The sequence below is a fragment of the Triticum urartu genome, chromosome 4A (genome assembly GCF_056163025.1).
Source record: "Triticum urartu cultivar PI428250 chromosome 4A, HENAU_Tu73, whole genome shotgun sequence".
In the NCBI taxonomy this organism is placed as follows: domain Eukaryota; kingdom Viridiplantae; phylum Streptophyta; class Magnoliopsida; order Poales; family Poaceae; genus Triticum; species Triticum urartu.
In genome coordinates this window covers 298,578,050-298,650,138 of record NC_141876.1, presented here as the reverse complement: position 1 = coordinate 298,650,138, position 72,089 = coordinate 298,578,050, and the positions used below count along the sequence as shown (strand labels likewise).

Below are 72,089 nucleotides of genomic sequence, written 5' to 3'. Positions count from 1 at the left end.
AGTTGATATCTATAGGTAGCGGACGTCCGGAAAAAACGGTCGTCCGGTCACCGGACGTCCGGTCGGGTCAGGAATCCACTGATTCTGCTCGGGTTAGGGGGTTCCGGTCGTCCGGTAAGGTCGGACGTCCGGTGGTTCCTGCGGCTCCGGACGTCCAGTAAGGTGACGGTCGTCCGGTGTATCGGGGTCAACTCTAGATCCAAGATTCGGGACGCGATTTTGGGTGGAATTTGGGGAGTTTGGGGTCAAAATTGATGAGATTTCGTGGATGAAAGATGGGGAAACTTCGGAAAATGCTAGATCCACTCGAAACCAAGCAAATCCATGGATCAAAATCAACAAAACATCATCAAACCAACAAATCACAAAAAAAAATGGTGCTATTTTCGGTGGGGATTTTCGAATTTAGGACGAAATCAAGCAAAAGAAGGCTAGAAAACGGTGGGGGAGGCTCCGAAATCGTGATCAACGTGGCTCATGATACCAAGATGATGTAGGGTAGAACCCTAGTGGCCCGATCTTTCACGAAAGGAGCGGATCCCGCGAAGAACGCGAAGAACACGAGGAGGAAAATGAGGGGAAAATCACGAGGGGAACACAAGAGAACACTCAAACCAACAAGAATGATCACACATGCGCTAGATCCTCGAATACAAAAGAGAAGATACACTATCCACCGACAACTAAGGACGATACAAGGGTAGCCGGTCTTCTCCATGAGGAGGTCTTGAATCCACGGGGGGATCTTCCCTTAGAAAGGGGGCTTGAATCTAAAGGGATCTTCTCCGAAGAGGCCGCAGTCTCTCGCACGAAGGAGATCTGATATGGATGAGTGTAGCTCTATCTCTCAAATGAGCTAAACCAACGCTAACCCTAACTAGGAGGAGGTGAAGGAGTATATATAGTCTAGGTCCACTAAGGGGTAAGTGGGAGAGGGATACATGGGCCTCGGGCGCGATCTCTGTACGCAGACAGGTACCGGACGTCCGCTGGGGACCGGTCGTCCGGTGGCTCGTGGGCTTCCGGACGTCCGGTAGTCGCCGGACTTCCGCTCACTTTGGCTCGGTTGAGGTGGCACCGGACGTCCGGTAGCTGGCGGTCGTCCGGTCGCCGGTCGTCCGGTGTCGTCGGTCTTCCGCTGAATGGGCTCGGATGTAGATGTCCTGGTCGTCCGGTGGGGGCCGGACGTCCGCTCGCTGGGAGGGCCCGGTCGTCCGGTGTCGTACGGACGTCCGCTCGCTGGAGCTTCTTCGGCAGCTCTTCTTCTTGCGTCTTCGTTTCCACGCTTCCCTCGCGGACGGTGTAGTTGTACACTTGCGCTCGCACTCCTCCTCATCGTCCGTAGCGTTCCGACAATACCTATGCATGCACATGAGTGGAGTGTCAAGTAATATACCATCCTCGAAGGGATCAAGTGAGCACGTGTAAAGGAGATGATTCACCTTTGTGGATGTGAAGTAGATGTCGCACGTGTCACTTGCCAAACGGACTCTTGACATGGTGATGTCCATAGGATGCTCCGCATCACCTGTTCAGTCATCATTTGCTGAAATTTATCGTGCAACTCCTTATTCATCATGTTCTCCTAGTCAGTCCCATCGACTTGTGATCCTGCCATGGTTAGCAGAAATAGAAACACACAAGAATATGATCCTACAGACTACTAGAAAATAGTGGTGGTGGGTGTCACAAATCCATCAACCGGATCTCAAATTCTTACCAGTTCTTACCCAGCAGCAGGTGGTGACCGGCAATCGTTGTAGTCAAAACTCTCAAAGATTGGACAGAGCGATTGCCAGGTGGTGTCAAACGCATGATGTAGATGTATGTGGAGCTGGGAAGGCATATGATATGGTAGCAAAAATGTCAGCAATAATCAATTAAGTGATACAAAGTTGAATAAACGCTCAACAATGGTACTGTGCTAGTCCTAGGCTAGATCGTTCTAGAGACGTGAGCCTAGAACACTAACAAAATCACGGCGCTGCACATAAACAAGGGAAAAGCACACTCTAGAATTATTTTTTCGCTGTCTTTTTTGCGCTCTTTTTTTACGCTCCTTTTTGTTTTTTGTGAAAAGTCACTATAATGGCGAGTGTCTCAAAACTCTTCCCAGGTCAAAATGACAAGATGGGCACAAAATTTTTTTGACAATTTTTTTCGGAAATCAGGGCAGCGACGACGAAAAAGTGCGATAAAAAAACACTATGATGGCGAGTGTCTCAAAAGACTCAGAAAATCCTAAAAATAGGATAGGGAAAAAATATTTTCGGTCGCCGAAATTTTGGCCTAAAAACTGCCCGGGGGTCTCCAGACTCGTTTTTCTCGAAACCTACTCAGGCAACGAAACACGAATCGGAAATTAGATGGATCTTGAAAACAAACCTAGTATGAAAAGAACTCGGATTGTTGGTGGATATATGATGGTAAGATATGGCAGTGGTGGTGGTATATGGATACAGATTGCGGTGGTATATGGATACAGATTGGTGATGGTATATGGAGACGGATCACTGGCGGATAAGCGGTGTTGGTAGATGGCAGGGGCGATGATGATGGTGCGGCGGTGGCATGACAACTTATGACTAGAACTCGAAACTCTACAAGACTAGACTCTAAGACTAGCGACTAGACATGACGATGCAACCACAAATTCAACAAAGCAAAATACTGATAAGACTATGCAAAGGCTCAGACTGGTTCGGATACGATGAACTAACCCTAATTTTTTGGCTTTTTCGTGGACTGTAGGTATGAAGAACATACTCGATCTAAACTACGAAAAACTGTAAAATCTCACCGAGCAACCTGGAAATTCGATACCACTTGATAGAGGCAAAGGTGTCCCATCTTTCCATGAGATGGTGGTTATCGTTTTGGAGGAAGTTGACTTTGACGATCTGACTACGAGCGTGCGAGGACGTCGCACCTTAGCAATCTCTAAACCAACTCCGACAGGTTATTGACTACGCCAGAGCATGATCAACCTGACCACGAAGGTCTGTTTCCTGCAGGCAAACGAAGAACAAGCAAGAAACTAAGATTGGAATCTGGATATTGCGACTATAAGAGGAAAGCTTTATTGATCAAGGTGGTGTTCTGTGACGCCTTTGTCTGGTCGTTGAACACAAACGAAGTACGTGAAGTTGCAGCTATGGCGAATTCTAATCTAAACAAAACCCAAAGTCCAAACGATGCCCTAAGGGCTGTATATATGGAGGAGAGAGGGGGAAGTTCATGGCCCTTGGAGGAGGGGTCCGAAACCAACCCTAACTCTTGTTTCCCCACACATACGGACTCTAAAAACAGCCTATAATCAAGTATTTCGAAATTACATGTGCCTGGCCCAAAAATAAGGTGACTCAGCACCTAGAATAGCCTCTGGATGAAATTGAAGAAGTGGAATCTTGTATATTTCGTCCAAGGCTTCATATACTCATTATGGTGGCTTCAAAGTCCTGTAATCATCACTTGTAACTCCGTTCTTGTTCCCCTTGCGCATGCCATCATCGCCATGCTTGAACTTTCTCCAAGGTTCATCTGTCTTGTCCAAGCTAGGCCCTTAATTTGTAAGCAAAACAAACGTATCAAATTTAGGTAGCATCATATTCTCATGAACATTAGAATCGTTACCAAGAAACGAAAGTACCTGGTAATTCAATTGGCGTGCGCGAGCTCTAGTAATTGGTCCAGTATGTATAGCAGCAGGGGCTTTGGGTGTAACAACGGTATTGATGTCCTCATCACAGATCAATGTCGTGGAGCCAGCGCAAGAGGCCTAGAAGCTGCTCAAATGGTCCAGCACGCCAATCATCTTTGATGAGGAGGATCATCCTGGCCGCACCAGTGCAGTAGGATGCTTGCCATTGTTGGTCTCCCCGACAATTCGCAGCCTCAAGGTCACTAAGATGTTAGTGGATGGCGTGGCTGGGCTGAATCTGATTTCCCCAGCAGTCATCAACAAGCTTTAGATATGAGAAGAAGAGCTAGAGGTTACCGGCACGTTTCAAGGAGTTAAACCTGGCAGGAGCCATCCCAAAGGGAAGATTACGTTGCTGGTGATGTTTGGGTGAGAACTGAACTACCGGACAGAGAAAGTTGTGTTTGATGTGGTTGATCTCCCCCTACCGTATAATGGGATTCTTGGACGTCCGGCCCTGGCCAAGTTTATGGTAGCATCCCACTATGCTTATAACACACTGAAGATGCCTGGGCCACTGGGAGTCATCACTATCCCATTAGATGAGAAGGATGCAATTATCTGTGTGGACAAGATGTACCGGGATGCATTCGCAGTAGAGGCTATGGCAGCAACAGCTCCTGCCAAGCATAGCAAAGGAAAGAAAAGGGATTGTTGGACCTCCGTCCATGAGTCTGGGAAGCATGCCCACTCCGAGTACATGGCACCCATTGACGACGTGCGGGAGTGTTCCAATAGCAAGAGATCCAAGGTTGTTGCACCCCAAGTGAAGAAGGTCCCGGCAGGGCTGGCTAGCGTTGACGGTACTTTCACCATCAACGCTACCCTTGATGACAGATAGGAAAGCGCGCTCGTTGCCTTCCTGTGGGCAAATATCGATATGTTTGCCTGGCAACCATCTGATATCCCCGGTTTTCCCAGGGAGGTAATCGAGCACCACCTTGTTGTCTGCCCACACGCCCAGCCTGTCAAGCAGAAAATCCGGAAGTAGGCCTTGGAAAGGAAGCAGTTCATTGCCGTGGAGATCAAGAAACTGGAGGCAGCTGGTTTGGTCAGAGGATTACTGCATCCTACATGGTTAGCAAACCCAGTGGTAGTCCGGAAGGCAAATGGTAAATGGAGGCTTTGCATTGATTTCATAGATCTCAACAATTCTTGCCCGAAGGACCCATTTCCCTTGCCACGCATCGACCAGATTGTGGATTCCACTTCAGGGTGTGATTTTCTCTCCTTTCTAGATGTGTATTCCGGATATCACCAGATATTTATGTCCTAAGAAGAAGAAGAGAAGACATCGTTCATCACTCCATGTGGTACGTACTGCTTTGTCCGCATGCCACTCGGACTAAAGAGTGCCGGATCCGCTTTTGCAAGTGCATGTTAGATTGGTTTTGGGCCACATTTACACAGAAACATAGAAGCCTATATGGATGATATCATGGTCAAAACCAATGATAAGACCACTCTTATCCAGGATTTGGAGGAAACATTTGCTAATCTGCGCAAGATCAATTTGAAGCTTAATACAGAGAAGTGTCTGTTTGGTGTCCCCTTTGGTAAGATGCTTGGTTTCTTCGTGTCCCATCAGGGGATCGAAGATAACCTCGACAAGAAAAAAGCTATCGAGCAGATTCAAGCACCAAGGGCAGTTAAGGATGTAAGGCGCTTGACGGGATGTGTTGCCGCGCTAAGCAGATTCATTTCCAAGTCTGCCGAGCGTGCCTTGCCGTTCTTTAAACTCTAAAGAAGGCAGGGCCTATGAAGTGGACCCCGGAAGCAGATGCATCTCTGAAGGAGTTGAAGGCCTACCTATCGTCTGTGCCTACCTTCGTTGTACCTAAACCCCAAGAGCCATTGTTGCTATACTTGGCGGCAACCAACCAAGTGGTTAGTGCGGCCTTGGTAGCACAACGAGAAGTGGATGAGGAAGAAATTGGATAGATAATGACAGAGTCAGAAAACGATCAAGACAGTAGTGAGCATGGCAATGAGAGCAACCCCAAGGACGCGACAAGGAAGAAAGTGGTGTAGCGCCCAGTGTACTTCTTAACTCCTTGTTACAAGGGGCTAGATCGAGGTACTCTGGCATGCAAAAGTTGATCTTTGGTCTCGTTAAGGCCTCGAGGAAACTGCATCACTACTTCCAAGCCCATGAGATCGTGGTTGTCACTCGTTTTCCGTTGCAAAGGATACTTCGAAACCCTGAGGCTACCAGCAGAATAGTGGAGTGGGCTTTGGAGTTATACAACTTTGGTTTGAAGTTTGAGAGCACGTCAACTATTCAGAGCAGGGCACCGGCAGAGTTTATTGCTGAATGGACGCCAACCCCTGATGAAGAAGTGACGAAGACAGCTATCCCCGGCAAGGAATCGCCCCAAGAATGGATTGTGTATTTTGATGGTGCTTTTTCCCTACAAGGTGCAGGGGCTGCTGTGCTTCTTGTTACCCCCTCCGGGGAGCACTTGAAGTACGTCGTCCAAATGCACTTTACCCGAGAAGAAGCCACCAACAATACAGCTGAGTATGAAGGGCTCCTTGCCAAGCTCAGAATTGCAGCGGAATTGGGAATCAAGAAGCTGATCATACGAGGAGATTCGCAGCTTGTGGTGAGACAACTCAACAAGGATTTTGATGGAAGTATACGTCAAGGAAGTGAGGAGATTGGAGGAGCACTTTGATGGGTTGCAAACAGAGCACGTACCCTGTGCGGAAAACAACATAGCTGATCACCTATCAAAGTGTGCTGCACAGAAGCTTCTTGTGGAACCAGGAACTTTTGTTCTTGGTATCTCTCAGCCCTTCGTATCACTAGCCACAATGGCCTGGAAAAGGAGAAAGTTGGACTACAGTAAGCCTCCCCCGGTCGAGCCATCCGCTCCCGGCAGGGACCCTGCCGGAAACAACTCCTCACAGCCTGCCAGACCACCCCCTCTAGCCGGGCCTATGGACCCCGTGAACGAGGTTGGTGCTCCCGCAGTAGAGGACGTGCCGCTAGTCCTCGTTGCCGAGCCCCAGGCTCCAACTTGGGCAAGGCACATCGTCCAAACCAGAGAACTTCCCGGCGACCAAGATGAAGCTAAGAAAGTATCCTAGAGGGCCAGTATGTATCAGTTTGTCGATGAGACTATACAGAAGGAGGTCCAACGGCGTGAAATTGAAGTGTGTCTGTCGGGAAGATGGAAAGGAAATGCTGGCTGAGATTCATAGAGGAATCTGCGGCTCACACATTGGATCAAGGGCATTAGTTGGGAAAGCATTCCGGCAAGGATTCTATTGTCCCACTACCCTCCAAGATGCGGTCGAGCTCGTCACGACATGTGAAGCCTGCCAGTTCCATTCCAAGAGAACACACCTGCCTGCCCAAGCCCTTCAGACAATCCCTTTATCATGGACATTTTCGGTCTGGGGGCTCGATATCCTCGGCCCCTTCCCCCGAGCAATCGGGGGCTTTGAATTCTTGTTCGTCGCCATCGACAAGTTTACAAAGTGGCGGGAAGTGACTGTCGTGAGGAAGGTGACTTCTCAGTCAGCTATCAAGTTCTTGAAAGAATTGGTGTCTCGTTTTGGAGTTCTGGCAAGGATAATCACCGACAAAGGCACCCAATTCACGAGCCACGCCTTCATGGAATATGTTCGTACGCTCAGATGCAAGATCTCATTCGCCTCTGTGGCATACCCTCAGAGCAATGGACAAGCTGAGAGGGCGAACACTGAAGTGCTACGTGGACTCAAGACAAGAACTTTCGATACGCTGTAGAAGCACGACAGGCGGTGGATCGAGGAGCTGCTGGTAGTCCTCTGGTCCCTCAGAACGACACCTAACCGAGCTACCGGGCAGACTCCCTTCTCCCTGGTCTACAGGGCATAAGCAGTTACCCCCACGGAACTCATTTACTGGTCCCCTCAAGTGCTTGCCTACGATGAAGTGGCGTAAGATCAGCACCGGCATGACAACGCTGTGCTACTCAAGGAGAACTGTCTCCGGGCTGCTATGCATGCTCCATGCTACCAGCAAGCCCTGTGTCTCTATCACAGCGGCAGGGTTCATTCCTGGTGTTTTGAGGAAGGTGACCTTGTCCTTAGGCGCGTTCAGTACGCTAAGGGTACAAACAAGCTATCATGGAAGTGGGAAGGCCCTTACCGGGTGGTATGAGTCACCAGACCCGGCGCAGTCCATCTGGAGACTGGAGATGGCACTCAGTTGTAAAACTCATGGAATATCGAACATCTCCACAAGTACTACCTATAAGGCGCGAGGCTTCCGGGCACTGCCTGACAGCCACCCTTTTGTATAGGCCTTGCCTCAGCTGCATGTAACCCCTTGACGAAGCCGGGGCGATGACCCCATGCAAGAGAAAATAAAGAAGCGCTGTAAGGGGGCCCCAACTAAGATTGCATGCATGCATGAGCACACCAAGATCACTGCATAAGCATTTCATGAGTATTTGCATATGCATATAGATAGGATTGCATCATGCATTCATTCTCATCTACATGAAGTTGCAGGTTCCTGCCGTGAACTTGGCTTCGACAAGAGACGAGAAGATTGCACGGCAAAGTGATCCCCGGCAAGACAAACAGATAAGTTTTACCTCTTGTCCATTAGTGTTCTGTAAAGCTATAACTTTGCATGGGAAAACCTCACCTCTCTTTTGGATCTTAGGTGTTCCCATCCATGACTCAAACGCTGCTTTGGTCAGGATGGTTGCAGTGGCCTTTAGTAAAAAGGAGTTGGCGGGGTGTTGGCCCCTCTGTCTGTTCCCCAGCAGACGTAGCTCTCCGGCAGACAAAGAGGGTGCCGACAGGATATCCTGCCTGGGAAAACTCGTTTATTTTCATTAAAGAGGCGCTCCACCTCTGCATTGACATACACATGCACGGGTTCCCAGCAAGGTTCATCTTTTTCATTCATATGCTAATACAAGTACAAGCATTACAGAACACAAAGATGGACTGGAGAGATTACATTATTTGAATTAAAATTTGGTGATTGCTGGCTAGTTTAATGTTGAAAAAAGATAAGTGCCCCGTGATCGTCTCTTTTCATTTTCCCTCCTTCAGGCACTGCGGCGGAAGGAGGAAAAGACAAGAGAAGGAGCACCCAAGTAGGAGCCCACCCCGGTCTCGTTAGGGCCCGTCGGGCACGGCCTGACAACACTGAGAGTGGCGAGGCTGTGAAGGGGGAGTGCGGGTGACGGGGAGGCACCTTCTGGTCACCACCTCCAGAGCCAGCAAGAAGCCCCAGCTGGAGCGCCGGTGGAGTCATCCACTAGAGCTTAGCCGGAAGACTGCTGGAGGCAAGGAGAAGGCGCCAAGAGAACATCCCTCCCCGGCTATCACCCGAAGAGGCTGGTGATGACTGTGCCTGGGAGGGAGGGGAGGAGCGGAAAGACGATGCGGCAGGTCCATGGTCGGAGGCGATGGCATCCACGCCATCGTACTATGAACTGACTCCCTATCACCTGCCTTCTCCGTCTTCCCTCGCTTCCTCCTCACGACTGCTACTTCCGAGAAGCGCCAAGACTCCAGCCGGAGAGGCCAGGGGGCTTGAGGCGCGCCGCTCCCTACCTTGGCGGGCAGGAAGGCGCGCCTCTCGTCGATGTCCGCCCCAAGACATTTGGGAGGGGTGAGGGAGTCCTGGATTAGGGGGTGTCCGGACAGCCAGATTATAACCTTTGTCCGGACTGTTGGACTAGGAAGATACAAGATTGAAGACTTCGTCCTGTGTCCGGATGGGACTTTCCTTGGCGTGGAAGTCAAGCTTGGCAATATGGATATGTAGATCTCCTCCCATTGTAACCGACTCTGTGTAACCCTATCCCCCTCCGGTGTCTATATAAACCGGAGGGTTTAGTCCGTAGGACAACAACAATCATACCATAGGCTAGCTTCTAGGGTTTAGCCTCTCTGATCTCGTGGTAGATCTACTCTTGTACTACCCATATCATCAATATTAATCAAGCAGGAGTAGGGTTTTACCTCCATCGAGAGGGCCCGAACCTGGGTAAAAAACATCGTGTCCCTTGTCTCCTGTTACCATCCGCCTAGACGCACAGTTCGGGACCCCCTACCCAAGATCCGCCGGTTTTGACACCGACATTGGTGCTCTCATTGGGAGTTCCTCTGTGTCGTCATCATCAAGCTTGATGCCTCCTTCGATCATCGTTAGTGATGCAGTCCAGGGTGAGACTTTTCTCCCCGGACAAATTTTTGTATTCGGCGGCTTTGCACTGTGGGCCAATTCGCTTGGGCATTTGGAGCAGATTGAAAGCTACGCCCCTAGCCAACGGGTCAGGTTTCGAATCTTAAACTACACGGCCGATATCCGCGGAGACTTGATCTTGGACAGATTCGAGCCCCTGCCGAGTGCGCCGCACTGTCACGATGGGCATGATTTAGCTCTGCCGCCGAATAGTGTCCTAGAGGCCGCACCCGCATCCGCTCCGACCTTTAATTCGGAGCCAGCTGCGCCAACCGAGGGCGGGTGGTTAGACCCCGCCACGGAGGCAGCAGCCTCAACGGAGATCAAACCGAACACCAACCTTATCCTTCGCGAGGCCCGTGACTCCACATTGCCAGACTCTCCTCTAAACTCTAAACCATCCGCGCCCCTGCCAATCGAATCCGATTGGGTGCCGATCATACTGCCGCGGATATCTTTCAGCACTCGCCCTTCGGTGACATACTGAATTCACTAAGGTCTCTCTCTTTGTCAGGAGAGTCCTGGCCGGATTATGACCGGCAGGATTGGGATGCGGACGACGAAGAAATTCGATGCCCACCCACCACCCACTTCATAGCCACTGTCGATGACTTGACAGACATGCTCGACTTCGACTCCGAAGACATCGACGGTATGGACGACGATGCAGGAGCCTATAGGGCACTGGAAAGCCACCTCATCATATGATATATATATATATAGTGGACACACCCAAAGAGGGCAATGGCGACGGAACAGCGGGGGATCACCCCCCAAGAAGCAACCTAAGCACCGGCGTAAGCGGCACCGCTCTAAGTCCGGCCAAAGCAAAAACGGTTATACCGGCACAGGAGATAATAACACCCCGGACAGTGCCGAAGACAACTCCCTCCAGCAAGATTCAGCGCAGGAGGATGGAGAAGCCAGCCCCCCTGAGAGAGCGGCAGATAGAGAGGTAGAGGATGGTAATTACATGCCTCCCTCCGAAGACGAGGCAAGCCTCAACGACGACGAATTTGTCGTGCCTGAGGATCCCGTCGAGCAAGAGCGCTTCCAGCGCAGGCTCATGGCTACGGCAAGTAGCCTTAAGAAAAAGCAGCAGCAACTTAGAGCTGATCAAGACTTGCTAGCCGATAGATGGACTGAAGTCCTTGCGGCCGAGGAATACGAACTCGAACGCCCCTCCAAGAGCTACCCAAAACATAGGTTGCTACCCCGATTAGAGCAGGAAGCATCTAAACCCACATCCCCAGCGGCTGATCGGCCACCTTGTGGCCGCGACAGAGAGGCCTCTTAGCCCATAGTTCAAGCCGCACCCCGGCGTCACTCAAAAAACACCAAGGCATGGGGAAATGAGTTAGACCTGCAAGATATATTGGAGGACAAAGCAAGGGAAACAAGATTGATCTACGAATCGCGTGGGCGCCCCACGACACGAGACGATAACCGTCACGCCGGATACAGTAAAAGTAAATCCGGCCGGGCCGAACACAATAGACAAAACTCATTCGAGTTGCGTCGTGATATAGCCCAGTACAGAGGCGCCGCACACCCGCTATGCTTCACAGGTGAAGTAATGGATCATCAAATCCCAGAGGGTTTCAAACCCGTCAATATTGAATCATACGATGGCACGACAGATCCTGCGGTATGGATTGAGGACTATCTCCTTCATATCCACATGGCCCGTGGCGACGATCTACACGCCATCAAATACCTCCCACTCAAGCTTAAAGGACCACCTCGACACTGGCTCAACAGGTTGCCAGCAAAATCCATTGGGTGTTGGGAAGACCTGGACACCGCATTCCTTGACAACTTCTAGGCACCTATGTGCGACCACCAGACGCCGATGACGTGAGCCACATAATTCAGCAGCCAGAGGAATCGGCCAGACAATTCTAGACACGGTTCCTAATCAAGAAAAATCAAATCGTCGACTGTCCGGATGCAGAGGCCCTAGCGGCTTTCAAGCATAACATCCGCGACGAGTGGCTTGCCTAGCACCTTGGACAGGAAAAGCCGAAATCCATGGCAGCCCTCACGACACTCATGACCCGCTTTTGTGCGGGAGAAGACAGCTGGCTGGGTCGCAGCAATAACATGTCAAAGTGCCCTGGTAATTCGGATACCAAGGACAGCAATGGCAGGTCACGTCGTAACAAGCACAAGCGCCGCAATAACAGCGACAATACGGAGGACACGGCAGTTGATGCCGGATCCAGAGGCTCTAAGCCTGGTCAGCGGAAAAAGCCATTCAAAAGAAGCACTCCGGGCCCGTCCAGTTTGGACCGTATACTCGATCGCTCGTGTCAGATACATGGCACCCCTGACAAGCCAGCCAACCACACCAACAGGGATTGTTGGGTGTTCAAGCAGGCCGGCAAATTAAATGCCGAAAACAAAGACAAGGGGCTACAGAGCAACAACGAGGAGGAGCCTCGGCCGCCGAACAACAGAGGACAGAAGGGTTTCCCCCCACAAGTGCGGACGGTGAACATGATATACGCAACCCACATCACCAAGAGGGAGCGGAAGCGTGCGTTAAAGGACGTATATGCGTTGGAGCCAGTCGCCCCAAAGTTCAACCCATGGTCCTCCTGCCCGATCACTTTCGATTGCAGGGACCACCCCACTAGTATCCGCCATGGCGGATTTGCCGCATTGGTTCTAGACCCAATCATTGACGGATTTCACCTCACTCGAATCCTTATGGACGGCGGTAGCAGCCTCAACATGCTTTATCAGGACAAAGTGTGCAAAATGGGCATAGATCCCTCAAGGATTAAACCCACAAAAACAACCTTTAAGGCCATCATACCAGGTGTAGAGGCCCATTGCACAGGCTCAGTCACACTTGAAGTGGTCTTCGGATCCCCGGATAATTTCTGGAGCGAGGAGTTAATCTTCGATATAGTCCCGTTCCACAGTGGCTACCATGCACTGCTCGGGCGAACCGCGTTTGCAAAGTTCAATGCGGTGCCGCACTACGCATACCTCAAGTTCAAGATGCCAGGACCTCGGGGAGTCATTACAGTCAATGGAAATACCGAGTGCTCTCTCTGAACGGAGGAGCACACGGCGGCCCTCGCAGCGGAAGTCCAAAGCAGCCTCTCAAGGCAATTCTCCAGTCCAGCGATAAAACGTCCGGACACCTTCAAACGCGCCCGGAGTAACCTACAACAAGACCGCCTGGCACGTTCCGAGTGAGCGTTGCAATACGGCCCCAACCCCAGCCCTCGCGAAATGGCGAAATCCGTGCTACGCATACATAATTACGCTCTATAAATACAATGGGCATAGGGGGAGGGGCACGACCACGGCACGCCCTAAAAACGCGGCTCAACAGCACTAGGGGCTGCCAATTTTACCATTTTTTCTTACTTTCAGGACTTTACTCTCCGGAAGACCTGTACGGCAGTACAATTGCCGCACACACGATACAACAACCATGGAGGCAAAAAGCTACGTCACACTGTGGAAATCCCAGGTGGTCTCTATAACGAGAAAAATACCTGTCTTAAATACTATCCCACAGCTCGCCCCTAGAGGGGACATGTCAAATAGTCCCACCTCTTGCTTATCACACTATTTGTATCGTTCTGCTTTAATGCACCTTTTTCAAATAAACAATGCTTAGCTTCAGTCTATTATTGCATTCTCCATTCATTCCTTTTTATGTATATATGTTCAGTCATGACATTTAGCACCCGTACACTTTGGTACGGCTAATACGCCAGGGGCTCAAGCACCCCATAACATGGCGTGAGAAGTCCAAACACTTTCACAAGTGCGGCACTCCGAACTTATAGCATTATATGCATCAGCTCTGAATCATGTCTTTGGTCAATAGTTGGGTTTGCCCGGCTCCCATGTTTTGGTACCTTACGTTCCGCTATATCGGCTAAGGTAGCACTAGGAGATCTACTGCGATTTGTGCCTGGTTCAGCTGGGCTAAGCACCTCAGTAGAGAAAGCTAAAACTGACTGTCATGATAGGGCGAGAGCTGGTCGCTGTTCGAGAGGTTTCGAGTCCCTAAAGACTTATGCCGCTTAGGGCGAGGAGTCGGCTTTGTCCGGCCTAGGCGTGTATAGCGCCCTGAACTCGGTCTTCTGAACACTAGGGGCTTCGCCAAAATTTAAAATTATAGAATTCTCTGGCTAAGTGAGAGTGATAACGCATTGTAGTCTGATTGCCTTGTTCTTTGTGCTGGGCACCTCCCTCGAAGGACCCAAGAATGGGAAAATGAGTGCTCAGGTTTATCCCGAACACCCCAACACTCGTGGCACGGGGGCAGAAGCCGACGACTCGCCATCTCTCAGATTTAATAAACAGCCGCATAGAAGGTAATATTTTAAATTCAAACAAGCATCGAATAGCGCATATGAAAAAGTTTTCAGCGTACAGGATCACAAATGCGAGTTCACTCAAAAATTACATCCTTGGAACATTCATCCGCCACAAGGCGGGCACCCTTTAGGACGCCCTCATAGTACATCTCGGGGTTGCGATGCTCATTGCCCTGCGGTGGCCCGTCCTTCACCAGGTTCTCAGCATCCATCTTGCCCTAGTGTACTTTAACACGGGCAAGCGCCCTGCGGGCACCCTCGATGCAGACGGAGCGCTTGATGACTTCAAGCCACGGACAGGCATCCGCCAGCCGCCTCACCAGCCCAAAGTAGCTCCCAGGCATGGCCTCCCCAGGCCACAGCCGGAGTATAAGACCCTTCATGGCTTGTTCGGCCACCTTATGGAGCTCGACCAACTGCTTCAGCTGGTCGCTCAAGGGCACCGGGTGTCCGGCCTTCTCCGTCGAGTTCCCTTCCTTGGCCCGGTAGTAGGTGGCGGCATCTGACACGCTGCGGGGCAAATCTGCGAATGCTCCTGGAGAGCTCCGGACTCGGGTAAGTAACAAGTAATTCACTTTCACGTGCTTGCTTTGCATAATGAATGCCTTACCCACCGCTATCTTCTTCATCGCCTCAATTTCCTGGAGGGCTTTTTGGGCTTCGGCTTTGGCAGACTTGGCGCCTTCAAGGGCCGCCGCGAGCTCAGACTCTCGCGTCTTTGAGTCAAGCTCCAAACTCTTGTGTTTTTTTACGAGAGCCTGGAGCTCTTGCTGCACCTCCTCCACCCGCGCTTCCTGTTTCCCTCGCTCGGTGCGCTCCGTGGCCGCTTTTTTTCGACCTCAGACAGCGGTTGCTTCAGGGCCGCCACCTCGTTCGTGGCCCCTGCCATAGCCACAACGATCCTATCATTTTTTGCAACTACATCTTTTTTACATACTCATATAGACAAGGCCTTACTTACCTTGGCTCTCCTCGAGCTGCTTCGTGGCAAGGCCAAGCTCTTGCTCGGACCGCTCGAGGTTTTGCTTCAGTGCATCAACCTCCGCAGTCAGTGCGGCAGAGGCCAGCAGCGAAGCCTGCATACGCATATCGACATAATTATGTTAGACTCCTGCGAATATTATTAGCTCCTCTATTCGGCTTTTCTTTCTGAACACCAAACAGAGCATCAGGGGCTACTGTCTATGTGGTAATATTTCCATATTTTTTTACATACATTAAAGCCTGTTAGAAGGCTGGCACAGGCTTCAGTAAGCCCTCTTTTGGCAGACTAAACTTTCTGGATCACCGCACTCATAATAGTGCGGTGCTCCTCATCGATGGAGGCGCCATTAATCACCTCCAGCAAGTTATCCGGTGCCTCTGGTTGGACGGAGGTCACCGGCGCGGTAGGCTTGCCCTTGTTAGTGGGGGGCCGCCTGCCGGAGTTGGAGCCCTTGGGAGCCTTGCTCCCTTTTCGCCTGCAGTCCGAAAGGTCGCCTTGCGGCGCCTCCAGGACCACCTCCCCTTGGCTTGGAACCTTTTGGGACAACACCTCGGCGTTGTCCGTAGGGTGAGGGGTGGAAGTGGTCGGAAGTGAAAAGCTATTCACATCCGACGAATCCAAGGAACCACTCGATGATATGTCGACTTGGGCTTGGGGCGGACTGCATGATTATATTCGGTGTTAGGAGAAGCTGTGCAATAAAGGAACGCTAGGAGTCACTCTGGTGTCCGAATACTTACGACTTCGCCAGGGGCTTGGCCCTGGGCGGCCACTCCTCTTCGCTGTCGGTGGCGTTGGTGGAGTAGTCCGGAGGAAGAGTCCTTCCCTTCTTGGACCCTCCGGCCTCCCCAGTTGGGGCGGCCTTCCTTTTCTTTTCTCCCCCTGCTAGAGGAGAAGAAGCCTCTTTTTCCTCCTCCTCATCTTCGTGGGAGGAGTGCGCCTCGGAGTCATCGGACGATGAGTCCGACACCACCGGGCGCCGGGAACTCTTTCGGGTTCCCGTGGCCTTCTTCTTGGCCTTCTTCTCCGGCACCACGTAAGGTGCCGGAACCAGCAGCTCCGCCAAGCGGGCGTCTGCTGGGCCTTCGGGCAAAGGAGCCGGACAGTCGATCTGTCCGGCCGTCTCCTGCCAATCCTGTCAAAGGTACGGGAGCTTAGATCCCACATAGAGTCAAACTATGAAAAACGAGTATCCTGTAAGAGGTAAAACAGCTTACCGCGCTGGCTTGGCGCTTCGCGCAGAATCCACGATCCTCGGTAGTGGGAGGGGGAACCTCGGCGCCCTTGAATAGCACCTTCCAGGCATCCTCGTGTGTTGTGTCAAGAGCCTGTTCAGAGTTTGGTGCTGGGCCGGGTCGAACTCCCACAAGTTGAAAGCCTGTTGTTGACACGGCAGGATCCGGCGGATGAGCATGACCTGGACTACGTTGACGAGTTTGAGCTTCTTGCTCACCATGTTTTGGATACATGTTTGGAGTCCGATCAGCTCTCCCGAACTACACCAGGACAGGACCTTCTCTTGCCAGGAGGTGAGCCGCGTGGGGATGCCAGATCAGAACTCGGGGGCCGCTGCCCATTCAGGGTCACGCGGCTCGGTTGTGTAGAACCACCCCGATTGGCACCCCTTTATGGTCTCCATGAAGGAGCCCTCGAGCCATGTGATGTTGGGCATCTTGCCCACCATGGCGCCTCCGCACTCCGCCTGGCGGCCGCTCACTACCTTCGGCTTGACATTGAAGGTCTTCAGCCATAAGCTGAAGTGGGGCTTGATGCGGAGGAAGGCCTCACACACGACGATAAACGCCGAGATGTTGAGGATTAAGTTCGGGGCCAGATCGTGGAAATCAGGACGTAGTAAAACATGAGCCCCCGGACGAATGGGTGGAGAGGGAATCCCAGTCTGCAGAGGAAATGGGTAAGGAACACTACACTCTCGTGGGGCCTGGGGGTGGGGATGAGCTGCCCCTCATCTGGGAGCCGGTGCGCGATGTCGTCGGGTAGGTATCCAGCTCTCCTCAGCTTCTTGATGTGTCCCTCCATGCCGGAGGAGACCATCCACCTGCCTCCCGCTCCGGACATGGTTGGAGAAGGTTGAGGTGGGAAATGGGGACTTGGGCACTGGAGCTCGAGTGTGCGAAAATGGATGACAAAGCAGGAAGAAGGCGTGGATGAAAAGGTGAATCCTTGTCCCTTTATATGGGCGGACGAAACTATGCGTCCCCACTAGCCTGGTAAAACTCGCTTATCCCCCAAGCACCGTAATCAATGGCACGGTTGGGTTACCCACGCCCATATTGATGAGAATCCCGTGATAAGGGGACACAATCTCTGCTTCGACAAGATGTGCCAAGAAACCGCCTTGCAAAACGCGGTGAGGTGGGACAGTAAAAAATGATTCGAATGAAGGCTTGGCGGTGGTGTGATGTCACGCTACAGAATACGTCAGCAAATTAGATTTGTGAAAATGTTACTCTCTCTCTCTCTAAGATGGTATGTGGAACTTGTTTTGCAGAGTCGGACATGATCCTCCTGTTCAAAATCTTCTATGAAGTATTCGGAGGAGGAACCCGCCTTGCAATGCCAAAGACAATCTGCGCGCCGGACTCGTCGTCATTGAAGCCTGGTTCAGGGGCTACTGAGGGAGTCCTGGATTAGGGGGTGTCCGGACAGCCGGATTATAACCTTTGTCCGGACTGTTGGACTATGAAGATACAAGATTGAAGACTTCGTCCTATGTTCGGATGGGACTTTCCTTGGCGTGGAAGGCAAGCTTGTCAATACGGATATGTAGATCTCCTCCCATTGTAACCGACTCTTTTTAACCCTAGCCCCCTCTGGTGTCTATATAAACTAGAGGGTTTAGTCCGTAGGACAACAACAATCATACCATAGGCTAGCTTCTAGGGTTTAGCCTCTCTGATCTCGTGGTAGATCTACTCTTGTACTACCCATATCATCAATATTAATCAAGCAGGAGTAGGGTTTTACCTCCATCGAGAGGGCCCGAACCTGGGTAAAAACATCGTGTCCCTTGTCTCCTGTTACCATCCGCCCAGATGCACAGTTCGGGACCCCCTACCCGAGATCCGCCGGTATTGACACCGACAAGGGGCAATACTGGGATTACCAACAATCTCCAGCCTCGCCTCCCGGGCGAGCCTCGAAGAGACCGAGAAATTTTCCACGCCAAGGACTAGGCTCACTCCCCGAGCATCATTACCAACATGGGGAAATAATAATCCCAAGAGGGAGCCCGGGTGCTGGCCCCAGGCTTCTCTTCGGCATCGCCGGCGGAAGCAGAGAACAAGGGAAGAATAGGTGGAATGCGAATATGGATGACTCTGCTCTCCTCCGCCCCTCCCTTTTATAGGCCAGGCGGGGAAGGGCAGCCGCTCCATCAACGGGTGACCAGCGCCCTCCTCCACTAATGGAGGCAAGGGTCCCGATCTTTGGATGAGATGATAACTATCGATTTGGTCGAGCCGACTTTTACGATCCGACTACAAACATGCAATGACTTTGCGCCTTAGCAATAGCTAAACCATTCTCCTGAGGTTACTGAAGATGCTGGAAGCACTATCAGCCTGACCACGAAGGTCTATTCCTGCACGCAGTCGAAGAACAAGGAAGAATATAATGAAAGCAATCTGAGTATTGCAAATATGGATGAATTATTGATAAAGGTGGGGATCCGGAAGCGGTCTTGGTCTGGTTGTTGGACACAAACAAAGTAAACGAAGTTGCAATGGCTAACTTTTAACTAAACAAATCCCAAGGAAAAAGCCACTAGATGGATCTACTTATATAGGAGCAAGGGGTGGCCGCCAAGGATATGGGAGGACGTCCCAAGGCATCCTAAAACTAACCCTAGGTTGTACAAGGCTCATGGGCCTAAGTGGAGGTGATGCAACACCTTTGGGCTTGTAGTTTGACTCGGATTCTGCTGCAACGTCAGATTGTTTCGTCAATAACTCAATGCTCCGGACAAATTTTGTAACACCCTCGATGCGGCTATATCTCCCACGTGTTGGAGCACGACTTAGAGGCATAACCGCATTGAAGGCAATGTCGCAAGAGGGGTAATCTTTACACATCCCATGTACTGAATAAGAAAGAGGTACAGAGTTGGCTTATAATCACCACTTCACACAATACCTAAGAATAGCATTACATCAACCAAATACAAGCAAGGTCCAACTATGGAACCAAAATAAAAGAAGACTACCCCTAATGCTACAGATCCTCGATCGCCCCAACTAGGCTCCACTACTGATCGAAAGGAAACGAAACAACACAACGAACACGATCTTCATCGAGCTCCTCCTTGAGCTCGGTTGCGTCACCTGCACGGTATCATCGGCACCTGCAAGCTGATTTTGGAAGTAATATGTGAGTCACGGGGACTCAGCAATCTCACACCCTCGCGATCAAGACTATTTAAGCTTATGGATAGGTAAAAGGTATGAGGTGGAGCTGCAGCAAGCACTAGCATATATGGTGGCTAACTTACGCAAATGAGAGTGAGGAGAGAAGGCAAAGCATGGTTGTGAACTAGAAGTGATCAAGAAGTGATCCTGAAACTACTTATGATCAAGCATAACTCCAACACCGTGTTCACTTCCCGGACCCCGCCGAGAAGATACCATCATGGCTACACACGCGGTTGATGCATTTTAATTAAGTTAAGTTTCAGGTTTTCCACAACCGGACATTAACAAATTCCCATCTGCCCATAACCACGGGCACGGCTTTCGAAAGTTCAAATCCCTACAGGGGTGTCCCAACTTAGCCCATCACAAGCTCTGACAGTCAATGAAGGATATTCCTTCTCCCAGGAAGACCCGATCAGGCTCGACATCCCGGTTACAAGACATTTCGACAATGGTAAAACAAGACCAGCAAGACCACCTGCTGTGCCGACAAATCACGATAGGAGCTGCACATATCTCGTTCTCAGGGCACACCGGATAAGCTAAGCGTACAGGAGCCGATGTAACCCAAGTTGCCAAGGAATGGCCCTGCACGGTGTTGTAGTTTGGACCAACACTCAGGGGAGCACTGGCCCGGGGGTTTAAATAAAGATGACCCTTGGGTTGGCCGACCCAAGGGAAAAAAGGCTAGGTGGCAAATGGTAAACCCAAGGTTGGGCCTTGCTGGAGGAGTTTTATTCAAGGCGAACTGTCAAGGGGTTCCCATTATAACCCAACCGTGTAAGGAACGCAAAATCAAGGAACATAACACCGGTATGACAGAAACTAGGGCGGCAAGAGTGGAACAAAACACCAGGCATAAGGCCAAGCCTTCCACCCTTTACCAAGTATATAGATTCATTAAGTAAATAAGATATATTGTGATATCCCAACAAAAATCCATGTTCCAACATGGAAGAAACTCCATCTTCACATGCAACTAGCAACGCTATAAGAGGGGCTGAGCAAAGCGGTAACATAGCCAAACAACGGTTTGCTCGGACAAGGTGGGTTAGAGGCTCATGGAAATATGGGAGGCAAGGTAAAGCATGTGGTAGGTATCGCAGCATAGGCATAGCAAAAGAGCGAGCATCTAGCAAGCAAAGATAGAAGTGATTTCGAGGGTATGGTCATCTTGCCTACAAAGTTCTCCGAGTTGACGTTAGCTTGATCCTCATAAGCGTACTCAACGAGCTCCTCGATCACGTACTCATCTCCCGGCTCTACCCAACAAAGAACACAAGCAAAGGGGAATACAATCAACCACGTGCAATGCACAAGCAACATGATGCAAAACATGGCATGATATGCAGGATGTGATATGCGATGCATATGCATGTTTCAGAAAGGAAAGATTGAACCTGGCCTCAACATGGAAATCCAAGAGTGCCGCTGGAAAGATGAGTTGATTTCGGTCGAAATCGATATAAAGATCGCCGGAATCGGATGCACGGTTTGGAAAAGGCAAGCAAAACAAATATGTCACCGATCTGCGATTAACAGCACGAGACCATCTAAATGCATCAAGAACAACAAGCTACTGCACTCTAACATAGCAACAAAGCACATGGCAGGGAGCCACTCAAGATGCTTGACAAAAGATGAACACTGAACTACGGCTAATGCACTCAATAGCAGGCTCAAACAAGAATAGCAAAAGTGCAAAAGATATCAGGTTACAGACTTAGAGAAAATAACAACATGGCAGGATTTAACATCAGGAAGCAATGTTTAGAGCAAGATAACAACATGCTACAGGAACATATCATGGCAAGGCAAGGCATGGCATGAAGATACTCAAAGCATACAACAAAAGTCCCTTACTGACCATAAGCCAAAAGGGATCAGAAAATACAATGGCAACCATGTGAACATAGCAATTATCGTTAACAGATTCAGAATTAGTAGAAAACTGGAACATGGCAAAACAGATATTATGTAGGCATGTTTACGAGCTCGAAGCGCTCACCACAAGGCATTGCATGACAAACTAAGCATACACCCAGCAATTAGACATGGCATAGAAGCTAAACATGGCAAGAACAACCTCATAGCATGCATGGATCAACTACAACAACCTCGGCAAAAATGCTTAACACATAAACATTCTGCGAGGAACATTTTATAGCAAAAGTAGAGCTTGATTGAGTCAAGCTAGGGTGCTCCATAATTGCAAACAAAGACACGGATGGATAGAGCACAACAATATCTACAGAACATCCTTACTGATGATGCTCAAAAGAGGCATGGATCACTCTATAGCAACATCAATACATGGCATAAAAATATATTCAGGAAAATGACTTAGAAGATTTCTAAGTCCCTAAAATCAGCAACATTACGAGAGCTACTTTGCAAGCTTGTGCTAGTCACCACAAAGATCACAAAAATACATGGCATACACCCCTGTAAAGATGGCATGGAATACTTCAAAACTCATGTAGGGCTCAAGTTCATAGGAGGCACACATTAATCATGGAAAAAATGACAAATGTCCCATTACTGATAAGAATCTAGAACTAACACAGACTAGCACTCTTGCGACAGAATTTAGGGCATCAAGATGAACTCAAATGAACATGGTGCAATGGGATGAAATGAAGTACTCGTTGAGACGAACAATTTGATATGCTACACGCACGAATCGGAGCAATGGTGATGAAGTTATGATGCGATGAAGTCTGCTCAAAATTACTGGGACTTGGCAGATTTTCGAGGGGGGTGGAAAGTCAACCTCTCCTTCGGATCTAGATCGGGGCGGCACAGAGAGCGAAGTTCGCCGGATCCTCGCCGGAGTTGCAGTTCGTCGGCGACGGGGAGGGAGAGGACGGCGAGGGACGAGGGGGCCAAAGGAGGCTGGTGCGGTGGGTGAGAGGCGGCGACGGCGGACGAGCGCGCGGTGGCCGGGGCGGCGCGGTCACCGGCGGGAGGCGGCGAGGGAGCTCGTCGGCGGGCGGCGGCGCGGCGAGGCCGGAGTAGCTGCCTCCGCAGCGGAGCGGCGAGGTGAGGGCCGGGCGGCGCGCCGCGGCGAAGGGCGCTCGGGCGGCGGGGTTCGGGCCCGGGCAGGCTGGATCTAGGCGCCGCGGGCCCGCGCGGTGGAGGGAGGTGCGGTGGCGACGTGGCCGGCGGTGGTTGGGTGATGGTGGCGGTGCTGCTGATGTGGCACGCTCTCATTGGTCGGGCGACGTGGCCGGGCGGGGTGGACACATCCGGCGCGACGCGGACGCGTCCGGACGCGCGGAGGAGGAGGAGGTTAGGGTTTGCACCGCGAATTTCGGAAGGGATCACATGTATATAGGTAGAGGGAGCTAGGAGAGTCCAAATGAGGTGCGGTTTTCGGCCACGCGATCGTGATCGAACGACCGAGATGATGGAGGGGGTTTAGGTGGGTTTTGGGCCACTTTGAAGGGGTGTTCGGCTGCACACAAAAAGAGGCCTTTGCGGCTACCCGGTTAACCGTTGGAGTATCAAACGAAGTCCAAATGGCACGAAACTTGACAGGCGGTATGCCGGTAGTAAACCAAGGCTGCTTGGCAAGTCTCAGTCCAATCCGAGAACGCTTAACACCCGCACACGAAAAGAGGCAAAAGGGAACACCGGATGACATAGGAGCGCCGGATTGCAAAACGGACAACGGGGAAAATGCTCGGATGCATGAGACGAACATGTATGCAAATGCGATGCACATGATGACATGATATGAAATGCATGACACGCAAGCAAATGACAAGGCAACAACAGCGAATAACTGGAAGACACCTGGCACATCGGTTTCGGGGCGTTACAACACTCCACCACTACGAGAGGATCTCGTCCCGAGATCTAGAATGGCACCGGAGGGAAAAGCGAAAGAGAAAGAGAAGAGGTAAAACTAAGTTGCTTCTTTGACAAACGAGTGAAACCAAAGAACCTTGAAAAGTTGAACAAATTGAAAGAAAGAATACAACGGAGATGAATGAAGTTGAAAACACTCTGTTAGAAAAGAGAAAACAAGGAAGAACAAATTCGTATAGCACTCCGGTTGAAAAGAGATGCAAGACTTGATAAGATGAAGGAACTTGAGTAGATAACACAACACTCCAGTTAAATGGATAAGCATGAAAAGAACACGATCCTGACAAAACAAGAAGATGGGTTGAATTGAGCAACATCACAATGCCTCCGAATCAAGGAATAAAAGGTAGATCATCGGAACAAAAGAACAGAGAAGAAAATGGCAACTTCTGCCCCAAAAGAGCTTGAAAAAGCATCCTTGCAAGAACGGTATAACGAAATTGTTGGAAAACCAGCAACGAAGCGAATAAACTTGTAGTGGGCTTATGAACAACTTCTTAAAGTTATGAGGTGAAATTCTGCCACTAACGGAAAACAAGATTGGATTGATAAGAACAAGGAGACGAGAAACTATTTCACCAGGAGGATAAAAGAAGAACTTGGGTCATTTATAAGCACCATAATAGCAACAATCCTTAAGGAAAGCTTTAGGTGAAATATAACCCAAGACAATTCCAACGAAGAGGTTGATGGATTTAAAATACCTCATTCTTAACAACGTGTGAATCATGAAACATGAACTCAAATTATCAAGAATGACATAATACCACCTCCAATGATACGGAAGAAAAAATTGCACTCCGGAATGCAAGATGAAGAATGCTTGAGCTCCATTGAAAAGAATCTCGATGAACACTTCGAGAAGGAATTAAATCCTTGATGAACCATCATGTAGACCCTTCATGAAGAACTCCGGTAACAAAAGGATGATCACACGAAAGGAAAGAGAAGTTGAAATAACAAAGTGAATCCATGCAAAGATTCGATGGGTCTTCGCGACAAGATAAAGTGGCAAAAACTTGGAACTCCGGAAAATAAAATGAACAAAAGAAATCAAGAATTTGATGAGCCTCCGGAATAAGGAATTAATCGCTTGGATGAACAAGAATAAAAATTATGTTATGTGTATCCTTCACCAATTAAATTGATGACAAGCAACGGATTTAGCATACTACTGGCGCTCTTTCCTCCATATACATGCTTGTTACTCAACTTGAATTGGATGTCATTGGCTTTGAGCACATGAAAGACCTGTATGCGCATGATCCTACCTTTGCTATACCTTATGCCAAGTTTTTGACGAATACCTCTTGGGATCGCTATTATATCAAAGATGGTTATCTTATGAGAGATAACAAACTATGCATCCTCGAGTCTGCCCTTCGTTTGTTGCTTTTGCAGGAATCTCATGGAGAAGGACTAATGGGACATTTTGTACGCGACAAGAAATTTGCTACGCTCTCCAAGAACTAATTTGGCCCAAGATGTTCCGTGGCGTCAATCGCTTCACCAACCGATGCTCGACATGTTGCAAATCTTAGTCTAAATCTCAATCCCATGGTCTTTATATGACCCTTCCAATACCGTATCAACCATGGGAAGATATTAGCATGGACTTTGTGCTTGGTTTTCCTAGAACTAGAAATGGAAAGGATTACATGTTTGTTGTTGTGGATAGATTCTCTAAGATGGCACATTTCATTCCTTGCAATAAGATCGACAATGCTTCACATGTTGCCAATCTCTTTTGTAGGGAAATCTTACGACTACATGGAGTACCGAAGACGATAGTCTCAGACCGTGACATCAAGTTCCTAAGCTACTTTTGGAAAACCTTATGCACCAAGCTCGGAATCAAGCTACTCTTCTCCACGGCTTACCATCATCAAACCGATGGCCAAACGGAGGTGACCAACCGCACACTCTCCGCTCTACTTCGCGTGCTAATCAAGAAGAACATCAAGGAGTGGGAGGAGTGTCTACCTATCGCCGAGTTCGCCTACAACCGCACAAAACACTCAAATAATGACAAGTCCCCTTTTGAGGTCATCTACGGATTCAACCCATTGTCCCCATGGGACATTCTCCCTCTACCACTACAAGAGCGCATCAATATGGACGCAAGTGCACATGTGAAACAACTCAAGAAGGTGCATGAAGATACAAGGCACACCATCGAGCGTGAAGTACAACGACTTGCGACCAAGCTCAACATCAACAAGCACCCCATGGTATTCAACATTGGTGATCTTGTGTGACTACACCTTCGCAAGGACCACTTCCCCACCGAACGCAAGTCCAAACTCCTACCACGAGTGGATGCACCCTTCAAGGTGCTTGCGCGCTACAACAACAATGCTTACAAGATGGACCTCCCGCGTGACAAGTACAACGGGAGCGACGTCTTCAACGTCAAGGATCTCTCGCCCTACCATGGTGATGAAGAATTCGATCCAAGGTCGGATCTTTCCCAAGGGAGGGGAGATGATGCGGACCATCCCAAGGTCATCCCCATGGACCTACCTACGTCTCCCACGACACCACTTGGACCAATGACAAGAGCACGAGCAAAGGCTATCAAAGATAAGGTGAACTCGCTCCTCTCCAAACTACCACTTTCTATGCATGAGACATAGCTACTACCTCAAGCGGAAACCCTATGTGTGATCAGGTACTTGGAGGAAAGCCACTGATCGGCTACACCCAACGGACAAGACGACGAGGACACCCAACTCAATGGACAAGAAGAACGACTACTCGAACCTCCTAGTCACCGAAGGACCGGCGACCCTCGCACGTCCAACGAACTGCAGGCACCGGACGATTGGCCCCCTCCGGACGACCAGCGCTACCACACCCGAGCCAAAGCGCCGGACTTCTGAAGACTACCGGACGACCGACGCCCCGGACATCTGACCCCGAGCGGACGTCCGACCAATGCCCATCTGAGCCGAATCTACGGACGCCCGACAAGCACCGGACGTCCAGACCCTCGCGAACCTCTGGACGACCGGTAACCACCGGACGTCCGACGGCTGTGTGCTGATTTCGTGTTGGGCCGAATCCCATGTACCCCTTCGACCTCTAAGAATATATATAGACCTCCTCCTCCTCTTTTCTAGGGGCAACATTGTGATAGCTCATATTAGATATAGAGCCTCGCTCATCCACATCGGATCTACTCCTTGAGAGAGACCGCGGCCCCTCTACGAAGAAGATCCCCTTGGATTCAACCCCCTTTTGGGTGGCCCCATCAAGACCTCCTTTGGATAAGAACTGGTTACCGTGTATCGTCCCTTGCTGATCGTGGATCATGTCAACTCTTTTGTGTTCGAAAATCTAGCATATGTGTGATCATTCTTGTTGGTTTTAGTGTTTCTTTCGTGTTCCCCCTCGTGTTTCCCCTCGTGTTCATCGTGTTGATCGTAGGATCTGCTCCTTTCGTGAAAGATCGGTCGTATAGGGTCCTACCCTACATCATCTTGATATCTAGAGCCATGTTGATCATGATTTTGGAGCCTCCATGTTGTGTTTTCTAGCCTTGTTTTGTTGATTTTGTCCCTATTTCGAAAATTCCCCACAAAAATAGCCCCAATTTTTTTTGTGATTTGTTGGTGTGATGAAATTTTATTGGATTTGATCCATGGAGTTGCTTTGCCTTGAGTGGATCTAGCTTCCCCCCATCATCCCCACCTTCTTCATCCAAAAAATCACTCGGATTTGATGGATTTTGACCTCTCCACCTTGAACCCTAGCCGTCCATCCCGTGCCCAAAATTCGCCTAGGCACCGGACGTATGAACGCCTCCGGATGCCCGTAAAACCCTAACGAAACTGAATCCCCCCCCCCGAAATTTTCATCCACTGCCCCACTTCCGCATACGCATCCCCATACCACCACTTTCCGCAACCACCATTTCTTACTCGTTTCGCACTCCGATACGTTCTTGCCACTTTGTGCTTTGAGAATTTGAGTTGTGGTTCTGTGTCCTATTGTGTTTCGGCTATTTAGGTATGGTTCGACATCAACATCACCGCCGCTCATCTTTGCCACGGACTCGTCATCAACAACGACCTTCTCGGTAACATCATCTTGGTTTCGTGACACCCTCAACCGTAAGCAAGGACGGTAACTTCAATGACATCTTTGTCCACTCCTTGCCATTACATTGATAACCACCATAGACTTACTTTTGCGTACCTTACCCATCGAGACTAGCCTTTTGAGTATTGTCGGCAACGTGACTTGTGCACATTAGTGTTCATACTTCCCATAGCATACATACATATCATTGGTGCATATCTTGGTATCATCTCTTTTGTCACAAAGTTGTCATCGCATACACAATTGCTATCTTGGTTCGTGAAGCATTGCATGAGAAAAGAGCTCAAACACAAAGAGCCAAACATGCTTTTAAGCAAAAGGGAAAGATAAGCAAAGAGATTTTAATCAAGAACCATAGCATGATACAACATTACGATTGTCATACTAGATCATCTTGGATCATATCATCGGAATACCATACATAGAGCATACTTGGGATAGAAACCATTGCATTTTTGCTTAGTAGGTTGTGCACAAGTCTTTGTATCTGCCTGTTGTGCAAGCGTGCTAGCGTGTATCTAGTGTTGTGCAATAAGAGCATTTTCGTGGATTCCACATTTTGGCTCGTCCTTGGTTGCACGACCCCATTTATCTCTTTGCGTGTGTGTTTCCATGTACCAGATTTTGCTATTGGTCTACTTGTTGCATTGCAAACATGCGAAACTTTTCCAACATTATTGAAGCTCACTAAAAATTGCATCAAATTTTGTGCCACCATCCTAACCGAGCTCCACCATAAGCTTTTACTTGTGTAGGTGTGAGAAACCGACAATAATTGGTACCAATTGTGCTATTTCCTTGTTCCACATTGAGTGATCATTGATCCATCTTCAACATCGATCAAGGTACATTTGGTATAAGTTCTTCTCCTTCTCCCACTCACATATTTTCTTTGGAATGATGGATAGGCCAAGTACTTCTACCAACCCACTCTACATCGAGCAAGACGACGACATGAACTCCTACGTCACAAAGAGCCACCTCTTTGGTACACAACATGCTTTGCATCAAAAGCGACAAGCAATGAGTGAAGACATCAACAACCTCGCCACCGACTTGCGACTCTTCGAGCAACGCACAAGAGACTATTTCAACCACAAGCTCGATGGCCACAAGTAAGAGAATGATGCGAGAATGGATGAGATTCGTGATTTGTTGCTCAACCACTCTTCTTCCACTACGTCCTCATCAAGACGAAGCCGCTCGAGTCGACACTCCGACTACACCATCTCCGGCTCAAGTACACCGACATCCAATACTCTTCTATGTGCCGCACGCCAAAATCGTCAAGAAAACCGCAACACTCTACATGACAACAACTCTCAAGAACAACGGCATCGTCAAAACCAAGCTACCTTTGCGCAAGCACAAGAATGGCAATGCCAATGCCAACACAAAGAGGAAGAGCAAGTGCGCCTACACCAAGATGCACAAGATGCCAAAGCACAACGTCAAGAACAACAATTGTGAGAAGCTCAAGCACTTGAGGCGCAACAAGCCCTCTGAGAATCAAATTGAGTCGTAGCCAACCGAGGCCGACAAGCTCGTGAGCATCAAGAAGCACTACGTGATGAAGTAAACGAACGAATATATCAAGCTCGCGTGCATCGTCAAGCTCGACAAGTTCCTCCACAAGCTCACCAAGAATATCAAGTTCAACAAGAGCAACAGCAAGTTGTGAGAGACGATCCTCCTCGTCAAGGATGTCATCATCCCCGACCCGATCACACTGAAGAGCAACGCTATGGCAAGTTAAAGTTCACCATGCCCAAGTTCAATGGAAGCAATGATCCCGAAGAGTACCTTTCATGGGCATTGAAGGTCGACAAAATCTTCCGTTTGCACAACTATGAAGAAGAGAAGAAGATCATGATGGCATCCCTTGAGTTCCAATATTATGTCCTCATTTGGTGGGAACAAGTCATGGAGCGTCGAGAGGCAAAAGGTGAACCACCCATCACTACTTGGGCGCAAATGAAGGATGTCATGAGAGCACGCTTCGTGCCAACCTACTACAACCATGACCTCTTCAAGAAACTCCAACTACTCAAGCAAGGAACCAAGAGCGTTGAAGAATACTATAAGGAAATGGAGATTGCAATGAAACGAGCCAATGTCATGGAAGATGATGAGGAAACTATGGCACGTTTCTTGAATGGACTCAATCATCGCATCAAGAAGATCACCGACTTCCAACCATACTCGAACCTCATCGAGCTAGTGCATCAAGCTACCAAGGCGGAACGTCAAGTGCAAGATAACTTCAAGTATGCCAAGTTCTCATCCAAGTCCTATGGTTTATCCAACACCCAAGCTTCAACGACTCCAATACCTTCTACATCAACCAAGCCTTCTACAAGCAACAACGACACGTCAAGTTACAAGAAAGCTTCGACAACTTCAAGTCATCCTCCTACAACAAGAAACTTCAAGCCAAGAGCTTCATCATCATCTACCCCAACCGATGAGACCGTCAAGACAAGTTCCTTCAAATGCTTCACATGCGGAGGCCGAGGCCACAAGTCCTTTGAGTGTGCCAACAAGCGAACCGTGATCCTCAATGACGATGGTACATACGACTCCATGAGTGAAGAAGAAACGGGAGAACTTGAGCAAGTTGCCATGCACCGGCAAGCGAACGATGAAGAGGAACAAATCTTTTGTGACGAAGATTCAAGTCCCGCTCTCATTGTCTCCAAGGTGTTGACTCTTAATCATCAACAAGAAGAAGACCAAAGATACCATATCTTTCATACCAAGGCCGGCATCAATGGAAGGTCCGTCAAGGTCATCATCGATGGAGGGAATTGTCATAACTTAGCAAGTGAAGAACTTTGCTCCAAGCTCCAATTGCCCAAGATGAAGAACCCACATCCTTACAAAGTTCAATGGCTAAGCGACTTCGACACTATTCAAGTTGAACATAGAGTGCAAGTCTCCTACAAAATCGGAGCTTACAAAGACACTTTGGAGTGTGATGTCATTACAATGACCATTTGCCACCTTCTTCTTGGTCGAACATGGCAATTTGATAGAGGTGTCATCCACAATGGCCGAACGAACCACTACATCTTCAAGATGAAAGGAAAGGAGTATGTACTTCGTCCTATGTCTCCAAGCCAAGTGATCACCGACAAGCAAGCCACCCATCGTGGGGAGAATAGTGAGAGAGCGAACCACAAAAAAGAGAGTGAGCGCCACAAGCCAAAATCGAGTGCCTCCACGATCAGCGAAAGGAACAACTTAGTTCTATTTGCCACCAAAAGTGAGATAAAAGAAGTGCGTGAGAACCCATCAAGTGTCCTACATTACGTCCTTTTGTGCAAGGATGAGGCACCAAAAGCTAACACCTCTCACGATCTACCTCTAGTGTTGTCTTCTCTTTTGCAGGAATTCCAAGATGTTTTCCTCGAAGAGCTACTTCCAGGTCTACCTCCTCTACGAGGCATCGAGCACCGCATCGACCTCATCCCCAGAGCACCACTTCTGAACAAAGCTCCCTACCGCGTCAACCCCGAAGAAACCAAAGAAATACAAAGGAAATTAAAACATCTCATAGACCATGGACATGTGTGTGGAAGTTTGAGTCCTTGTGCCGTTCCGGTCATTCTTGTGCCAAAAAGAGATGGTAGCTTTCGCATGTGTTCTGATTGTAGACCCATCAATGCTATCACCGTTCGATATAGGTACCACATTCCATGCCTTGATGATATGCTTGATGAACTTAGTGGTGCCACTATTTTTTCCAAAATTGACCTTAAAAGTGGTTACCATCAAATCCGCATACAAGAGGGGGATGAATGGAAGACCGCTTTCAAAACAAAGTTTGGTTTGTATGAGTGGTTAGTCATGCCTATGGGTTTATCGGAAGCACTGGGTACTTTCATGCGTCTTATGCATTATGTGTTTCGCCCTTACATTGGTGAGTTTGTTGTGGTCTACTTTGACGATATCCTTGTTTTTAGCAAATCTCTCAATGATCATGTCACCCAAGTTTGAACCGTTTTGCAAACTCTTTGAGAAGAGCATCTCTATGCTAACATGGAAAAATGCCTTTTTGGCGTTGATAAGCTAGTTTTCTTGGGTTTTGTTATGTCCTCTAAGGGTGTTCATGTTGATGGCTCTAAGATCAATGCTATTAAAACTTGGCCACAACCAACCAACTTGCAGCAAGTGCGTAGCTTCCTTGGTTTAGCTGGTTTCTACCGTAGATTTTTGAAATATTTTAGCACTATTGCTTCACCTTTGCATGCTTTGAGCAAGAAGAATGCGCCTTTTGTTTGGGGACCATCCCAAGATACTGCATTCAATGAGCTTAAGAATTTGCTTACCCATGCTCCCGTGCTTGCATTACCCAACTTTGACAAACCCTTTGAGATTCATTGCGATGCTAGTGGTAATGGCATAGAAGGTGTGTTAACGCAAGAGAAGCGCCCCATAGCTTACTTTAGTGAGAAACTTTCCAGACCGCAACTCAATTACCCCATCTATGACAAAGAGCTATATGCGTTAGTGCGAGTTTTGCATGAATGGGAACATTATCTTCGCCCTCATGAATTTTTCATTCATACCGACCATGAAACGCTTAAATACCTTAAGGGTCAAACTAAGTTGAACAAGTGTCATGCTAAGTGGAGTGAATTCATTGAGTCATTTCCTTATATCATCAGTTACATTAAAGGTAAGGAAAATGTTGTGGCGGGCGCTCTTTCCTGCATATGCATGCTTGTTACTCAACTTGAATTGGATGTCATTGGCTTTGAGCACATAAAAGACCTATATGCGCATGATCCTACCTTTGTTATACCTTATGCCAAGTTTTTGACGAATACCTCTTGGGATCGCTATTATATCAAAGATGGTTATCTTATGAGAGATAACAAACTATGCATCCTTGAGTCTTCCCTTCGTTTGTTGCTTTTGCAGGAATCTCATGGAGAAGGACTAATGGGACATTTTGTACGTGACAAGACATTTGCTACGCTCTCCAAGAACTATTTTTGGCCCAAGATGTTCCGTGACGTCAATCGCTTCACCAACCGATGCTCGACATGTTGCAAATCTTAGTCTAAATCTCAATCCCATGGTCTCTATATGCCCCTTCCAATACCGTATCAACCATGGGAAGATATTATCATGGACTTTGTGCTTGGTTTTCCTAGAACTAGAAATGGAAAGGATTACATGTTTGTTCTTGTGGATAGATTCTCTAAGATGGCACATTTCATTCCTTGTAATAAGATAGACGATGCTTCACATGTTGCCAATCTCTTTTGTAGGGAAATCTTACGACTACATGGAGTACCGAAGACGATAGTCTCAGACTGTGACGTCAAGTTCCTAAGCTACTTTTGGAAAACCTTATGCACCAAGCTCGGAATCAAGCTACTCTTCTCCACGGCTTACCATCCTCAAACCGACGGCCAAACGGAGGTGAACAACCGCACACTCTCCGCTCTACTTCGTGTGCTAATCAAGAATAACATCAAGGAGTGGGAGGAGTGTCTACCTATCGCCGAGTTCGCCTACAACCGCGCAAGACACTCAACTACCGACAAGTCCCCTTTTGAGGTCATCTACGGATTCAACCCATTGTCCCCATTGGACATTCTCCCTCTACCACTACAAGAGCGCATCAATATGGACGCAAGTGCACGTGTGAAACAACTCAAGAAGGTGCATGAATATACAAGGCACACCATCGAGCGCGAAGTACAACGACTTGTGACCAAGCTCAACATCAACAAGCACCCCATGGTATTCAACATTGGTGATCTTGTGTGACTACACCTTCGCAAGGACCACTTCCCCACCGAACGCAAGTCCAAACTCCTACCGCGAGTGGATGGACCCTTCAAGGTGCTTGTGCACTACAACAACAATGCTTACAAGATCGAGCTCCCACGCGACAAGTACAACGGGAGCGACATCTTCAACATCAAGGATCTCTCGCCCTACCATGGTGATGAAGAATTTGATCCGAGGTCAGATCTTTCCCAAGGGAGGGGAGATGATGCGGAGCATCCCAAGGTCATCCCCATGGACCTACCTACGTCTCCCACGACACCACTTGGACCAATGACAAGAGCACGAGCAAAGGCTATCGAAGATTCTCGCTCCTCTCCGAACTACCACTTTCTATGCATGAGACATAGCTACTACCACAAGCGGAAACCCTATGTGTGATCAGGTACTTGGAGGAAAGCCACTAATCAGCTACACCCAACGGACAAGACGACGAGGACACCCAACTCAATGGACAAGAAGAACGACTACTTGAACCTCCTAGTCACCGGAGTACCGGCGACCCTCGCACGTCCGACGAACTCCAGGCACCGGACGACCGGCCCCCTCCGGACGACCAACACTACCACACCCGAGCCAAAGCGCCGGACTTCCAAAGACTACCGGACGACCAACGCCCCGGACATCCAACCCCGACCTGACGTTCGACCAAAGCCCATCCGAGCCGAATCTACGGACGCCCGACAAGCACCGGACGTCCGGACCCTCACGAGCCTCCAGACGACCGGTAACCACCAGACATCCGACGCTTGTGTGCTGATTTCTTGTTGGGCCGAAGCCCGTGTACCCCTTCGACCTCTAAGACTATATATAGACCTCCTCCTCTTTTCTAGGGTGAGCATTGTGATAGCTCACATTAGAGATAGAGCCTCGCTCATGCACATCGGATCTACTCCTTGAGAGAGACCGCGGCCCCTCTATGGAGAAGACCCCCTTGGATTCAAGAACCCCTTTTGTGTGGCCCCATCAAGACCTCCTTTGGAGAAGAACCGGTTACCGTGTATCATCCCTTGTTGATCATGGATCGTGTGAACTCTTTTGTGTTCGAGAATCTAGCATACGTGTGATCATTCTTGTTGGTTTTAGTGTTTCCCTCGTGTTCCCCCTCGTGTTTCCCCTCGTGTTCATCGTGTTCATCGTGGGATCCGCTCCTTTCATGAAAGATCGGTCGTATAGGATCCTACCCTACATCAGTTTGCCATAGATCTTATCCTAGGAATCGCCCCAATTTCTAGGAGACCTTACAAAATGGCACCATTAGAACTAGTTGAGCTTAAGAAAAAACTTGATGAGTCCTTTCAAAAGGGTTTCATTCATACTAGTTCTTCTCCTTGGGCTTGCCCCATCCTCTTTGTCAAGAAGAAGGATGGTACAGATTGGATGGTTGTAGATTATCGTCCCGTTAATTTGGTCACTATAAAGAATAAGTATCTGCTCCCCCGGATCAACAACCTGTATGACCAGCTCGTTGGATACTCAGTCTTTTCTAAAATGGATTTGGGGTTAGGCTACCACCAAATCAATATCAGAAACTAGGACATTCCTAAGACGACTTTTGTCACTCGTTATGGCCAGTACGTGTACACCGTTATGTCCTTTGGTCTAACCAATGCTCCAGCCACATTCTCCCGCTTGATGAACTCGATCTTCATGGAGTACTTAGATAAGTTCATCGTGGTTTACCTCGATGATATTCTTATTTACTCGAAGAACGAGGAAGAGCATGCTGAACATCTCAAAATTGTGTTGGAGAAACTCAGAGAGCACCGCCTCTATGCCAAGTTCTCCAAGTGTGAATTTTGGTTGCTAGAAGTGACCTGTCTAGGCCACATAATCTCTGGTAAGGGCATTGATGTCAATCCCAAGAGAGTTCAGGCCGTTCTTGATTGGACTCCACCTGAAACGGTTAAACAAGTTAGGAGTTTCCTTGGTCTAGCCAGTTATTGTCGTCGCTTTTTTGAAAACTTCTCCAAAGTGGCCAAAAACCTCACGGAACTTCTCAAGAAAGATAAAAGTTTGAGTGGTCCCACAGTGTGAGCACAGTTTCCCGGAACTGAAAAGACGCCTGACTTCTTCTCCCATACTTGTGCCACCGGATTTCACTAAGGACTTTGTTATCTATTGCGATGCCTCACGATAGGGACTAGGTTGCATTCTTATGCAGGATCACCATGTGATTGCCTATGCATCTCGATAGTTGCATCCACATGAGGAGAATTATCCTACACATGATCGAGAGCTTGCAGCCGTAGTCTATGCACTTAATACATGGCGACATTACCTTCTTGGTAAACGTTGCGAGATCTGCACCGATCACCAGAGTCTCTAGTATATATTCACCCAACCAGATTTGAACCTTAGGCAAACAAGTTGTGATGTAGGGTGGAACCCTAGATGGCCGATCTTTCACAAAAGGAGCGGATCCCGTGATGAACACGAAGAACACGAGGGGAAACACGAGAGAATCACTCCAACCAACAAGAACGATCACACATATGCTAGATCCTCAAACACATAAGAGATACATGATCCACGGTCAACTAAGGACGATACAAGTAGCATGATCTTCTCCGTGAGGAGATCTTGAGGTTCTTCCCGTGATGGGGTCTTGAATTCACTTGGGGCATCTTCTCCGAGAAGGTGCGATCTCCGAGCAGAAGGTAACCAAGTGGATGAGCAAAGCTCTCACACAAATATGAGCTAATCCTTTGCTAACCCTAGAAACGTGGTGGAGTAGTCGTTTATATAGGAAAAGGGGGCGAAGGGGTACATGGGCTTCGGCCCAACACGCACACGCAGGTGGTGGTCCGGATCATCCGGACGGGCAGCCAGATGATCCGGGCTTTAGGGACTCGGATGATCCGGGAGGGGGTCCAGACGAGGTGAATAGGCGGGCTGCATCGTCAGCGACCCAGATGTCCGGAGTGTGGTCTGGACGTCCGGCTGGGGTCCGGATGATCCGGGGCATGTCCGGATGATCCGACTTCGGGGTGCTGAATTGGGCGCTCTTGGGTCTCCACTTATCCGGATCGTCTGAGCTGGGGTCTGGGTCGTCCTAGCTGTGTCCGCATTGTCCGGGACCTCGTCCGGATCGTCCGGCCAGCCTGTGACTTGGCTGATTTCTTCTTCGTCTTCACGCATGTCTTCCGCTTCTGATCCTTCTTGCTCCTTAGCTTCTCCATGGCTAACTCCTTGGTACCTGAGTATGCATAATGTGTCTGTTTGAAGTAGTAGCCATGTCTCATGTGCATCGAAGTGGAATTGTGAGAGGAGAGATGCCACCTCGGTTTCGAGAGCTCTTGCACGTGCTCGTGTCATGGGTCTTCTAGGCACTTGGTGAGACGATGATAGGTCCATGGGGATGACCTTGGGATGCTCCGCATCATCTCCCCTCCCTTGGGAACGATCCGACCTCAGATCGAATTCTTTCATCACCATGGTATGGACATAGATCATTGAAATTGAAGATGTCGCACACGGAGTACTTGTCGTAGAGGATGTCGATCTTGTAGGAGTTGTTGTTGTTGTAGCGTGCAAGCGCCTTGAATGGTCCATCGGCTCGTGGTAGAAGCTTGGACTTGCACTCGTTGGGGAAACGGTCCTTGCGAAGGTGTAGCCACACAAGAACTTCTGACATTGAATATCATGGGTTGCTTGTTGACGTTCAGCTTGGTCGTGAGGCGTTGTACTTGGTGCTCGATAGTGTTCCGTGTATCTTCATGCATCGTCTTGAGATGTTTCACCCATTCACTCGCATCCACATTGATGCGCTCTTGTAGTGGTAGCGGAAGAATGTCCAATGGGGACAACGGGTTGAATCCGTAGACGACCTCGAAGAGGGACTTGCCGGTAGTCGAGTGTCTTGCTCGGTTGTAGGCGTACTCAGCGATAGGTAGACACTCCTCCCACTCCTTGATGTTCTTCTTGATGAGCACGCGAAGTAGGGCGGAGAGTGTGCGGTTTGTGACCTTCGTTTGGCCGTCGGTTTGAGGATGGTAATCCGTGGAGAAAAGTAGCTTGATTCCGAGCTTGGCGCATTGGGTCTTCCAAAAGTAACATAAGAACCTGACGTCGCGGTCCAAGACAATCGTCTCTGGCACTCCATGTAGTCGTAATATTTCCCTACAAAAGAGATTGGCAACATGTGAAGCACCATCTATCTTGTTTCAAGGAATGAAATGAGCCATTTTGGAGAATCGATCCACAACAACAAACACGGAATCCTTTACATTTCTAGTTCTAGGCAAACCAAGCACAAAATCCATGCTAATATCTTCCCATGGTTGATATGGAATTGGGAGAGGCATGTAAAGTCCATGATATTAAGCTTTAGATTTAGCTTTGCGACATGTTGAGCATCGGTTGGTGAAGCGGTTGACGTTGCGGTACATCTTAGGCCAAAATTAGTTCTTGGAAAGCGTAGCAAATGTCTTGTCACGTCCAAAATGCCCCATTAGTCCTCCTCCATGAGATTCTTGCAAAAGCAACAGATGAAGAGAAGACTCGGAGATGCATAGTTTGTTATCTCTCATAAGATAACCATCTTTGATGTAATATCGTTCCCAAGATGTATGCGTCAAACATTTAGCATAAGGAATTGCAAAAGTAGGATCATGCGCATACAAGTCTTTTATGTGCTCAAATCCAATGACATTCAATTCAAGTTGAGTAACAAGCATGCATATACGGGAAAGCGCATCAGCCACAACATTGTCTTTTCCTTTGATATACTTGATGATATAAGGAAAAGACTTAATAAACTCACTCCACTTAGCATGACGCTTGGTCAACTTGGTTTGACACTTAAGGTACTTGAGCGTTTCATGGTCGGTATGGATAACAAATTCATGGGGTCAAAGGTAATTGATAGCACATTTATGCATATAGTATTTTAAGCCTTTTTGCATCTCAAGTTAAACATTTGACCACAATAATCACTTATAAAATATTCATTCCTACAGAAATGTTCCTATTATGATATTTCTTACAACACTTCTTCATATTATGGAGAATTGGTGCGTTTAGGCACCCAATCTTCATCAAAAGTGCTTCCAACACTAAAGCAGGGATCAACTTGGAGAAGAGTTTGGTTCTAAAGGGGGTCAAACCGAAAAGAACCATAGGAAGCATCCGGTGGCACACGTGAGAGGATCCAGGGGCTGGCGCGACCGGCCAGACGGCTGTCTGTTGCCACGCGCGGCTGGTTCTTCTCGCTACTGACCCACCACACCATATAGAGGCCAGAGAGAGAGGGTATCGACGAGATCCACCGTAACAAAGAAAACCAGGGGAGGAGGACTCGTTTCTATTGCTGCTCACCACCACGGTGCTCACCTACCACCAGATCGAAGGAGGAAGAAAGGGGATCGAGGAGAAGAACTTGATCGAGGGAAGGGTGTCGGTAGGCTGGCAGCGCCGCTCGATCCACCACTGCGCCTCCATCAATGCCGCCACCAGCGCCGCCCGATTCACCACCGAGCTTCCATCATCTCCATCACCTTCCTGCATCATAACCAGCGCCATCATCCAGTCATCATTGTCACCACCAGCGCCGCATCTCCTATGCCTTGCCGCTGCCACTCCTTCTCCCCTCCTCCTCGCTGCTGAGAGGGAGAGGATCGACTAAAGGCCAGGGCGTCGGGCCTCTAGTGCTTCACATCAGACTCCTGGTGGTGCTCTGCTCCGGTTCTTCCCAAGGAATCTTTTCTGCTACTCTTCCTCAATGACCACGCGGAAGCCTCTCCTGCTATAGATCGTCTCCAATGTGGTCCTGCTTTTATTCTTCTTCGCCTGCAACAACTTCAGCTTCGAATTGAAGATCATCAAGACTCATAGGCTCTGAATCTCTATCTTCTCTTGTTCCTGTTCTCTAAATATATGCACTGTTGATTCTGAAATTTACCTTGTTACTTGTGTACCTTTGCTGAATCCTCATGTATCCTTGCTGAATTGTTGTGACCCTTTGCTGGATATTGAGTTAGTAGTTATTTTCCTGCGAGTTGTTGTCACTTTAATTGATTGCTTGATTTGTGTGTGATGTCTGAACCATCTTCCATCTGCTAGTGTTACTTGTCCGTTTGATTACAAGAAAACCACTAAAAAGAGACAATCCTATTTCTGAATCCTTTACCTTTGCGGCTTATTATTTGGTTTTACCTTTTGCCAGTGGTTGCTTGTTATCACTATGGTTTGATCCATTTGCTCCATTATTCTAAATGTTTCGAATGTGTGCTTCGAAGTTCTAGATCCCTGTGGAGAACACGACATCCGTAGTTTGGGCGCAAAAAACCTGCTATATTACACTTGATCACTTTGGCGCCGTTGCCGGGGACCTAAATTTCATTAGCACATTAGTAGAAGCAGATCAGGATTTATAATAGGCAACTAACCATTTCCTAACATTGGCTGCAGTTTTGAGAGAAACTAGCATGTGTCAATTTCAGGAACTTTACAGGAAATTGTCTTATGCTTCAACCTAAATATTCACTAGAGCCATTTGATCCAGAAATTGAAAGGACTTTCTTGAGGAGAAGAAGAGAGAATCAAACGCGGTTTCAAGTTGCCGAAACTTTGCAAGATCAAGAAGAAGAAAAGATGACTGATCAAGTACCTTTGCTCAGGGACTTGTGGATCCCAAGGGATCATGGGATACCAGGAGAAATGGTTCAACCAATTATTCAGGCGAACAATTTTGAATTGAAGCCTGCTCTGATTAACATGGTACAATAGTCCAGATTTGGTGGAACAGCTTTAGAAGACCCACATGAGCATATAAGGACTTTCTTGGAGTATTGTAACACCCTCAAGCAAAATGGAGTTTCACCGAGTGCTATCAGATTATCACTATTCCCATTTTCCTTGAGAGATGGAGCAAGAGTATGGCTTCACTCATTGCCTGAACATCTGAAAGATACTTGGGAGACCTTATTGTAGACATTTCTTGACAGATACTTTCCACCCACAAAAGCTGCCGAATACAGGGACAAGTTAACAAGGTTTACTCAATATGATGGAGAAAGTTTGTATGACGCATGGCAAAGATTCAACTCTTTAATCAGAATGTGTCCTCATCATGGTTTAGAAAGATGGCTGGTGTTACAAACCTTTTACAAAGGACTGTCTACTCAGACCAGAGCTTTTGTCGATTCTGCTGCTGGAGGAGGAATCATGAATAAAACCCTTGATGAAGCATTTGCATTGATTGAAAGTATGGTGTCTCATCATTTCCAATGGTCAAGTGAAAGAGCAATAGCACCACCACATCCTGGTGTGTATAATGTGTCTGCAAACGATAGCGTGGCGGCTCAGATTGACATTTTGAACAAGAAGATGGACAATATCATGTCAAATTGCATCGGTACATCTATAGCTTCAGTAAGTGTGCCTCAAATGTGTGATGTATGTGGCCAAGCAGGTCATCCTTCAACAGAATGTACCTTCTATTCAGCAATTGGATCATCGATTTCAGAAGTAAGTTATGCCCAAGGTCAAGGTCCATTCGCAAACAGCTACAATCCTTCTTGGAGGAACCATCCAAACTTGTCGTACAAGAACAATCAATCATATGCAAGTGGATCGACAGTACAAGGAAATCGACCACCAAATCATCCAAGTCAATTTCAAGTGCCGAGGCAGAATGAACAACAAAATGTTCAGCCAAATGGAATGGAGGAAATCATGAAGATGCAGTTGGAATTAATGAACAAGATGACAAATGAAGTTAATGGCTTAAAGGATTCTGTTAAGATGCTTGTGAGCAAAATGGATAGTATAGTGGGAGAAAATGAAGCAAGGCTGCCTGCTCAACCAATTCCGAACCCGAAAGCTCACTGTGGGGCAATATCTTCAGTTGATGCAGTGACTACAAGGAGTGGAGCTATGACAAGACCATTACTTCCTATTCCGAAGACATATGTGCCTCCTGCTATGAGGCCAAGATCATCGGGAACTCCACCTTCAACATCATCAGAGAAAATAAAGGAGAAAGAAGTTGATAATCAAATTGAAATTGAAGTGGAATTTCCTAGTTTTCAAACAAGAGCTGAGCCTTTGCCAGAGGAAGCAATAACAACCAACAACATTCCCTTTCCTGAGAGGTTCAACAAATCCAAAGATGACAAGCAATTTGCCAAATTTTTGGAAACTATGAAAGGAGTTCAGATTACTATTCCTATTCTTGAAGCTGTTTTGCATGTTCCGATGTATGCCAAATATTCCAAGGAATTATTAACAAAGAAAAGAAGCATGTCTGAGCCAGAAGTTGCAACTCTATCAAAGGAATGCAGTGCAATAATTCAGAACTCCATGCCTGAAAAATTGGATGATCCAGGAAGTTTTTGTGTGCCATGTGTGATTGGAAACAAAACTTACAGTGCTCTATGTGACTTGGGTTCAAGTGTTAGTGTGTTACGACATTCAGTGAGCAAAAGGATGTTCTTGGGAGAATTAAATCCAACATCCATAACTCTTCAGTTGGCCGACAGAACATATAGGAGACCCGTTGGAATTCTTGAGGATGTTCCAATCAAAGTTGGGAAGTTTGTTTATCCAGTTGACTTTGTAGTGCTAGATATGGAGGACAAGAGTGAGGATGTGATTCTTGGAAGACCATTTTTGGCCACAGCTGGTGCACTTATTGATGTCCAAGAAGCTAAATTGAGCTTGAGGTTCGGAAATGAAAAGGTGGAGTTTGACATGAAGCATGCAACACATGTTCCACAAAGTGAAGAACACTGCTACAGAATTGATACATTACAGAAATGTGTGGAAGAAGGTTATGAAGAGAGGTATGGAAGTAATTGTTGTGAAGTAGTTGAGGAGGACAATAGTGAAATTAGATACGAGGAAATCAGACCTGTGAGCATGTTTGAAAGTTGTGCAAGGTCATTAGAGAAGATGCAACCAAGGCAAATAGAAATGAAACAACTTCCAGAAGGTTTGAAGTATGCATTCTTAGATAATGAAAACCAGTGGCCAATTATCGTAAACAGTGAGTTGACGGAAACACAAATAAAAGGGCTTCAAGCAGTTTTGCAAAAGTACAAGGATGTTATCGGATATTCGATTGATGATATGAAAGGGATAAACCCTGCTGTCTGCTCTCATAGGATTTACTTGAAAGAAAGCAGTGTGCCAATTAGAGAAAATCAAAGAAGGTTAAATCCCCATTTGCAAGAGGTGGTCAAAAAGGAGATTCTTAAATTGCTCTCTGCTAATATCATATACCCAATTTCGGACAGCGAGTGGGTGAGTCCCATTCACATGGTGCCCAAAAAAGGAGGAATAACTGTCATTGAAAACGAACAAGGGCAAACTATTCCTAGTAGGACTGTCACAGGGTGGAGAATGGTCAATGATTTCAGAAAGTTAAATGCAGTAACAAGGAAGGACCATTTTCCTTTACCATTTATTGACCAAATGCTAGAAGGGCTTGCTGGGCATGAATATTTCTGCTGCTTAGATGGGTATTCAGGATTCTTGCAAATCCCAATTCACCCGGATGATCAAGACACAACAACTTTCACTTGCCCATGCGGAACATTTGCTTACAAAAGACTAGCTTATGGACTTTGTAATGCACCCCCAGCATTTCAAAGGTTTATACTCTCTATATTCTCAGATATGATAGGAATCAAAGTGGTGGTGTTCATAGATGATATTACAGTCGTTGGAAAAAGTTATGAAGATTGCTTGAATAATCTGGCAGCAGTTCTTCAGAGGTGTTCAGAACACAATGTAGTCCTAAACTGGGAGAAGTGTCAGTTTCTTGTAAGGGAAGGAATTATTTTGGGGCATTTGGTATCTAAAAGAGGAATTGAGGTTGATCAAGCAAAAGTCGAAGTAATATCAAAACTTCCACCACCTGTAAATGAGAAGGGAGTGAGGAGTTTTTTGGGACATGCTGGGTTCTACAGAAGATTCATAAAGGATTTATCCAAGATAGCCAAACCCCTCACTAATCTCCTAAAAAATGATGTTAAGTTCAACTTTGATGCAGAATGTGAAAAATCCTTCAACCTGCTCAAGGAAGCATTGGTCACTGCTCCAGTTGTGCAACCCCCTGACTGGGAATTACCATTTGAGATAATGTGCGATGCAAGCGACTTTGCTGTAGGTGCAATACTTGGACAAAGAAAAGGAAAAGATTTGCATGTAATATACTATGCTAGCAAAACACTTGATGATGCTCAAGCTAATTATACAACCACCGAAAAGGAGTTGCTGGCAGTAGTGTACGCCTTTGACAAATTCAGGCAATATCTTGTGGGATCTCATTGTGTAGTTTACACAGACCATGCTGCAATCAGATATTTACTCAGCAAGAAAGAAGCTAAGCCAAGGTTAATTAGATGGATACTCCTGCTTCAAGAATTTTATGTGGAAATCAAGGACAAGAAAGGAGCTCAAAATGTTGTGGCAGATCACTTGTCGAGATTGCAAAACAATGCAGTAGACTCCTTACCCATCAATGATGTTTCACCAGGGAGCAATCTTATGCAAGTGACTAGTATACAAAACTATACACCATGGTATGCAGATATAGTTAATTATCTGGTCTATAACAAAGTTCCTACAGATTTTTGGTATCAGAAGAAGAAGAAATTCCTATCAGATATGAAGCATTTCTTTTGGGATGAACCTTACTTATTCAAGCATTGTGTTGATGGTATTGTTCGAAGATGCTTGCCGGAAAGTGAAACTAAAAGTGTGATTTATCATTGCCATTCATCCCCTTATGGAGGTCATGCAAGTACTCGAAAGACTCAAGCAAAAATTTTGCAAGCATGATTTTATTGGCCAACTTTATTCAAGGATGTACATTCCTTTATTGAAGCTTGTGATCCTTGTCAGAGGACTGGAAAGATTTCAAAAAGGTAAGAGATGCCTCAAAAAGGAATTCTTGAAGTAGAGCTCTTTGATGTATGGGGAATTGATTATGTTGGACCCTTGCCATCATCAAAAGGGTACAAATACATATTGGTGGCAGTGGACTATGTGTCAAAATGGGTTGAGGTTGTGCCAACCATCAATGCTGATTCCAAGTCAGTTTGCAATTTATTCAAGCAAGTGATTTTTCCAAGATTTGGTGTGCCACGGATTGTTATCAGTGATGGACGAAGGCATTTCAACAACTCCCAACTAGAATCTCTCGTAACAAAATATGGAGTTCACAATCACAGAATTACAACTCCATATCACCCACAAGCAAATGGACAAGTGGAGCTGTCTAATAGAGAAATAAAGGCTATCCTTGAGAAGGTAGTATCAAAGTCAAGGTCTGACTGGGTACTGAAATTACCAGACACACTATGGGCATATAGGACAGCTTATAAAACATCAATTGGAATGTCACCATTTAGGTTAATATATGGAAAATCATGCCATCTACTCGTTGAACTTGAACACAAAGCTCAATGGGCACTAAGGAAACTCAACATGGACCTTGATACAGCAGGAAAACATAGAAAACTTCAACTCTATGAAATGGAAGAACTGAGAGCTGATTCTTACGAGAGTGCAAGAATCGACAAAGAAAAGACCAAGATCTGGCATGATAAGCATATATTGAGGAAAGAATTTCATCTTGGACAGTTGGTATTGGTCTACGATACTAGGTTTCATTTATTTCCCGGTAAATTCAAGTCAAGATGGTATGGCCCTTGCAAGGTGAAGAAGATTCTGAAAAGTGGTGCTATCCAAGTGCAAAGTACTTCTGGAGGTCTCTTCCTTGTAAACGGTCAAAGACTGAAGCCCTATATCTCTGGAGACACACCTCTGATTTCTGAAGATGAGAATGCAAGCGAAGATCAATACCTGGAGAAGGAAATTCAAGAAGGCGAGGGGAGCCAAGAGGTGGTGTCAATCCCTGCAGGACCCTGACCTCACTGAAGAGACATGGTCGAGCTAAAGACCTAAAACAAGCGCTTTTTCAGGAGGCAACCTGAATCTTTAATAAGTTCTTTTCCTTATTTAGTTTTCATAGAAAAGGTTTTATATGTTTATGTCTTTCTTTTTCAGCGAATAAAGGCAAGGGGAGCACAAACAGGGAACACAAAACAAGAAGAGTGGAGAAAAGAAACTAGGGGAGAAGATTATACAAATACCTGGTGATTCTGTTCCACTTGAAGCAACATTTAGAAATTTTAGTATGAGGACTGGCATTTAATTGCATTGAAAAAATTTATTTTTCTACATTGTGACACGTTACTCATCACTGCAAAGTAGGATTCACCTCAAGAAGATTGTTGATTCTCTTAACACTAAAACTATGCAGATGTATTCTTCTTATGGTAAATTGTGATAATTAATACTTTATACCTCCGTGTAAATGTTCAATGGGAATGCCTTGAGTCTAAGTGAAACCTACTAATGAATTGATGTGTTGTGTCTGACTGTCCCAAGTTAAGCTAAGTAGCTGGTGGCAGTTAAGTAGTAACTATGATCTCCGGATCTGTAGTCTGTGAAAAACAGTGCCATTAGCTATGGATTTCTCTTTCAATTACTCCTATTTTACTTAAGCTAAGTAATCTTCATATAAATAAATAAAATATTTATAATAACTAAAGTCCGATCGACCTATAGTAGCATGTCATGTTCCCTGGATCGGTGGCTTGTGAAATCTGGTAGATTGGACTGTAAAATTTTATATAAAAATGCTATAATTGTCGAACCAAGTGTATACCATGTTCTCTAGATCGGTGGTATGTTCCTTTGGGGAGACAATAACTAAAATTTGATATAATTATCGAACCAGGTGTATACCATGTTCTCTGGATCGGTGGTATGTTCCTTTGGGGAGATAACAATAATAATAATAATAATAATAATAATAATAATAATAATAATAACTGGTCGAGCTAGGTGTATACTATGTTCTCGGGATCGGTGGTATGCTCCTTCGGTGAGACTGATATAATATCATCACTTGTGCTTTAAATTCAATAAGTAACTTGTTTTTTAATTGATTTTGGGGTCCCAGCTTATCTTAGGGCTGAAGACACAGTCAACTCTTGATTAATAGGATTCACTTTCACTCAAGGCCATTGACTTGGAACATTTATAGTGTGTTATAAATTATTGCTTATCACAATCTAGCTTCAGTAGGGTACAGTTGCCTAGTTCCAGTATTGTCGGAATTACTATCTTTCCAAAAGTGCATCTTTACTAGGCAGTGTGGGTAGTGTCACCATCATTTTCCTTTACTTGAGGACAAGCAAAGATCTGGCTGTGGGGGGAATTGATAGCACATTTATGCATATAGTATTTTAAGCCTTTTGGCATCTCAAGTTAAACATTTGACCACAATAATCACTTATAAAATATTCATTCCTACAGAAATGTTCCTATTATAATATTTCTTACAACACTTCTTCATATTATGCAGAATTGGTGCGTTTAGGCACCCAATCTTCATCGAAAGTTCTTCCAACACTAAAGCAGGGATCAACTTGGAGAAGAGTTCAGTTCTAAAGGGGGCCAAACCGAAAAGAACCATAGGAAGCATCCGGTGGCACATGTGAGAGGAGCTGGGGGCTGGCACGACCGGCCAGACGGCTGTCTGTTGCCACGCGCGGCTGGTTCTTCTCGCTACTGACCCACCACACCAGATAGAGGCCAAAGAGAGAGGGCATCGACGAGATCCACCGTAACAAAGAAAACCAGGGGAGGAGGACTCTTTTCTCTCGCTGCTCACCACCACGGTGCTCACCTACCACCAGATCGAAGGAGGAAGAAAGGGGATCGAGGAGAAGAACTTGATCGAGGGACGGTAGGCTGGCAGTGCCGCTCGATCCACCACTGCGTCTCCATCAACGCCGCCACCAGCGCCGCCCGATTCACCACCGTGCTTCCATCATCTCCATCACCCGCCTCCACCATAACAAGCGCCATTATCCAGTCATCATCGTCACCACCAGCGCCGAATCTCCTACGCCTTGCCGCTGCCACTCCTTCTCCCCTCCTTCTCGCTGCTGAGAGGGAGAGGATCGACTAAAGGCCAGGGGCGTCGGGCCTTCTCGTGCTTCACATCGGACTCCTGCTGGTGCTCTGCTCCGGTTCTTCCCAAGGAATCTTTTCTGCTACTCTTCCTCAACGACCACGCGGAAGCCTCTCCTGCTACAGATCATCTCCAATGTGGTCTTGCTTTTATTCTTCTTCGCCTGCAACACCTTCAGCTTCGAATTAAAGATCATCAAGACTCATAGGCTCTGAATCTCTATCTTCTCTTGTTCTTGTTCTCTAAATATATGCACTGTTGAGTCTGAAATTTACGTTGTTACTTGTGTACCTTTGCTGAATCCTCATGTATCCTTGCTGAATTGTTGTAACCCACTTCTGAATCCTCATGTATCCTTGCTGCATTGTTGTGACTCTTTGCTGGACATTGAGTTAGTAGTTATTTTCCTGCGAGCTGTTGTCACTTTAATTGGTTGCTTGAGTTGTGTGTGATGTCTGAACCATCTTCCATCTGCTAGTGTTACTTGTCCATTTGATTACAAGAAAACCACTAAAGAGAGACAATCCTATTTCTGAATCCTTTACCTTTGCTGCTTATTATTTTGTTTACCCTTGTGCCAGTGGCTGCTTGTTATCACTACGGTTTGATCCATTTGCTCCGTTGTTCTGAATGTTTCGAATGTGTGCTTCGAAGTTCTAGATCCCTGTGGAGAACACGACATCCGTAGTTTGGGCGGAAAAACCCTGTTATATTACACTTGATCAGTAATGTTCCCATTCATGCAAAACACGGACTAAAGCATATAGCTCTTTGTCATAGATGGGGTAATTGGGTTGCGCTCCGGAGATTTTCTCACTAAAGTAAGCTATGGGGCGCTTCTCTTGCGTTAACACACCTCCTATGCCATTACCACTAGCATCGCAATGAATTTCGAAAGGTTGGACAAAGTTTGGTAATGCAAGCACGGGAGCATGAGTAAGCAAATTCTTAAGCTCATTGAAAGCATTATCTTGGGATGGTCCCCAAACAAAAGGCGCATTTTTCTTACTCAAAGCTTGTAAAGGTGAAGCAATAGTGCTAAAGTCCTTTACGAAACGACGGTAGAAACCGGCTAGACCAAGGAAGCTACGCACTTGTTGCAAGTTGGTTGGTTGGGGCCAAGTTTTAATAGCATTGATCTTAGAGTCATCAACAAGAACACCCTTAGAGGACACAACAAAACCCAAGAAAATGAGCTTATCAACGCCAAAAAGGCATTTTTCCATGTTAGCATAGAGACGCTCTTTTCGAAGAGTTTGCAAAATAGTTCGAACATGGGTGACATGATCTTTGAGAGATTTGCCATAAACAAGGATATCATCAAAGTAGACCACAACAAACTCACCAATGTAAGGGCGAAACACATAATTCATAAGATGCATGAAAGTACCTGGTGGTTCCGGCAAACCCATAGGCATGACTAACCACTCATACAAACCAAACTTTGTTTTGAAAGCGGTCTTCCATTCACCACCCTCTTATATGCTGATTTGATAGTACCCACTTTGAAGATCAATTTTGGAAAAAAAATAGTGGCACCGTTAAGTTCATCTAGCATATCATCAAGGCGTGGAATGGGATACCTATAGCGAACAGGTAGCATTGATAGGTCTACAATCGGAACACATGTGAAAGCTACCGTCTCTTTTTGGCACAAGAATGACTGGAACGGCACAGGGACTCAAACTTTCACGCACATGTCCATGGTCTATGAGATGGTTTACTTGCCTTTGTATTTCTTTGGTTTCTTCGGGGTTGACGCGGTAAGGAGCTTTGTTCGGCAGTGGTGCTCCGGGGATGAGGTCGATGTGGTGCTCGATGCCTCGTAGTGGAGGTAGTCCCAAAGGTAGCTCGTCGGGGAAACATCTTGGAATTCCTGCAATATAGAAGATAACACCAAAGTTAGATCGTGAGAGGTGTTAGCTTCTGGTGCCTCCTCCTTGCACAAAATGACATAGTGCATGACACTTGATGGGTTCTCATACACTTCTCTCATCTCGTGTTTGGTGGCAAAGAGGACTAAGTTCTTATCATTCATCGTGGAGACACTTAATTTGGGCTTGTGGCACTCACTCTCTTTTTGGTGGTTTGCTCTTTCACTATTTTCTCCACGATGGGTGGCTTTCTTGTCGGCGATCACTTGGCTTGCAGACGTAGGACGTAGCACATACTCCTTCCCTTTAATTTTGAAGCTATAGTGGTTTGTACGCCCGTTGTGGATGACCCCTCGATCATATTGCCATGGTCGTCCAAGTAGGAGGTGGCAAACGGTCATCGGAAGGACATCACACTCCAAAGTGTCTCCGTAAGCTCCGATTTTGAAGGAGACTTGTACTCTATGCTTGACTTGGATAGTGTCGGAGTCGCTTAGCCATTGAACCTTATAGGGGTGTGGGTGCTTCGTCTTGGGCAATTGGAGCTTGGAGCAAAGTTCTTCACTTGCTAAGTTATGCAACTCCCTCCATCGATGATGACCTTGACGGAACTTCCATTTATGCCGTCCTTGGTATGAAATATATGGCATCTTTGTTCTTCTTCTTGTTGATGATGAAGAGTCAAGACCTTGGAGACAACGAGAGCGGGACTTGAATCTTTGTCACAAAAGACTTGATCCTCTTGATCTTCGTGCACTTGCCGGTGCATGGCCACTTGCTCAAGTGCTTCCATTTCACCTTGACTCATGGAGTCGTATGCACCATTGTCGTTGAGGATCATGGTGCACTTGTTGGTACACTCAAAGGACTTGTGGCCTCTGCCACCGCATGTGAAGCATTTGAAGGAACTTGTCTTGACGGTCTCATCGGTTGGGGTAGAGGATGATGAAGCTCTCGGCTTGAAGTTGCTTGTAGTAGGAGGATGACTTGAGCTTGTCGAAGCTTTCTTGTAACTCGACTTGTCGGCATTTCTTGTAGAAGTCTTGGTTGATGTAGAAGGTGTTGTAGTCATTGAAGCTTGGGTGTTGGGGAAGCCATAGGACTTGGATGAGAACTTGGCATACTTGAAGTCATCTTGCACTTGGCGTTCCGCTTTGGTAGCTTGATGCACTAACTCGACGAGGTTTGAGTGTGGTTGGAAGTCGGCGATCTTCTTTATAGGATGATTGAGTCCATTCAAGAAACGTTCCATAGTTTGCTCATCATCTTCTATGACATTGGCTCGTATCATGGCAATCTCCATTTCCTTGTAGTACTCTTCAATGCTCTTGGTTCCTTGCTTGAGTAGTTGGAGTTTCTTGAAGAGGTCGCAGTTGTAGTAGGTTGGCACGAAGTGTGTTCTCATGACATCCTTCATTTGCGCCCAAGTAGTGATGGGTGGTTCACCTCTTGCCTCACGGCGCTCAGTGACTTGTTCCCACCAAATGAGGACATAGTCTTGGAACTCAAGGGATGCCATCGCGATCTTCTTCTCTTCTTCATAGTTGTGCAAACGGAAGATTTTGTCAACTTTCAATGCCCATGATAGGTACTCTTCAGGATCATTGCTTCCAGAAAACTTGGGCATGGTGAACTTTAGCTTATTGTAGCGTTTCTCTTCATTGTGTTGGGGTCGGGGATGATGATGCCCATGTTGTTGTGGATTGGCAAACTCATGTTGCTCTTAGCGAAGAGGGTTGTCGACCTCATGTTGCTCTTGTCGTGGAGGATTTCCATTGTCTTCATGCTCTTGGTGAACTTGGGGTTCTTGTGGAGCTTGTGGAGGGGCTTGTCGAGCTCGAGGACGAACTTGAGGAACTTGACGATGCGCACGTGATTGGTAAGCCCTCTCTTGAACTTCATCGCGAAGCGCTTCTTCTTGTTCACCCCGTTGGCGGTTACGTATGGTGACGGCGCGACTTGAATCTCGAAGGGCACGTTGCGCCTCAATTGCTTGAGCTTCACATGGTTGTTGTTCTTTGCATTATGCCTCGGCTTCTTGTGCATCTTGGTGTAGGCGTGCTCGCTCTTCCTCTTCTCATTGGCATTGTCATTGCCGTTCTTGTGCTTGCTCGAGAGTAGTTTGGTTTTGACGATGTCGATGTTCTTGCGCACGAGCTTGCTCTTGAGAGTCGATGCCGTGTAGAGGGTTGCAGTTTGTGTGACGATCTTGATGCGTGGCATGACGAAGAGTGTTCGATGTCGGTGTACTCGAGCCGGAGATGGTGTAGTCGGAGTGTCGACTTGAGCGGCTCCGTCTTGATTAGGACGAAGCGGAAGAAGAGCGGTTGAGCAACAAAGCACGAATCTCGTCGAGCTTGTGGTCGTCGAGCTTGCGTCATTCTCTTGCTTGTGGTCGTCGAGCTTGTGGTCGAAGTAGTCTCTTATACGTTGCTCGGATAGTCGCAAGTCGGTGGCGAGATGGTCGATGTGGTCACTCATTGCTTGTTGCTCTAGATGCAAAGCACGTTGTGCACCAAAGAGGTGGCTCTTTGTGACGAAGGAAGTTATGTCATCGTCTTGCTCGAGGAATAGTGGGTTGGTAGAAGTACTTGGCTTATCCATCATTCCAAGGAAAATATGTGAGTGGGAGAAAGAGAAAAACATATCCCAAATGTACCTTGACCGAAGTTAAAGGTGGATCAATGATGACACAATAGTGTCACAAGGAAATAGGACAATTGGTACCAATTCTTGTCGGTTCTCACACCTACACAAATAAGAGCTTATGGTGGACCTTGGTTAGGATGGTGGCACAAAATTGGATGTGGAAGTAAGAAAGACTCAATAATGTTGGAAATGATTTGCACATTCGCAAATGCAACAAGTAGACCAATAGCAATATGTGGCACACGAGAACACAACACACGGAAAGATAAATGGGTTCGTGCAACCAAGGAATGAGCCAAAATGTGGAATCCATGAAAATGCTCTTGTTGCACAACACTAGAGAGACGCTAGCACAATTGCACAATAGGCGGATGCGAAGACTTGTGCACAACCAAATAAGCAAAAATGCAACGACTTCTATCCCAAGTATGCTCTATGTATGGTATTCCGATGATATGATCCTAGATGATCTAGTATGACAATCTTAATGTTGTATGATGCTATGGTTCTTTCTTAAAAGCTCTTTGCTTATCTTTCCCTTTTGCTTAAAAGCTTGTTTGGCTCTTTTCTTTTGAGCTCTTTTCTCATGCAATGCTTCACGAACCAAGATAGCAATTGTGTATGCGATGACAACTTTGTGACACAAGAGATGATACCAAGAGATGCACCAAAGAGATGGTATGTATGCTATGGGAAGTATGATCACTAATGTGCAAAAGTCACGTTACCAACCATACTCAAAGGCTAGTCTCGATGGGTAAGCGACGGAAAAAGGTAAGGCTATGATGATTATCAATGTAATGGCAAGGAGTGGACAAAGATGTCGTCGAAGTTACCGTCCTTGCTTACGGTTGAGGGTGTCACGAAACCAAGATGAGGTTACCGAGAAGGTCGTTGTTGATGACGCGTCTGTGGCGAAGATGAGCGGCGGAGATGTTGATGTCGAACCGTTCCGAGTTAGCCTAAACACCCTAGGAAACGATGAGCCACAACTCAAATTCTCAAAACCAAATGCATCAAAATTTGTCGGGGTTTGTAGCGGTCAAGTGGTGGTATGGACTGGTGTATAATATGGGTTTGCAGAATGTAGGTGGTGCAGGTGAAAATGTGTATGCGGAGGCGTAGGTGGTGGTGGTCAAAAACTGCAGAAAATGCAGTTTCGGCAGAGTTAGCCGGATGATCCGGACCAGGAGCCGGATGATCCAGGCGGATCTGGATGATCCGGGAAAAGGGACGGATCACCCGGGCGGGTCAACTGCGCTCGGCGATGGCTCGGGATGAACTCTAAAACGGGGACAAATTCGAGGATTTCGTGGATTTTGGATGGATTTCGAGGTGGTGATGGTGGGGAAAGGTAAGATCCACTTGCAACACAACAAATTCGCGGATCAAAACCAACAAAACTTCATCAAAACTCACAAATCACAAAAAAAAATTGGGGATATTTTTGTGGGGATTTTTGAATTAGGACGAAAAACAACAAAATCAAGCTAGAAAACACAACGGAGAGGCTCCGAAATCGTGATCAACGTGGCTCTAGATACCAAGATGATGTAGGGTGGAACCCTAGATGGCTGATCTTTCACGAAAGGAGCGGATCCCGCGATGAACACGAAGAACACGAGGAGAAAACATGAGGGGAAACACGAGGGGAAATACGAGAGAATCACTCCGACCAACAAGACCGATCACACATATGCTAGGTCCTCAAACACATAAGAGATACATGATCCACGGTAAACTAAAGACGATACAAGTAGAAAGATCTTCTCCATGAGGAGGTCTTTAGGTTCTTCCCGTGATGGGGTCTTGAATCCGCTTGGGGGATCTTCTCCGAGGAGGCGCGATCTCCGAGGAGAAGGTAACCAAGTGGATGAGCAAAGCTCTCGCACAAATATGAGCTAATCCTTTTCTAACCCTAGAAAAGTGGTGGAGGAGTCGTTTATATAGGCAAAGGGGGCGGAGGGGTACATGGGCTTCGGCCCAACACGCACACGCAGGTGGTGGTCCATATGATCCAGACGGGCAGCCGGATGATCCGGGCTTCAGGGACCCAGATGATCCGGGAGGGGGTCCGGACAAGGCGAGTAGGTGGGCGGCTTCGTTGGCGACCCGGGTGTCCGGTCCGGACATCCGGCTGGGGTCCGGATGATCTGGCTTTGGGGTGCTGAATTGGGCGCTCTCGGGTCTCCACTTATCTGGATCGTCCGGGCTATGTCCAGATCATCCGGGTTGTGTCCGGATCGTCCCGGACCTCGTCCGGATCATCCGGCCAGCCTGGGACTTGGCTGATTTCTTCTCCGTCTTCATGCATGTCTTCCGCTTCCGATCCTTCTTGCTCCTTAGCCTCTCCATGGCTAAGTCCTTGGTACCTGAGTATGCATAATGTGTCCGTTTGAGGTAGTAGCCATGTCTCATGTGCATCGAAGTGGAATTGTGAGAGGAGAGATGTCACCTCAGTTTCGAGAGCTCTTGTGCGTGCTCGTGTCATGGGTCTTCTAAGCACTTGGTGAGATGATGATAGGTCCATGGGGATGACCTTGGGATGCTCCACATCACGTTGGTTGGAGTTGATCTCATATTACGACTTAGGGGTTACTTACACTCCCGGTAAGTCCAATGGCATGGCTGATGCACTAAGTTGTATGTCCTATTGCAACAATCTCATGTTGCAACAGGGCCAACCATGTTGCACCACATCCATGAGGAATTCATGTTGCACCACATCCATGAGGAATTATGTAAGCTTAACCTTCACATTGCAACTCATGGATTCCTTTCTACCTTGGTGGCGAAACCTACTCTTGTGGATCAGATCATCTCTGCTCAGAAGCAGGATACAGGAATTTCCCGGATCAAGAGAAACATTAATAAGGGGGTTGTTGGTTGTTTCTATATGGATGATCGAGGTATTATTTCCTTTGGGAACCGGTTGGTAGTTCCCAAGAATCAACATCTTCGCCAACTAATCCTTAAGGAGGCTCATGAATCTCCTCTCACGATTCATCCCAGTAGTACTAAGATGTATCGGGACCTACGCCAGAGGTTTTGGTGGACTAGGATGAAGAGAGAAATTTCTCAGTTCATTGCTAAATTCGATGTTTGTCGCCGCGTTAAGGAAGAGCATCAAAGGCCTGCAGGCACCCTTCATCCTTTAGCTATTCCTGAGTGGAAATGGGATAAAGTTGGTATGGACTTCATCACCGGCTTTCCGAGGACCAAGAGAGGAAATAATGCTATCTTCGTAGTCATTGATCGTCTTTCCAAAGTGGCTCACTTCCTACCTATTTGAGAGAGTATTACAGCTACTCAGCTCGCTGACTTATATATTTCATGAATAGTATCACTTCATGCTGTCCCACTAGAGATCAATTCAGACTGTGGCAGTCTTTTCACTTCTCATTTCTAGGAGAGTTTCCAGACTGCCATGGGCACCCATATTTCCTTCAGTACCGCTTTCCACCCTCAGTTGAGTGGTCAAGTGGAACGGGTCAACCAAATCCTCGAAGACATGCTTAGGCCAGTGTTATCTCATTCAGTATGTATTGGGAGAAGTGTCTTCCTTTCGCCGAGTTTGCTTATAACAATAGCTACCAATCTAGTCTTAAGAAAGCTCCTTTCAAGATTCTTTATGGACGAAGATGTCGGACACCTTTGAACTGGTCAGAAACCGGGCAAAGACAATTCTTTGGACCGGATATGATCCAGGAAGCAGAAGAGCAAGTACACGTCATTCGTGAGAATTTGAAAACAGCCTAGTCTCGTCAACAGAGCCAGTATGACCGTCATCATAAGGAAGTGTGGCTTATGAAGTTGGCGACAAGGCTTTCCTTTGAGTTACTCCTTTAAAAGGTACCCATCTTTTCGGTATCAAGGGCAAGTTGGCTCCTCATTACATTGGTCCTTTTCGCATTCTCACTAAACGAGGAGAGGTTGCCTACCAGTTGGAACTACCCCCACATCTTTCTCAAGTACACAATGTCTTCCATGTCTGTCAACTCAGGCGTTGCTTCTCGGATCCCATCCGCGGAGTGAACCAAGAAACGCTTGATCTCCAGGATAACCTCACATATCGAGAGTACCATGTTCTCATCCTTGATCAAGCAGAGTGTGTCACTCGACGTCATAACATCAAGTTTCTCAAGGTTCAGTGGTCTCATCACTCTGAGATAGAAGCTACTTGGGAGCGAGAAGATCGTCTTCGACTTCCATACCCCGATCTCATCCCGTCGACTCCGGGAGATGTCACATCCCTAGTTCCAGGATGACCTAGACTAGCTAGTCATGTGAGAATCATGTTTAAATTCAATTTAAATTTGAATTGGGGATATTGATAAAGGCAAAGGTGTCCCGTCTTTCGATGAGATGGTGGCCATCGTTTTGGAGGAAGTCGACTTTGACGATCTGACTACGAATGTGCGAGGACGTCGCACCTTAGCAATTGCTAAACCAACTCCAAGAAGTTATTGACCACGCCGGAGCACGATCAACCTGACCATGAAGGTAAGTTTCCTACAAGCAAACAAAGAACAAGCAAGAAACTAAGATTGCAATCTGGATATTGCGAATATAAGAGGAAAGCTTTATTGATCAAGGTGGGATTCTATGCCGCCTTTTTCTGGTCGTTGAACACAAACAAAGTACGCAAAGTTGAAGCTATGGCGAACTTTAATCTAAACAAAACCCAAAGTCTAAACGTCGCCCTAAGGGCTATATATATGGAGGAAGAGTGGGGAATTTCATGGCCCTTGGAGGAGGGGTCCGAAACCAAACCTAACTCTTGTTTCCCACACATACGGACTCTAAAAATAGCCTATACTTAAGTATTTCGATAATACATGGGCCAGGCCCAATAATAAGGTGACGCAGCACCTAGAATAGCCTCTGGATGAAATTTTTGAAGTGGCATCTTGTATATTTCGTCCAAGGCTTCATGCACTCCTTATGGTGGCTTCAATGTCCTGAAATCATCACTTTTAACTCCGCTCTTGATCCCCTTGCGCATGCCATCATCTCCATGCTTGGTCTTGCTCCAGTGTTCATCCCTCTTATCCATGCCAGGCCCTTCATTTGTAAGCAAAACAAATGTATCCAATTTAGGCAGCATCATATTCTCATGAACATTAGAATCATTACCAAGAAACGAAAGTACCTGATAATTTGATTGCCGTGCGCGAGCTCTAGTAATTGGTCCAGTATGTATAGAAGCAGGGGTTGTGGGTGTAACAATGGTATTGATGTCCTCATCATCATCCCATTCTTGAAATGAAGTCGTCCTCAATGGAATCTCATCTTCCTCACCCAAATAAGGCTTCAAATATGCAATGTTAAAAGTAGGACTAACCCCAAAATTTGCAGGCAGCTCAAGTTTATATGCATTATCATTTATTTTCTATATCACCTTAAAAGGACCATCAACACGTGGCATTAGCTTTGATTTGCGCAAATTAGGAAATTTATCCTTACGCAAATGTAACCAAACAAGATCTCCAGGTGCAAACACATCATGTTTTCTACCCTTATCTCCAGCAAGTTTATATTTAGCATTCATACGCTCAATGTTTTCCTTAGTTAACTCATGCATTTCTAAAATCAATTCAGCACGTTCTTTAGCATCAAAATTAACCTTCTCCGAAGATGGAAGAGGCAACAAATCAATAGGTGCATGAGGTAGGAAACCATACACAATTTCAAAAGGGCACATCTTAGCAGTAGAATGCAATGAATGATTATAAGAAAATTCAATATGAAGCAAGCATTCTTCCCAAATTTTCTTATTATTCTTCAAAACTGCCCTAAGCATAGTAGACAATGTTCTATTGACTACTTCAGTTTGTCCATCAGTTTGGGGGTGACAAGTAGTACTAAAAAGCAGTTTAGTCCCCAACTTAGCCCATAAACATCTCCAAAAGTGGCTAAGAAATTCAGTATCACGATCTTAAACAATAGTATTTGGCACACCATGCAAGCAAATAATTTCACGAAAGAACAATCAAAAACATTAACAGCATCGTCTCTTTTATGACATGGTATAAAGTGTGCCATTTTCGAAATTCTATCCACGACAACAAATATGCTATCCCTCCCTTTCTTTGTTCGAGGTAAACCTAAAACAAAGTCCATAGATATATGTTCCCAAGCAACACTAGCTACAGGCAAAGGCATATATAAACCATGAGGATTGAGTCGTGACTTAGCTTTTTGACATGTAGTGCAGCAAGCAACAAAACGCTCAACATCTCGTCTCATCTTTGTACAAAAGAAATGTGTAGCAAGTATATCCTCTGTCTTCTTCATGCCAAAGTGTCCCATTAATCCTCCTCCATGTGCCTCGTGCAACAACAAAAGACGAATATAGCTAGTTGGAATGCATAGCTTGTTAGCACGAAACACAAATCCATCGTTAAGAACGAACTTGTTCCAAGTTCTCCCTTCCTTACAATTCTGCAATACATCTTTAAATTCAGCATCATGCACATATTGATCTTTGATGGTCTCCAAACCAAATATTTTAAATTCAAGTTGTGAAAGCATAGTATAACGACGAGACAATGCATCAGCAACAACATTTTCTTTACCCTTCTTGTGTTTAATGACATAAGGGAAAGTCTCAATGAATTCATCCCATTTAGCATGTCTACGGTTCAGTTTTTCTTGACTTTTAATGTGTTTGTAAGATTCATGATCAGAATGTATAACAAATTCCTTGGGCCATAAATAATGTTGCCATGTTTCTAATGTCCGAACAAGAGAATATAATTCTTTATCATAAGTCGAATAGCTCAGACTAGGCCCACTCAATTTTTCAGAAAAGTATGCAACAGGTTTGCCATCTTGTAATAACACACCTCCTAATCTAATTCCACTAGCATCACATTCAAGCTCAAAAGTCTTATTAAAATCAGGAAGTTGGAGTAAAGGGGCATGTGTCAACTTATCTTTCAATACCGTGAAGGCTTCTTCCTCTGCGGTACCCCAACCAAAAGGCACATCCTTCTTTGTAAGCTCGTTGAGAGGTGCAGCAATGGTGCTGAAATCTCTCACAAAATGCTTATAGAAACTAGCGAGGCCAAGGAAACTCCTCACTTGTGTGACCGTTTTCGTTTGCGGCCAACCCTCAATAGCTTCAATCTTGGCTTTATCAACTTCAATTCCTGTGGAGTCACAACATAGCCAGGAAAAGATATTCGGTCGATGCAGAAGGTGCACTTCCCAAGGTTACCAAACAAACGTGCATCACGTAGAACAATAAAAACATCACGTACATTTTCCAAATGTTCCTCCAAAGATGTGCTATAAATCAGTATATCATCAAAATTGACTACCACAAATCGTCCAATGAAAGCATGTAAAACTTCGTTCATTAATCTCATGAAAGTACTAGGTGCATTAGTTAACCCAAAAGGCATGAATAACCACTCATATAATCCAAACTTAGTTTTAAATGTTGTTTTCCATTCATCTCCCAATTTCATACGAATTTGATGGTATCCACTACGCAAATCAGCTTTGGAGAATATTGTAGAGCCACTCAATTCATCAAGCATGTCATCTAGCCTAGGAATAGGATGACAATAATGAATAGTAATATTATTAATGCCTCTACAATCAACACACATACGCGACGTACCATCCTTTTTGGCACTAGTATAATAGGAATAGCACAAGGACAAAGAGATTCGCATATATAACCTTTGTCGAGCAGCTCCTGTACTTGACGGATAATCTCCTTCGTCTCCTCTGGATTGGTATGGTATGCCGCACCGGGAATTAAGTCAATATGATGCTCAATCCCTCGAATATGTGGTAATCCCGGTGGCACGTCTTGTGGAAAGACGTCAGCGAACTCCTGCAAAATGTTACTGACAGCAGGAGGCAAAGTGGAAGGTACATCCTCGAAAGAAAATAACGCCTCTTTGCACACAAAAGCATAGCAAATAGATCTGCTGAAATCTAGATCATCAATATCAGATTTGGTGGAAAGTAAACATGCACTTTTCAATTTAATTTCAGAAGCAACACTAGATGGTTTATTATTAGGCTTCATTTGTTGCTCAAATTCTTTTGCCACAATCTCATTTTCACTCTTATGTTTCTCCTTTTTTGCTTTATTAGCTCTATTAATATAATCTTTCAAAATGGAATCAAGAGTCGTAGGAAGCAAAGTAATATTCTTGTCCTTATGAACAAGAGTATAATGATTATTTCTACCATGGTGTACAAATTTTTTATCAAATTGCCATGGTCTACCAAGTAATAAGGAACATGCTTGCATAGGTACCACATCACAATCAACATAATCTGCATATGTTGAGATACTAAAATGCACACGAACAGTACGTGTTACCTTAACCTTGCCGCTGTTGTTGAACCATTAGATGTAGTAAGGATGTGGATGTGGTCTTGGGGTGTGAGATAGCTTCTCCACCATCTCCATGCTAGCCAAGTTGTTGCAGCTCCCTCCATCTATGATGACGCGAACATAACGTTCCTTCACAACTCCCTTTGTATGGCACAAATTATGCCTCTGATTTTGCTCAGCTTGTGTAACCTTCACACTCAAAACACGTTGAGCAACTAAACATTCATACCTATCAGCATCTTCAGCAGCCATGTGTTGTGTCACATGATCAGAATCATCTCCACCGTGTTCTTAACTTGTAATGATATCCAAAATCTCCTCATCATAGTCACGAGCGGACTCATACCCACCATCCTTCATAACAATCATCACACGCTTAGATGGGCATTGTCTCGCATAATGATCTCCACCCTTTCCACGACGACAAATAATATCATGTGTTTTCCCTGTTGATGCCATGGATGAAGAAGAACTCTGCGTAGCCTCGAAAGGTGTGCCCTTGGTAGATAGTAGTGGTTGTGCCTGCTTTCTTGCATCATGGTTGGTGGTGGCAGCTGACGGAGGAACCGGTGCAGCAGAACGTGTGGAAGTATAGGATGCACGCGGTGTCCATCATGAAGGTCAACCTGCAGAAAAGTTAGTTCGTGCCAATGCCTGTCGATCCTGCACTTCACGTTTAGCTTTGCAAGCAAGATGGAATAAACGAGTGTTATTATTATATTCCTTATACTCTAGAATGGTCCGAATCTCTCTATTTAATCCACCCATAAAACGTGCAAGCATAGCTTCATTCTCCTCAACAATACCACATCAAATCATGCCGGTTTGTAATTCTTGATAATATTCTTCTACAGAATTTTTTCCTTGTCTTAAGCGTTGCAATTTTTGAAGTAATTCACGTTGATAATATGGTGGAACCCAACGAGTATGCATAGCAGTTTTCAAAGTAGCCCAAGTAGATGGAATAGGATATAATCTACAATGTTCGGACCACCAAACACATGCAAAACTAGTGAAAGCACAAACAGTAGCAGGAACACGTCTCTCCTCATGATATTGTAAACATGTAAAACATTGTTCAGTTTCTAACTCCCAAATAAGATATATATCAGGAACATATCTACCCTAAAATGGCGGAATATTCAATTTTAGTTTGGGAAGATGGTCATGATCTCGTACCTCAGGTGGTTGTGCAGCCCTGCCATTGCGATGATATGGATGAGGACGGCCTGGTGGCGGTGGTGCTAGTGGTTGCATGTAGTTATGATTTTGATCAACCTCATCCTCGTAATGGTCCTCCACCTCCGCAGGAGCGGCAGGAGCTACAAAAGCATCAACAGCAGCACCAGAATTTTGCTCAGGCTCAAGGGGAATGGGCAGTGCCCGTCCCACTTGATTTGGAAGGCGATGTTGTTGTTGTTGTTGTTGTAGATGTGCGTTAGGTGCAGCAGGTGGTGGTGGTGGAAGACGCGCGAGCAATTCATTAAACTTGTTATCGAGTTTTGTTTCGAACGTCTTCTCCATGCCATCTATCTTCTCCATGGCCTCTTCAAATCTGTTTAGCACGTCTTGCACCTGTCCACTCATCATTTGCTGAAACTTATCATGAGGCTCCTTGTTCGTCAAGTTCTCCCAGTCAATCTCGTCGGCTTGTGTTCCTGCCATGGTTAGCAACAACAGAAACACACAAGAATATGATCCTATAAACAACTAACAAGAGGTGGTGGTGGGTGTCACAAATCCGTCAAGCAAATCTCAAATTCTTACCCGTTCTTACCCAACAACAGACGGTGATCGGCAACTGTTGTAGTCAAAACTCTCAAAGCTTGGATAGAGCGATTACCGGGGAGAGTCAAACGCACGACGTAGATGTATGTGGAGCTAGGAAGGCTTATAATATGGTAGAAAAAAGGGTCAGCAATAATCAATTCAGAGATGCAAAGTTGAATAAATGCTCAACGACGGTACTGTGCTAGTCCTAGGCTAGATCATACTAGAGACGCGAGCCTAGAACACGAACAAAATCACGGCGCAACATGTAAACAAGGGAAAAGCACACTCTGGAAAAAAAAATCGCTCTGTTTTTTTGGCGCTCCTCTTTTTTTGCGCTCTTTTTTTTGCGAAAAATCACTATAATTGCGAGTGTCTCAAAACTCTTCCCAGGTCAAACTGACGGGATGGGCACAAAATTTTGTTGACAATTTTTTCAGAAATCAGGCAGCGATGACGGAAAAGTGCGACAAAAAATCACTATGATGGCACGTGGCTCGAAAGACTCAGAAAAACCTAAAAATGGGATAGGGGAAAAATATTTTCGGTCCCCGAAATTTTGGCCTAAAAACTGCCCGGGGGACTCCAGACTCTTTTCCGAAACCTACTTAGGCAAGGAAACACAAATCGGGAATTAGATGGATCTTGAAAAAAACCTAATATGAAAGGAACTCGGATTGGTGGTGGGTATATGGTGGAAGGATATGGCAGCGGTGGTGGTATATGGTAGCGGTGGTGGTATATGGCATAAATGGTGGTAGCGGTGGTGGTATATGGATATAGATCAATGGTGGTATATGGATACGGATTCAGAGCGGTGGCGGTTAAGCGGTGGTGGTAGATGGCAGGGGCGATGATGATGGTGCGGTGGCGGCATGACAACTTATGACCAGAACTCCAAACTCTAATAGACTAGACGCTAAGACTAGCAACTAGGCAGGACGATGCAATCGCAAATTCAACAAAGCAAAAACCCTAAAAATATTATGCGAAGGCTCAGATTGGTTCGGATATGATGAACTAACCCTATTTTTTTGTGGTTTTTTCATGGAATGTAGGTATGAAGAACACTCGATATAAACTATGAAAAACTGTAAAATCACACCGAGCAACCTGAAGATCTGATACCACTTCATAGAGGCAAAGGTGTCCCGTCTATCGATGAGATGGTAGCTATCGTTTTGGTGTAAGTCTACTTTGACGACCCGACTACGAACGTGCGAGGACGTCGTGCCTTAGCAATCGCTAAACCAACTCCGAGAGGTTATTGACCACGCCGGAGCACGATCAACCTGACCACGAAGGTCTGTTTCCTGCAGGCAAACAAAGAGCAAGCAAGAAACTAAGATTGCAATCTGGATATTGCGACTATAAGAGGAAATCTTTATTGATCAAGGTGGGGGTTCTTTGACGCATTTGTCTGGTCGTTGAACACAAACAAAGTACGCGAAGTTTCAGCTATGGCGAACTTTAATCTAAACAAAACCCAAAGTCTAAACGTCGCCCTAAGGGCTATATTATGGAGGAAGAGTGGGGAATTTCATGGCCCTTGGAGGAGGGGTCCGAAACCAAACCTAACTCTTGTTTCCCACACATACGGACTCTAAAAATAGCCTATACTTAAGTATTTCGATAATACATGGGCCAGGCCCAATAATAAGGTGACGCAGCACCTAGAATAGCCTCTGGATGAAATTTTTGAAGTGGCATCTTGTATATTTCGTCCAAGGCTTCATGCACTCCTTATGGTGGCTTCAATGTCCTGAAATCATCACTTTTAACTCCGCTCTTGATCCCCTTGCGCATGCCATCATCTCCATGCTTGGTCTTGCTCCAGTGTTCATCCCTCTTATCCATGCCAGGCCCTTCATTTGTAAGCAAAACAAATGTATCCAATTTAGGCAGCATCATATTCTCATGAACATTAGAATCATTACCAAGAAATGATAGTACCTGGTAATTTAATGGGCATGCGCAAGCTCTAGTAATTGGTCCAGTATGTATAGCAGCAGGGGTTGTGGGCATAACAATGGTATTGATGTCCTCATCAGATATGTGAAGGCCTCAAAAATCATTTTGGAAATGATCATGAGAAAAATGGCTTCAAATAGGTCCAAGAAAATGTTCTTGTTTTTCTCTGAAAATATTGGCCAAAGGTAAGATTCAAACCAATATTTTTAGGAGCTCGGAAATATTTATATTGGGCATTTGAGTTAACCCAATAATTATTTGCATTGGATATATATATTTGTTATATACTTCATATATGTCTAATAATTTTGTTAATTGGTGAGGGGCTCTGGATTAATTCAACTAGTCCCTACAAAAATTATCAGAAGAAAATAAGTTGATTTAGTATTTTTATTTAATCAGAAACAAATGTGAGAAATTAGAAAAACAAAAAACAAATAAGAAAAGTAAAGAGGCTTACCTGGGCCTTACCTGGTGGCCCAGCAACCGGCCCATCCGACTAGCCTTGTCAGTCGTCCCCTTCCTCCCACCAGGAGGACAGGGGCACGCGCCCAGGCGACCTCCTTCCTCCCTGCTTCCTCCCGCGGATCCCTAGAGAAGCCACGCATCCTCCAGGCCCCTCTCACTCTCTCTCGTGCTCATCCCCTCCTCTGCAGCTCTCCCTCTCCTGAGATGGAACGCCACCGTCGTCGCCACTCACTGTTACTGTGCCCATCGCCACGGCCTTGCCTCTCCGACGAGCCCAAGAGCCTCGCCGCGTCTTCCTTGTTCTCTCCGTCAAGCCACGAGACGTCGGACGCCTTGTGGAATTGTCATCACCGTCATCTTCAACCCTCGGCCTGAGAGATCGCCGGCAACGTCACCTCGCTGTTCGGCCTCCCCCGAGCTCACTGACGATGCCATCGAGATCGCTATGAGGCCCTGACCATTTCCCTTTGTTTTCCCGTTGTTTCCCGTGCCGTAGCCGTGCTAGCCACCGTACCAAGTGCCGTCGTCCGCCATGGACGCCGGGCATGGCGCTGTCGTGTCGCTGTGCTCAAACCGAAGAGCCTAGCAATCTCCTAGTTGTACCAGGAGGCCGCAGATCCCCTCAGCTGGCCTCGCCGTACCCTATAGCCCCACGCCGCTCGAGGCCGAGCTCCGGCCGCCGCCACGAGCTTTGCTCCAGCGTCCCCGCCGCCTCCCACCTGCTCCCCTGGATGCGGGCAAGCGCAGGCTACCTTCTGGTGGCATTTGCATCCCCAACCGCCGCCTGTAGCGCAGCCCTGGCGAACATCCGCCGCGTTTCGGGTCGCCGCCGGCCGAACTCCAACAACTGCCGATGTGGCCGTCATTAGGGGATAACCCCCTAATTAGCCACCTCTTTGCCACTGACAGCGGGCCCCATGGCCTGGTCAAACCCATTCAGCATCGGTTTTTGACCAGGATTAGTCCCCGAGTCACTGACATGTGGAACCCACATGTCAGGTTTGACCTGGTCAGCACGGGTTGACTCGCTGATGTCGTGATGTCGTCATGCTAACGTAGTTAGTGTTTTCTGGGTTTTAAATAATTCAGGAAATTCCATAAATTGCTTTAAACTTCAAAAAATCATAGAAATTCAACCTAGCGCAGATTGAAGTAATTTATATATGAAATATTATCAGAAAAATTCAATCTATCCGTCTGTACCAGTTTCATTCATGACAAACCAACTTATACCCACTGTATAAGTGAAAACACATAAAGGGCATTTAAAATGCTTAAGTTTGGAGTTGCATTTGAATCCTTGATTCAAATGAGCTCCATTCAACTTGTTGCTAGTTGCATTAGCATAAAACACATCACATCTACATGCCATGATCATGCATCATATTGTTGCATACGCTTGTGTATTGATTGTCGGCACCGTCCTTCTCGATAGGTCCTTCTTCGGAGACCGTTCTAGAGTACTTGTCAAAGGAGCAGTGCCCCCTGTTGATCTACCAGGCAAGCAAACCACCTTGAGCATTCTGATACAACCCCTCTCTCTTTTACTGCATTAGGACAACAACGATTCAACTGCTACTTTATGCTGCAGTAGTTGAACCCATTCCTCTGCATGACCTGTCATTGCCACAGTAAATAGTTGAAACCCACTAGCATGTGTAGGAGTTGATTGAGCCATGTTGTGTTCCTACCATGCCATGCCTGCTATTTCTTAGAGTTGTGTCAGGTCTGATTCATTGGGAATGAATTGGAGTGCTATGATATGTTCTGATGCTGAGAGTTCAGCGTGTGAACACGATTTGGTAATGGTAATGGTGAGAGGCCATGTAGGAGTACATGGTGGGTTGTCTCATTGGGACCATCCTTAAGAATTGAGTTCTGTGTATGTTGTCCAATGACTAGATACTACCACACATTGGGCTCCAGGCACTCCAAGCTCTCTCGACTTATTAACTGCCTTGATCTCTGTCCAGGAGTTGCAACTATTTTCTGGTGTTTGTAGGAGTGCTATTTTTCCATCGAGTGGCACCCGGCACGGTGGACTTGGGATAGACTAGGCATAGTGGCATGGTGTACCAAGTCGCACCTGAATGGTGGGCTTGGGAACCCTGCTCACATCGTTTGGGGCCGTGATGGAAACTTCGGCCAGACTTCCTTTGCAGGTTCAGCCTCGGATAGGTGATAAACCTGGACTAGAGACTTGCGTGGTTAGTCAGGTCGTGGCCGACACCCTCGCCAGGCTTCCGCTTGAAGGTTGTCGAGATACATGACGTGTACATTGTGGTAAGTGGCGAGAGCATGTGTGAAGAAGTACACCCCGGCAGGGTTAACATGATCTATTCGAATAGCCGCGTCCGCGGATATGGACTACTTGGATGCTTACGTGGTACATAGACAACTTGAAGTGGATACTCTAAAATGCTCAAGACAAGTGTGAGTGCTATGGATGTCCTTCTCGTTGGGAGATGGGAAAGAATCCATAGTAATGTATTGTGTGGTGATTAGTGGACTCATGTGCGCTTCCTCACCTCAAGAATTACTCGTAGTCGTAGTATAGGATAGCCACAGAGTCAAAGCTGGCTTGCTGCAGCCAAACCCCACGTTGCCTCCTTGATACTAATGCATGTATGATAGGTTTTGATGTAAGTGTTGCTGAGTACCTTTGTACTCGCGTTTGCTTAATTTATGTGATGAGGACATCAATACCATTGTTACACCCACAACTCCTGCTGCTATACATACTGGACCAATTACTAGAACTCATGCACGCCAATTAAATTACCAGGTACTTTCATTTCTTGGTAATGATTCTAATGCTCATGAGAATATGATACTGCCTAAATTGGATACATTTGTTTTGCTTACAAATGAAGGGCCTAGCTTGGACAAGGAAGATGAACCTTGGAGAAAGTTCAAGCATGGAGATGATGGCGTGCGCAAGGGGAACAAGAACGAAGTTACAAGTGATGATTCCAGGACTTTGAAGCCACCATAATGAGTGCATGAAGCCTTGGACAAAATATACAAGATGCCACTTCATAAATTTCGTCCAGAGGCTATCCTAGGTGCTGCGTCACCTTATTTTCGGGCCAGGACCATGTAATTTCGAAATACTTGATTATAGGCTGTTTTAGAGTATGTATGTGTGGGGAAAGAAGAGTTAGGGTTGGTTTCGGACCCCTCCTCCAAGGGCCACGAAATTCCCCCTTCTCTCCTCCATATATACAGCCTTAGGGCATTGTTTAGACTAAAATTCGCCATAGCTGCAACTTCGCATACTTCGTTTGTGTTCAACGACCAGACAAAGGCATCACAGAACCCCACCTCTTATATTCGCAATATCCAGATTGCAATCTTAGTTTCTTGCTTGTTCTTCGTTTTCCTGCAAGAAACAGACCTTCGTGGTTAGGTTGATCGTGCTCTGGCGCGGTCAATAACCTCTCGGAGTTGTTTTAGCGATTGCTAAGGCGCGATATCCTCACACGTTCATAGCATATCGTCAAAGTCGACCTCCTCCAAAACGATAGCCAACATCTGATCGAAAGATGGGACACCTTTGCCTCTATCAAGTGGTATCAGATTTTTAGGTTGCTCGGTGAGATTTTATAGTTTTTCATAGTTTAGATCGAGTCTGTTCTTCATACCTACAGTCCACGAAAAAGCCACCAAAAAAATTAGGGTTAGTTCATCATATCCAAACCAATCTGAGCCTTCGCATAATCTTTTTAGGGTTTTTGCTTTGTTGAATTTGTGGTTGCCTCGTCGTGTCTAGTTGCTGGTCTTAGCGTCTAGTCTTTTTGAGTTTCAAGTTCTGGTCATAAGTTGTCACGCCGCCGCCGCACCATCATCATCTCCCCTGCCATCCACCACCACCTCTTATTCGCAACCGATCCGTCTCCATATACCACCACCAATCTGTATCCATATACCACCACCGATCCGTACCCATATACCACCACTGCTACCACCATCGCTGCCATATACAAACACCGTTCCATATCCTACCACCATATATCCACCACCAATCCGAGTTCCTTCCATATTAGGTTTGTTTTCGAGATCCATCTGATTTCCGATTCGTTTTTCCTTGCCTGAGTAGGTTTCAGAAAATAGTCTGGAGACCCCCGGGCAGTTTTTAGGCCAAGATTTTCGCAGGCAAAAATATTTTTCCCTATCCTACTTTTAGGCTTTTCTGAGTCTTTTGAGCCATGTGCCATCGTAGTGATTTTTTGTCGCACTTTTTCATCGTCGTTGCCCTGATTTCCGAAAACAAATAGTCGAAAAAATTTCGTGTCCATCCTGTCAGTTTGACCTGGGAAGAGTTTTGAGACACTCGCCATTATAGTGATTTTTCGCAAAAAAAAGAGCGCAAAAAAGAGGAGCGCCAAAAAACATAGGGAAAAAAATTCCAGAGTGTGCTCTTCCCTTGTTTACGTGTCGCGCCGTGATTTTGTTCGTGTTCTAGGCTCGCGTCTCTAGTACGGTCTAGCCTAGGACCAGCACAGTACCGTCGTTGAGCGTTTATTCAACTTTGCATCTCTGAATTGATTATTGCTGACCCTTTTTGCTACCATATTATAAGCCTTCCTAGCTCCACATACATCTACATCATGCATTTGACTGTCCCTAGTAATTGCTCTATCCAAGCTTTGAGAGTTTTGACTACAACGGTTGCCGATCACCACTTGCTGTTGGGTAAGAACTGGTAAGAATTTGAGATTTGCTTGACGGATTTGTGACACCCACCACCACCTCTTGTTAGTAATCTGTAGGATCATATTCTTGTGTTGTTCTATTGCTGCTAACCATGGCAGGATCACAAGCCGACGAGATTGACTGGGAGAACATGACGAACAAATAGTTACATGATAAGTTTCAGCAAATGATGAGTGGAAAGGTGGAAGATGTACTAAACAAATTTGAAGAGGCCACGGAGAAGATAGAGGTCATTGAGAAGGCCTTTGAGACAAAGCTCGATAACAAGTTTAATAAATTGCTCGCGCATCTTCCACAACCACCACCCGCTGCACCTGTCGCACCTCAAGAACAACAACATCGCCTTCCAAATCAGGTGGGACGAGCAGAGCGCGTTCCCCTTGAGCCTGGTCAAACTTCTGGTGTCGTTGTACCTGCTGTTGATGCTTCTGTAACTCCTGCTGCTACTATAGAGGTGGAGGACCATTACGAGGATGAGGTTGATCAAAATCAAAACTACGTGCAACCACCAGCACCACCGCCACCAGGTCGTCCTCATGCATATCATCGCAATGGTAGGGCTCCACAACCACCTGAGGTATGAGATCATGACCATCTTCCTAAACTAAAATTGAATATTCCACCATTTGAGGGTAGATATGTTCCTGATATATATCTTACTTGGGAGTTAGAAACTGAACAACGTTTTACATGTTTACAATATCCTGAGGAGAGACGTGTTCCTACTGCTGTTTGTGCTTTCACTAGTTTTGCATGTGTTTGGTGCTCCGAACATTGTAGATTATATCCTATTCCAGCTACTTGGGCTGCTTTGAAAACTGCTATGCATACTCGCTGGGTTCCACCATATTATCAACGTGAATTACTTCAAAAATTGCAAAGCTTAAGACAAGGAAAAAATCATGTAGAAAAATATTATCAGGAATTACAAACCAGCATGATTCGATGTGGTATTGTTGAGGAGAATGAAGCTATGCTTGCACATTTTATGGGTGGATTAAATAGAGAGATTCTCACCATTCTAGAGTATAAGGAATATAATAACATCACTCGTTTATTCCATCTTGCTTGAAAAGTTGAACATGAAGTGCAGGATCGACAGGCATTGCCGCGAACTATCTTTTCTGCAGGTCAACCTTCATCACGGACACCACGTGCATCCTCTACTTGCACATGTTCTGCTGCATCGGTGCCTCCGTCAGCTGCCACCGCCAACCATGATACAAGAAAGCAGGCACAACCACCACTTTCTTCCAAGAGCACACCTTCTGGGCTTGCACAGAGTTCTCTTCATCCATGGCATCAACAGGGAAAACACATGAAATTATTTTTCATCGTTGCTAGGGTGGAGGTCATTATGCGAGACAATGCCCATCTAAGCATGTGATGATTGTTACTGAGGATGGTGGGTATGAGTCCGCTAGTGACTATGATGAGGAGACTTCGACTCTTATTACAAGTGAAGAACACGGTGGACATGATTCTGATCATGAGATGCAATACATGGATACTGAAGATGCTGACAGGTATGAATGTTTAGTTTCTCAACGTGTTTTGAGTGTGCAGGTTACACAAGCTGAGCAAAATCAGAGGCATAATTTGTTCCATACAAAGGGAGTTGTGAAGGAACGTTCTGTTCGCGCCATCATCGATGGCGGAGAATGGCGGAGATGGAGGTAGCTGCAACCTTGGCTAGCATGGAGATGGCGGAGAAGCTATCTCTCACCACAAGAGCACATCCACATCCTTACTACATCCAATGGTTCAACAACAGCGGCAAGGTTAAGGTAACACATACTGTTCGTGTGCATTTTAGTATCTCTACATATGTTGCTTATGTTGATTGTGATATGGTACCTATGCAAGCATGTTCCTTATTACTAGGTAGACCATGGCAATTTGATAAAAATTATGTACACCATGGTAGAAACAATCAGTATACTCTTGTTCATAACGACAAAAATATTACATTGCTTCCTATGACTCCATATTCCATTTTGAAAGATGATATTAATACAGCTAATAAAGCAAAATAAGAGAAACATAAGGGTGAAAATCAGATTGTGGCAAAAGAATTTGAGCAACAAATGAAGCCTAATAATAAACCATCTAGTGTTGCTTCTGAAATTAAATTCAAAAGTGCATGTTTACTTGCCACCAAATCTGATATTCATGATCTAGATTTCAGCAAATTTGTTTGCTATGCTTTTGTGTGCAAAGAGGCATTATTTTCTTTCGAGGTGTACCTTCCACTTTGCCTCCTGCTGTCACTAACATTTTGGAGGAGTTTGCTGACATATTTCCACAAGACGTGCCACCGGGATTACCACCTATTCGAGGGATTGAGCATCGGATTGACTTAATTCCCGGTGCTTTGTTGCCTAACCGTGCGCCATACCGTACCAATCTTGTAACATCCCAAATTTTTATTTTGGAATATTATACATTAGATCATCTTTGCATATCATATTTTATTGCATTTTGGCTTGATCCTAGAAATTCTACGCAACTCAAGGACCCACGGAGAGAGTTGGGGATTTCGTTATTTTCATATTTGAGTTTTCCCAAATTTTGAAAGAAGGATCATTTGGTTTTGATTATTTTCCCTTCCTAATATTTCATGAATAAAAATATATGAGAGGAGATAAAATGACTTCTCCAAAATAGATGAAATGTTAGAGGAAAAATATTAAAAACCAAATAAATATTTTATTTGGATTTTATTGCAATTTTATTTGAATTAGAAAAATTGCACGTTTACAAAATTGCATTTTAGGGCCAAGAAAATGTTCATCTTGTTCTAAATATTCCATTTAGATGGTGAAAATTTGTTTT

The 72,089-nt window shown here is 46.2% G+C and overlaps 1 non-coding gene and 1 pseudogene across 1 annotated transcript; one reads left to right on the top strand and one right to left on the bottom strand.

Annotated features, from left to right (window-relative positions):
- Positions 1-40,420: 40,420 nt before the first annotated feature.
- LOC125555065 (small nucleolar RNA R71) lies at positions 40,421-40,527 on the bottom strand. The gene has a single exon (XR_007304516.1). It is a non-coding gene; the product is annotated as a small nucleolar RNA R71 (small nucleolar RNA).
- An 88-nt stretch (positions 40,528-40,615) lies between these two features.
- Positions 40,616-45,328, top strand: LOC147975649 (uncharacterized; annotated as a pseudogene).
- Positions 45,329-72,089: the final 26,761 nt, after the last annotated feature.